The 72,089-nt window shown below is 39.5% G+C and overlaps 2 pseudogenes; one reads left to right on the forward strand and one right to left on the reverse strand.

Moving 5' to 3' along the window:
• Positions 1–46,045: 46,045 nt before the first annotated feature.
• On the reverse strand, positions 46,046–47,696 carry LOC147612677 (uncharacterized; annotated as a pseudogene).
• A 4,580-nt stretch (positions 47,697–52,276) lies between these two features.
• Positions 52,277–59,284, forward strand: LOC147612678 (uncharacterized; annotated as a pseudogene).
• The last annotated feature ends 12,805 nt before the right edge of the window (positions 59,285–72,089 follow it).

A 72,089-nucleotide genomic window follows, 5' to 3' on the forward strand; every position in this document is an offset into this window, starting at 1 on the left:
AGTGTCAAAAAGTTTTTTTACTCAAATCCATACACAACAATTTCTATATTATGCAAATTAAGCATGTTCACACGTCGACAAATTTCACTTTTCTTTTCTTTTTTTCTTTGTTTAAGCATCTCTAGATCATACCTTCCCTTGAGCACGGATAAGTTTTGTACCAATACACATTTCTACACTACGTGTTGTACGTAGCGTGTTATCAACAAACTGATTAGGTGATAAAATTGATGTTACTTTTAGACCCAATATAATTTGATGAAACTCTTACATGGGGTTAGTGCATTGTCTAAGAAAATAATTTTTCTTTGTATACAAAGTTGATCCAATGGTTTAATTTAAGCATATTTTGATATTAAGACATGTAGGTTTATGGAGCCCATAGCCATAAAAGAGGTTTATTGAAAGAAAAGATGTCTTTAGATTTAGATAGAAATCCAACGATCCAAATGATCAAATTTTAGATGGTAGTGAGTACTATAATTTTTCCGTTTACTTTATTTTGATTTAATAGTTCGATTAAGAGTTGTAGTCTTTGTAAAAATAGAGTTTTCAATTTATAACAGTTAGATTTTGAGCCATGAAGATGATAACAGTTGTCGTTTTAAAAAATTGATAGAAATTTGAATTTCACTTTGTTGACAAAATGGATTCTAGAATCCAAATTTTCATAAAGACGTTTGTATCGTGACATCAAAATTTTTGTTTAAAAAATGAAATTTTGGTACATAATTAACGAAAATTGCACTTTTATTAGATGAAAAATTTAGTCTGTAAAAAAATTCCGTCGACGAAAAAAATTTCCGTCAAAAAACTCCATCAATGAAAAAAACTCCCGTCGAAAATTTCTGTCAAAAAATTCTGTCGATGGAAAAATTTTATCGACGAAATTTTTTTTTCCGTCGATGGAAAAATTCCGTCGATCAAATTTTATTTCCATCGACAAAAATTTCAATCTGTCGAGACGAAATCTAGAGTCCAAGTGGTATCTAGTACCCAATTTTTTATCGATGGAATTTTTTTCATCGACGAAATTATTTTGATAGAATTTTTTCCATCGACAAATATTTTTTGGTCAACGGACTAAATTTTTCGTGCAATAAAAGTGAATTTTTTGTTTATTATGGACCAAAATTTCTCTTTTTTTGGATGAAAATTTCACTCTCACAATAGAAATGTCAGTGTGTCCGAAATTTTGGATTCCATTTTGTCAACAAAGTGGATTCTAGAATCCAAATTTTCATCAATTTTTCAAAACGATAGATGTTGTAATTTTCATGCCTCAAAATGTAACTGTTATAAACTAAAAACTATGTTTTTTGAAAGACGATAACTCTAAATCAAAATAAAGTAAATTGATAAATTGTAGCACTCACTACCATCTAAAATTTCACTGTTTGGATCGTTACTTTTCTATCTGAATCTAGATAAATTGTTTCTTTCAATAAGCCTCTTCTATGGCCATGGACTCCATATACCTACTTATCTTAGTAATATCAAATATATGCTCTAATTCAATGATTAGATGAGGTGCAATGATTGGGATGAAGTTAGTTAAATTTTTGGAGAAGAAAAAGTACATTTTTGTAATTCTAAGTAAAGAACATATTATATATTACATAGACATGTGTGAATTATTAGTAGTTTTAAAGAATATTAGATCTTGTATTGACCTTGTTTTTTCCATTTTGTTATTTGACACGAAAAGTGAAAAAAATTTCACCTTTGAATTAGCAATATGTAAATTTTTAAAAAGAAGTTTAAAACTATGCTTATTTTGCAAAATTTATAAAAACATTTCTCTTCAATGTCTGTAAAAGAGTCTAAAATTGATCAATATTTAGGACTAATGAAAATCAAGACAACTTATTGCAAACGACAACTCATAACTTGTTGTCATTTTTCATGACTCACTGTTGAAAGAGAAGAATACCAAAGTCATTGTTTTATACAAAACTAAGCTCAACTTTTAAGGTCTAATTGCAAATAACTTATACAACTCTTGATCATGAGCCTAGATATTATGATAGACAACAAGGTTGGAAATTTATTTTTCCAACATGTTAAGTGACATCTTAATTTTAAATGTTATTGGTGTTAATGCTCACACCAAGGCAGTATTTTTTTTCCTCATAAAGAGCAAGAATGAGTTGCAACAAGTTCTCCTTGATTCAACTTTTAACAAGAATGGACTACCAAAGAAACCAATATAAGTAATGTGTCTCATATGAAACATGATATATCTTGAACCCTCAAAAGTGCGTATTCATCAAGTTGTCTCTACAAGAAAGCTTGTTCTATATGTATTATAAGAAGTATTAATGTTTTTATAAGTCTACGAATGCATCATACAAAGTAGCTTCAATTTATTAAGGATTGTAATAGATCACATTTCTCAAAAAGTTTAGGATTTGTGTGTGCGTGTGTACGTGTGTGCATGTCTATGCACGTGCATGCATGTGCGCACACATGTAAGCATGTGCACATAGTGTGTGCTTTTGTGCACAATATGTAAGCATGTGTGCACATGTAAGTGTGTACACATAGTGTGTGCTTGCGCACATGCAAGATGCACACACATGGTCACATGCACATGCACATAGGTGCACTTATGTCCACATAGGTGTTTATATGTTGTATATTACACAACCACATGTATGTGCACCAAAGGAAGAGGAAAGCCTTAACAAAGAAATGGAAATGATAGCTTATCTTCCCTTCTTTAAAAAAAAACCTACTTAAATTGAGAGAGAGAGAGAGAGAGAGAGAGAGAGAGAGAGAGAGAGAGAGAGAGAGAAGCACCGCAAGTACGAGTCCACTTACATGTGTGCCCGCCCAAGATTAATACTCACAAATATGTGCAAGAGAATCATGTCCAAGCCATTACAAACATGCACATCGGATCAGCACACGAGCATGTAAAAACAAGGGAAAGTTAAGGGATTCTCCAGCTAACCATAGGCTACAAACTACACACACATTATTGTAAACGAGCTAGAGGTTGAAGAAACCCTGGCAAGCCTACACCCACAAGGCATATGTGTCCCATATCATGTATGTCTAACCAATAAGCACACACAGAGTGGGTTTCTTGGGAGGCACCTCCAATGGTAAAGTTACTCAATGAACTCTCTCAAATATGAGCCAAAATCCCAACTATATAGCCCAATGACCAATTCACATTGTAATATTAAATGTGGGGATGGTCACCGAGGGAGCTTGATGGAGGGATATTTTTTTACCTGTCCTCTCTCTTTACTTGAACAATCTCTCTCTAACTATTGCCACCAGCATCTCCGCCCACCAACCTTGCTCCTTCCTTTCTGTCCCTATCTATTACCACCGTCCCTCTCCCTCCCTCCCTTTCACTCTCCCTCCCTCTCTCTCTCTCTCTCCTTCTCCCACCCTCTTCCCTCCCCCTCTCTCACTGTTCTTCATCTACCTCTCCCACCCTCTATTCTTTTAATAGAGCCACTTGATACACAGTACCCGACGACAATAATATAGCATTCGGCCTACGCTATAATGGTTGCCACTTGATACACAATACCGAATGACAATAATAGAGCCATTGTCATCTAAGATGGTCTCACAAATCTAAAGCAATATAGGCTCCTCTCCATCTCCATGGCATCAAAATGACATACATAAAAAATCTAAGCATGATATACACGCAACATATACACAACAACACATAAGGTCTTAATGAAGGGAAAATCATCTCATCACTCACATGTGCAGAGATTCCATGGTGGGACAATGCCATCAGGGTAGCCATAAATAGAACCTCATGTGGGAAACCTCACAACAATACAATCACATGCCTTGCTTGTATTAACACCTTTAACAGTAAAGGTACTGTCTCCCTCTTTGACCTTTTGCAACATATCAAAGACATGTACTAGCTCCTATGAACACTCCCGGTTCAGAAGTGCACGGCCTATCTTCAAAGGATCCCCAACAAATGCTCTCATCTTTGTAGAATGATGTCTTGCCACACCATATTGAGTAGAGCTACACATCAATTGTCATTACAGGATATAAAAGTCACACCTTTACAATCCTTTCACATGTGGTCACAATTTATTATTACACATGTTAATGCCGAGGTTTCTATACCGGTAGAGGAACTAGCACTTTGATGTTCGCTCAAAATGTTGAGGACTACTGTCGTGGTATGACGAGACACCTACAAAGCGTACATTTTGTAAGTGCATGCACCACACATATGCATTACATTATCATCACCAATGAGTAAAATCATTCCTAACAAATTCATCTGGATTGGGGTCAAGTCACCCAGGCTAGGTGGATTAATATGTCACAATGGTGCATTTGGCACTTCACCTCTTGCCAAGCTTATCTGGATCCATAACTTAATCTATGTTAGTATCCAAACAATGCAACAATAATACCAATGATCCACAAGTAAAAAAGTGCTCTGCTTGTGTTGTTGCGTGACCCACTTCTTTAACTTTTGGGGTTCCCTCGATCTTGCAAGTGCTAGACCATCATAATTGCTTTCTTCATATTCTGATGGAGAGGTATCAGAGTCGTCCTCTTCCTGTAGTGCCTTTCCTTTTATCTTTCCCTTCATGGAACTTTTTCCCCTTTATCATCATCATCCCCTTCATCTTTCATAAGACCTTTGCCCTTGCCTTGAACATGTGATTTGTCATGTAGACTTCTAGGCTTCATAATAGAATTCATGATTCGAAAAGATATTAGAAACAACATTTAAAATAAAGTGAAATATCTAATTGTATAGTTCATACCATGCTTGATTGCTTTGCTTTACAAGCCCGAGTATACATCTCCTTCTCGCTCTTGGGAAATTTGCCACTTAGAAAGTCTAGGAACAATGGGCATCTCTTATATATCCCTGCATCCCAAAGCTCTCGAAGTTGCTGCTGTTGTGTGTATACATAGTGCTCTCATGTTTTGGATTATGCCAATCTTTTAAGATTGTAGGCACATCTGCGCATGGCACTTACAAATCCATCTACACATTATTATTTCCATTCAGTTTACAAATATAGGAGTACAACTAAGTAGTAAGTAATCTTTGTAGAATGTTATGCACCTGAACACAGCACACTTGGTAGCCTTGAGACAGAAGGGTTTGAAGTGCAACAAATTTCTAATGCTAATTCTCAAGCCTCCTCTTACAACGTTCTATCAATTTCTTGAGGAATCCTTGAGAGCTTAGGTAACTTGAGATTTGTCCTAGGAGTTTCCCAAATTTTTTGCTTTTTTTTTCCTAATTTATGAAAAAAAAATCCCTTCTTACACATAAAGAAACCCTAGAAATATAAGCTCTAATGTGTAGATATTTTCACATATAATAGCTAGGGCATTTGAGTCAAACATGCTTAAGATCAAGACTCAAATTCCCTAGATATTATATGTGAAATGATCTACCCATTAGATCGACTCAAATTCCCTAGATATTATATGTGAAATGATCTACCCATTAGAGCTTGGATTAAATGTGTATGATTTGCATGAGTTCATGCAAATCATGAAAGGGACTCTTACCCTATCCCATGTAATTGATCATATTGTAATTTCATCAAGAAATTAGAATCTAATATGGGAGGAGGTTACCCTTGGCATTTAGTGTGGAGAGGCCAAGGGAGAGTGTGTCATGGACATTCCATGTCGTGATTGCCAAAAACGGAAAGGGATAGGTATACCTGGAGGGGAAGAAAGGGCCTCAACCTTTGCCTTTCCTTGGATTGAAACTTGGTAAAGGGCTGGGAGATTGGCAGCACAAAGCTCATCATCAAAACAACCTCCTACATCGACAAACTTTTGGTATTGGAAATTGCAAGGGCTACATGTATTGATACATGCAATGACATGAAGATGCATGACACTAGGATGCCTATGCATAATATGTTTTGAGGCCAAATGATTGGGAAAACACTTGGCTATTAGCATTGGATTGTTGTAAATAGATAAGGCACTCTTTGGTATTGCAAATACAAAGGAGATGCTGCCAAAATCATCCAAAAGGCCATACGTAGTTGGGCATAGAAACCTTGATTCAGGCATAAATCCTAATTTCCTCATTCAAAGTAATTACACCCTTGCAATGAGCTGACAACCATGTCAATCGGGTTGGTGAAAGGTAGCCTGAGAGTTGACTTTTCTACATAGTCACCTATGGTCAAATAACGGTTGACTATTTCAAATATAGAATTGAAGATCCTTAACTAAGTTTCTCCCAGACCTATGTGTCAATGTAAAGAACACCCCGATCGGAGTCCGTTTGAGCGGTGTGTACTAGAAAGTGAACGTGTGACATAAATCCCAAAACAGAGAGGTATAGCATATGTAGAAAGTGTGATCTAAGGTGGAATATAAGGTTCTTCCTCATCCCTAAAAGATGTATAAGCTCTCCTCTCAATCCCGTATAATCATCTCCTATTTCAGAATGCAAGAAAACATTGTTTTCCCTTGTTTTTGGCCTCGAGAGAGAAAATGTTATAGAGAGAGGTAATTCAATTTTGAGATATTTTTGGATATAAAGTTATCCCTTTTATTTAAGATGAATTCCCCTAAAGCACAAGTTCAAAAAGAGTTTTCTAATATGCACTAGAAATCAATTGAATATCTGTATTAGACACCTTAGCCTAAGGGTCCACATTTTCAGAAATTTTTGATTAAGGTCCAAAGAGTGTTCTAAAAGGCCAATAGGATTTATCCAAGTGTTGGAATAACAAAAATGCAAAGAATAAAGGAAAATCTCCCAAAAATGAGTAAATTCTCACATAAGATGAAGAGTTGACTAAGTACTGGGTTTATTAGTTTAAAAATGAGGTCTATTAGTTAAAAAATGAATTTTTGACACCTCAGTAAGGAGGCAGGGGGCTCATGAAGGAGGCATCTAATTCACATCATTACTTCACATTTTTAATTCAAAAAAATGAGATATTTTCATCTCTCCTCTTGCAAACTGGATCAAAAAGTGAACTAAACTGGTCTAAAACTTATCCAAAATGGATCAAACTGAAGCTGGAAGCCTCTAGATCCCAGTTGGACTTGGTTGGTGGCCTCCCTCACCTATAAATAGACCCTCATTCCTTTGTATTTTTACCTTTGTGTATTTACATGCCAGTATAATCTTCAAATTAGTGTAATTTTATTATCCCTCTATTTTGCCTCTTCTTGGGAAGCTTTAGAGCTTCACTAATCTTCATCCTCTCTTGGAGATTACCCTCTTCCTCTTGGTGGCCAAGCTTTCTCTTGTGGGCTTCACTTCTCTCTAAAGAATCAAGCCAAAAACTAAGGGTAAGCCTAAATCAATGGTGTTTTTCTATCTTTTTCAATGGTAATCTTCTTCCCAACCTCTCTAATGCTTGGGAAGCATTTTGATCATGGTTTTTTTCTTAAAACCAAGCTTTTAGTGGTTCATATTGTTTAAATGGATTAATGCTAATCTTTTATGCTTAAATATAATGCTTTTGATTAGTAAATCTCTCTTTTTGAAAGATTACACATCTTTATGGTTGAATCCTTCTTGGAAGGAAAAATCTTAGCATTAATCTCATTTTCTTAACCAAAACTCTAGGCTTAACAAGCTAGATATAGAGATTAAGTATTTTTATGATTTTTATTCTAATTAAAATTAGGATTAATTCATTCAAGCTTGTTTTATGATTAGAAAATTCATAATTATTCATTTTAAGTTGAAAGAGAGTTTATGCTAACATTTTTGTAATTATTTTCATATGGGAATGATAATGGGATATTTTTAAAAATAAACAAAGATGGGACAATCATGAAATCACAAACTGGTATCAATTGCACTGCCTCAAGCCCTTCCTGCAAACCTAAGGCAGCCGCCCCGCTGGCCTTGCCAGCACACCTGCGCTTCATAACGTACCTCAACCAGGCCAAGAAGTGGCCCAAAGAGGAATTCATAGGGTACCTAAAATGTCCTTACCACTCCCAATACTTCCACCTCAACCCCCATTGCCCCACGAGTCACACCTATTTGTCAGCTAACCCTGACAAAAAATTTTGAAGAAGAAGGGGATGAGGGGGAATTTTTTGAAGGTTCCACCTACGAGCCTCTAGTGCCAAACAGTCCACCCTCCCAAATTCTAAGCCACTACATGATGGAGGGCGACCAAATGTTCCCAGTATACTTAGCCATCCCAATTCCATGGGGTCGAGACATGAATACAATGGCGAAATGACCACCCATGCAATGCTACCATTGCGCAGGACCTCGCCGAGTGGCTGAGTGTCCAATCAAGAAAGGGATGGCAAGTACCTTTGTAGGCGCTTTTGCATTAACCCCTTTATGCATTGGGTGCGGGATATACCACATGTATAATGATTGTCCGTTGAGACTAGGGACAATAGGAAAATCTCATGAAACTAATCCTAGCACTAGCATTAACCTACTAAGTGTAAGAAACAGCTTCATCCATACGGTCCCTTTCAGAGCATGACCATATTACAGAACAGATAGAGGGCCACAGCTGTAGTAGAGGCATCAACCTCACAAGACTAGGGACATGCAAAGGTCTTATCTTCAAAGAATGTCCCTAAACAAGCATGAGCAACTAGACGCTCGAGAAAGAAAACCATGAAAATTTGCAATGGGGATAGTCGAGTAGTTATTAAGAGTGGTTTAGAAGATGGCATGACCACACATGCATCAACCTCTTCATCAAAAGAGGAACACCTGCTACCTTCAACCACTTCCATGTGCGTAGGTTGATCTTAACTGTTTGATCTTTCCTCCGAATGTAGAGATGGTCGGTATCCCACTCGTGGATCATCTTAGTTTCCCTCATGAAGGGTCGCCCAAGGATGCAATCATATGAAATTGGACAGTCAAAGTTCATCATCACCACAAAGGTGTGCTGGAAGGTGGTTCCCAGGACCTTTATTTTTAAATCCTTTAATGGACCAATGGGTCTAGCAGGTGGCTCCGTCAATGAGTTTTACCAGTAATGTTGTGTTATCCATGGCAAGTGCTCCCCATTTTTCCCAACATTGTTTGGTAACAATGCTCACTCCTATTCCCCCCCATCCAGGATTGATGTGACCTGGAGGCCATCAAAGGTTATTAGCAATACAACATTGAGTTCATTGCCTTCAAAATATTGTCTAAGTTTATTGACTAAAACAGTGGGGGTGCCAGTGATATCATGTTCAATGATTTTGTCTTCCTCTGTCTCATTAGAGCTGTCTAGCTCCATGGATTCTTGCATGCCTGCCCCAAGGCGTCCCTCCATCTAATCCTTCAGATCCTTCCATAAGCTTGGGCTACCTTCTTGAAGCGAGGTGCCAATGGGGATCTAGATCTAAGAAGAGAGGAAAAAAGAGAGACGTGAAATGTCTCTAGGAGCAGAGGTTGTTCCTTGAGGAAGGTCACCTTGGCTTGTTCTCAAGCTCTTATTTATATAAGGTGTTTGGATGGAGACCTCTGTGTCTATTCTTTTAAGATGGTCATCCCCCATGTTTTTGATATATTCAGCTACCCGGTTACCTTGGTGGGGGGTAGCTCGCAGTGGGTGTTGCTACTTGTGTTGGCCTATGCGAGGGTGACTTGTCTGGGAGCTCTCTATTGTATACCTGATCCTCTTTATGTTAGAGACTGAAGGGCATGGCTCTAGGTAAGAAGTTGGAGGCTCATCTTCTATCTGAGCTTAGTAGTCCCTAACCAATTCTTGGCATGCCAAAAGCCTTTCCTTTTCCTCGATGGGATTAGGGTATTCGGCAAGCTTTTTAGGGATCTAGTTATTGTCAATCATTTCCCTAGCTCAGGAGGTACACCCCATGAGCAGTAGACCCTTTGTAGAGAACTCAGTAACAACTTCTAAATCCACTATAGTCCACCTCTGTCGAATGTGCCATAAAATAATAGATGATGAAAAGGATAGAGGAATGTGCACCTCTTCCACGCAGCCAGAAGACTCTGAGAATTGGATGCATATCCTTGCTACCTTGGACATACTTCCAAGATGCATATAGGAACCAGGTTTGCGCAGCTCATGAGTAGGAGGTCACATCTCTCTACATGCTTAGCACTGCATACCTGCCTAACCTCACTACTTATGAGCCTGAACAGGCCAATAAAGAGGAACCATCACAGGGAACATGCTCACACAAGACTCACAAACCTTATGGATTCCCTGGGCAAGAATGCTACATTTTTCCTACTGATTGAGATACTCATCATTGGCTAAAACAAGTAGGGGAAGTTGAAGCACATGAACACTTTAACCAAATATGGTAGAAGGAGTTCACAAATAACTCCCTCCCAGTCCACACGACCACCTCCAAGCCAATAGAACCCCCATTGACCCCAAACCCAAACCCCAAAAAAAGCATTGTCGTTATGAGTGCAAAACACATAATAAGACGTTAGCGCTCACAGAAAAAGAAGTCGAAAAACTAATAGAAGAAGAAAGCACTAAAGAAAAAGAGACCAAACAAGTACCCAAACACTTCAAAACCTTCTAGATGGCTTACAAATTTGTGCAATATGACTCGAGCCAAAGATCCCACAACGGAAAGCCAAGAATGTCATATGATGGTCCAGCCAAGGTGAAGGAAATTAACCTGGTAGGCCCAGGAAAAGACCTGAGGCCAATATACATTGTGTATGCTCTCTCTACCGAGGAAGAGTGAACTCATTGCTCTACTCACACAAAATTCTAAGATTGCTTTGCATGAAAGTACATATGGATATGAAGGGTGTACCTCTCGAAGTAGTCAAACATACCATTCCAATGGTCGATGGAGCGAGACCAGTCAAGCAAAGGGCTTACCGTATGAATCCAATGTATTCTAAGATGGTCTGAGAAGTAATCGATAGACTCATAGATGCCGAATTCATCTACAAAATAGAGCACACAGAGTGGGTATCACCCATAGTGATAGAGCCCAAAAGTAAAGGGAAGGTAAGAGTGTGCGTGGACCTCAAGAAAGTCAATGTGCCGCCACTATATGGGATCACTATCCCTTACCCTTCATAGAGCACGTTCTCGAACAAGTCGCACAGGAAAAGAAGCCTATAGCTTCCTTGATGGATTCTCTAGCTACAATCAGGTGTTGATTGACCCCAAGGATCAACACAAAATGGTCTTTGCTACAGAATGGGCTTTTAGGCTGACCAATGCCCTCGGCACCTTCCAACGACTAATGTGCATGGCCTACAAGAAGGAATATCTTTGGAAATTCCTTAAGGTCTGTTGGCCATTATCAGCGTTTCATTTTCATGTATGCCAATATAGCTTGACCCCTTTACAAACTCTTGATCCTCTTTGAGTGGACGGAGGAATGCCAACAACCTTATATCACGGCAAAAAAGCCTTGGGGCAAGTGCTCTTATTCTCAGGTCCCCCAACTAGGACATTATCTTTCATGTCCACATCGACGCCTCTGCCTTTGCTATTGGATGTGTACTGGCCCAACTTGGTGGAACACAAGATGCCATCAACTTTGCCAGCACCACAACTGAGAGGGAAGGGTTGGCCATGGTTTACACCATTAAGAAGTTTCACCATTATCTTTTGGTGACCAAATTTATCTTCTTTGTCGGCCATCAAGATCTTCTATATCTAGTAAACAAGCCTTGTACAATAGGAAGAATCACCAGATGGTTGCTAATATTGCTTGAGTTTGACTTCACTATCATAGTGTGAAAGGGCTCACAACATGTCTTGGCAGACCATATGTCAAGAATCCCCAATGCGAGCCACCGGTGGGACTTGATGATGATTTACCAGATACTTATTGTTCCAATTATGTTTAATTCTTGAATGGGGTGAGGAGGTAGCACACTTTCTACCTCAACAAGAACCATGCATGACACCTCATTAAACATGCGGGCCCCTACCAACTAATTGCAAGCCAACTCTATAGGCAAAGGAAAGACAAGATTATCAGACGCTGTGTCCATGAAGACAAATATGTCTTCCTTCTAGAACAAGCTCACTCTACCTGTGCTGGGGGGCACTTTGCGGGTAGATATCACTGACGCAAAGTCCTCAAAGCTGGGTTATGGTGGCCCACCTTAATGGTTGATACAACAGAATACGTCAAGCAATGTGATGAATTCTAATGAGCGGCAATCCCACGCTTTAAGGATAGCATGCCCGTGAACCTTGTTGTGTCCTTGCAACCATTCAAAAAGTGGGGCATGGATTTCATTGGACCCATTAGTCCTGCAACTAGATACACTCAAGCCTGATATATTATCACTGCCATGGACTATTGCACAAAATGGATCAAAGCTTGCACTACCCATAAAGCTAATGCATGCTCTACCCTAAAATTCATGTATGAGTTAGTAATCACACACTTCGGATGCCCCTTTGAGATTGTGAGTGACAATGGAACACACTTTATTAATAATGAGGTAATCCAATTCCTCTTACAAGAATTCCTTATCACTCATAGGAAATCTTTCCCATATTACCCCCAAGCTAATGGCCAAGCAAAAAGTACCAACAATAAGGTTCTATGTGCCATTCTCACCAAAACTATTGAGGCCAGCCGCAACGTTGGGAACAAAAGTTATCGCGGCGGTAGCACTCTGGGCCTATCAAACTTCCTACAAGGCTGCTATACCAATGCGACACCCTCCTTCAGTTTAACTTGTGGTACTGAAGTGGTTATGCTAATGGAGTTCTCGGTCCCAAGTTTAGGAATTGCTGTACAAGAAAAACTCATGGGGAATTTCCTAGGCTGTCACCTATTGAGCTTGAAAATCTTAACAAACATGCCTCCTAGCTGTATATAGCATGGTTGTAGAAAAGCTGCAGCGTAAACAATAGTTCAATCACCAGTTCAAGGACAAGCAAATGAACGAGAGAAACATGGTCCTCCTCTTCAATACAAAAACACATAAAAAGAAACTCAAGCTCAGAGGCTTAGGACCTTTCCTAGTCTCACTAAGATAACCCCGTAAGGCGCTATATACATAGAGATACTCGACGGTGTCGAAATGGCAAGATATTTCAATGGTAGCAAATTAAAATGCTATATGGCCCACTTAGTAAATGAAACCACCCTCAAGGCCATTCATTTTAAAAAAAAATGACCACAAAGAAATGAAACAAGTAGCCCAACAAGAGGCTAAAGCAAGGCAAGCCAAACTTCGGTAGAAAAATATTGTGGTCAACATGGCCCAAGTTGTAGACCTCGAAGAAGAAGATTTGGAGATGGAGTCTGCTCGGTTATGGTTAAGAATGACCACCCTTACGAGATTCATCCAAAAATTAGCTTTTGTATATATAAGGGCTAATTGAAACTTAATGTCTTATGAGATATGGCTTTCCCTCGGGCAACCATTAAAATAGACTCTTGCCCACGATCACAACAGTGTGGCATCTTAGGAAGTTCATTGTATAGGCACAATCACACTTTTGTTCCACATTGAAAATAATCCCTTGGAAGGGAAGTTTTATGTTATGCATGTAGGAACCATGCGTGAAGAAATTCTTCTTGGAAGGGATTCGATTGGACACAACCGGTGCAACATAGATTGGGATGCAAGGATGGCTACCCTACATCTAGCCTTAGGCTAAGTTACAGTCGTCATGACAGATGAAGAACCCGTACCCACTGCTCCCTCATGCTAAGAATCTACTCATCCACTCACCATCGTCGTCCATCCACCATCCAATCCACACAGATCCATACCGCTCAAAAAGAGGCCGCTCCCCACTCTGGAGATAGCACTTCCTCTCATATCCTCTCAACTACACCACTTGGCAGCAGCCCAATCTAAACTCTCAAAAGCCACCACCACTTCTGCCACCCAACTAACCACACTAACCCTCCTAACAACACTAACAAATGCTCCTAGGGGCAAGCACTCTCGATAGTGGGTACCTAAAAGGCTTCTCACAGCACAAGGGTATTATGAAGGTACTTCCACTCTATGGATTCCCTGATGATCCACCATATACAAGAAACCCATGCTCCTCATCCCTCTCACAGGAAACTAATTCGACAACCCCAAGCCCAGATGTTACAGGACAAACGCAAGCCCAAATTCTCCCCAAGGCCAAACTATCCTCACACACCCTAAGCATTGCCCAACAACAACAACTTCCCAGTGGATCCCAAAACCTCTACTTTAGGCACAACATTACTACGAGGACAATCGCTGAATTTGGGTTCCAAAATCACCCAGAAACAAACTCCCTGATCTTATCACTCTGCATTTACAAACCCTTCAATGGAAGCCCAAAGTGACCTCTGCTTCCAAGAATATTGCCCAAGAGAAAGGGAAGGAAAAACTTCACAATGACCCCTTGCCCCCCAGTAGAAGCCCACGGTCCATACTAATGATATACCGTCGACGTCAGCTACTCCACCACCCGTCATTACCAGGATACCTTGGAGTACTTCCAAATCTCCCTTAACCTCTCCATTCTCATCCACTCTCTCGTTACTAGCCTCTGAACTCCCTAAGGAAATCCTAATCTCGCCATCACCTAATTGGAACCATCTCCTCCATTTGGCAAATTAGGCACAAAGTCAGTACAAAACCCCCATGGGGTGCTAGCAACATAGCCCACAGGTACAAAACCTGTTTGCAAGGTGCCCCCCAAAAACAAATCTATTTGCCATGGCCATACCAACTTTGCCATGACCATACCATTCTCCTCCAACTTTGCCATGGCCATACCATTCTCCTCTAGCCTTGCCATGACCATACCATTCAAAACCTCGCTGTTGCCATGGCCATACCAGCTTTTCCATAACCATACCATTCTCCTCTGCAAGGTGCCCCCCAAAAACAAATCTATTTGCCATGGCCATACCAACTTTGCCATGACTATACCATTCTCCTCCAACTTTGCCACCATGACCATACCATTCTCCTCCAACTTTGCCACCATGACCATACCATTCTCCTCCAACTTTGCCATGGCCATACCATTCTCCTCTAGCTTTGCCATGACCATACCATTCAAAACCTCGCTCTTGCCATGGCCGTACCAACTTTTCCATAACCATACCATTCTCCTCTAGCTTTGCCATGGCATACCATTCAAAACCTCACCGTTGCTGCAATCGTACCAGCCTCCACTCAAAATGCCACAACTGTACCATTCTCATTCAGCATTGCCATGGCCATTCTAGACATTCCAACCTCAACCTCAACTGCCACGGTCATTCCAAACCTCAAACAGAAGACATTCCTGTACCAAAGCAAGCCACTCTCGTTCCAACCTCTACCACAAATGGCATGCCTGTACCATTTAACTCCTACACTCGTACCATTCAGAAGCATATGCCCGTTTTCTCGAAATGCCATGCCCATACCATATGCTTGCCATGGCCGTGTCCTTCGAAAAACTATAAATATGGGCCCACCCCTCTCATTTCCTCACTTTCTTCTTTCAGCCTACCCAAACTTTTGCAAAAAGTTTCTTGAGCTTTACATTTCTATCCATCATCCCTCACCCCATGGCCGAAACTTTCGACTCCTCCCTATAGGTTCACAAGCACCCCACCCTCAAGAAGAAGCACCCAATGGGGGGGCGCTTCGAGGAGTATGGCCGCCACTTTTGACCCAGTTGTCACATCTTGGGGAGCAACTTATATGAAGTAGGTCAGTAGTCACACAGTCCACTCTCTTATGAAGAATAATCATAAGGTCAAGCATAAGCTTTTGTACTACACCGGACCCTGCTACTACTGGCCCATTGCTATTGATCCAGCCATCATAGCCCACCTAGAGCAGCTTGGCAGCCGGCTGCCAACTATGGAACCTTGGGGCGCCAACTTGTACAAATGCTTGTACTTTTACATAGACATATGATTCCAACCAGGACACAAGTCAAGTGCTGGATATTGACAAACACATACACACAATCCATCTCAATGTCGACTTGGTCCACGAAGCCCTCCACCTCCCTAGAATGGAACAGCCTTGTGTGTAGCTCACCAATGCCCCACGATTAACTCGCGGCATCTTCAGGGGCAGCACCACCAAGGATGGAGTGGAGTGGGGAAATATTACACACAAGAGGAGCTCATGATGCCGGCCAAGGCACTCTCATTTTTAGACACAACACAATGGACCCATTGCTTTAGTAGGTGCACTCTCTCAACACTAGCTAGAGTCTGCCAAGGAATGCCCATCGACTGGGCTGAATACTTACATAAGGAGCTACACAGGAGCTCATGATGCCGGCCAGGGCACTCTCATTTTTAGACACAACACAATGGACCCATCGCTTTAGTAGGTGCACTCTCTCAACACTAGCCAGAGTCTGCCAAGGAATGCCCATCAACTGGGCCGAATACTTACATAAGGAGCTACACACATTATGTGCTAACCCCAAGGAAAGCTCGCAGAGCAGCCACCCTCCTCATAAAAGTACTCACACTAGATGGGAGGAGCTCTCGAGGGCAGTGCAGCTAATAGGGCTAGATGCAGTACCTGTATCTCTACCTCCCCCCCAATCTTCTCCCACCTCTCCATCGCCAAAGGGCCATCACCTGAAACCCAAGCAGAAGGAGCACCTTCCACCCCAATCCACCAACCATGGAAGAGCTGGAAGCTACATAAGCCCAATGCAAGGCCGCGGAGGAGGAGACTCACGACAGACATTTTTAACCTCTTTGAAACCCCACCACCCGTGGGATCTTCTCCATACCCTCCTCATTACTCCAAAGTTGGCCCCTCATCACTGGGCATGCACTGGTAGCTTCAAATCCCATGAAGCATATGCAGAGAGCAACCCTCCCGATGGGCATGTATTGGCAGCTTCAAATCACATGGGGAAGTTCCCGACTTCACCTAAGGCTTCTCATACATGGCTTGAGAACTCATCACGCAGATGACGGACTGCATCTATTGGGCAGCAGTAGAAGATTGCTACACTGGCGCAGCAATAAATGTTGCTTGCAAAAGCACAAGAGAGGTAGAATGCAGAGGACCTTTATACAACCACACTCAACAACATTTGTCTCCAGTAGACCCTCGATGAAAAGGAGCAGCTATTGGGTGGCCAATACCCTCTCCTCCATTTCTAAGCTCCAAGATCTCCAAGCCACACAACGAGCCACCATGAACTCTCTCTTGCCCAGGCCGCAGCACAGGAATTCTAGCAAAGAGCCACAACCGCGAAAGAGACCCTCAACACAACCACCCTCGACTTCCAGCGCTACCACAAAATTGCAGAGGAGACACTCCACCACAAAGAAGTGCAGCTAGAATCCGCGGAAGCAAGAGCCACACAACCACCACCCACAACATCTGGCCTTGCCTCCAACATGATCAAGAAGAAGGTCGATGCCCAAATGGACATCACAACATAGCTCCCTCTCCTCGCCATACCTTCCTAGAGCCCCTACCAACCCCTCGATCTCCATTACAGAATCGCCCGCCTTAATCTACTCCAACACGATATATTCCTCAACAAACACCTCTCCCGCACCACCTCCTCCTATATCCTCACCAAGCTACCCCTTCATAGCATCACCCTCCTAGCTCCCGTCTTCTTCTAGGGCCAGATTTCCTTCACCCATGCCCACATATTCTTCGACTTCCCTACCCATCCCCTCCAAGCTAACCTTATTAGTTGGTCCCATCATCAACAACTCAAAATCAACCCTGAATATCTGTCAATCCATCGTAGATGGGCATGGAATCTTTTCCATAAGGAAAAGGCCAAGAACCCAAAACTTATCTTCAATTTCCCATGGTTCGCTCCTCCAACACCCCAGAATCTGTGCACCAAAGCCAGCATGCTAAAGCTCCTCCATGAGTTCATTGGCAGATATGATCAAGTGCCAGATTTTGTGGTGGTGGCCACCATCAGATTCTTCAGTCTTATCATCACACTGCTAGAGACTTTCCCAGATTGGATCCATTACCATGCGAGATAAGCCAAAATTGCATAAAGTAGTTGCATAAAATTGCATACAAGCTCTACAAGCTATACTCGATGAGACCAAAATTTCATAAAGTAGTTGCATACAATCTATACAAGCTCAAACAAAGATGTGAGCTGACCAAAATATGTATGTACAAGAGGAAAGACATGGGCAAGGCCACTCTATGCGGAGCCCTCACTCAAGGGGTCAGGCATTGGTCCCTGCAAAAACCATACAAGATGCTTTTTTTGGTATACAAAACAACGATCTAACATGACATAGCAAAGCAAGTATACAAATCATAAGGTTAAGGCTTACCGCACTTACCATATCTGCGATGCGCCCCCAATTGAGGTTGGCACCTTCTCGCTCAAGCTTCTCCAAAAGAAAGTAGTGAGCAATGTCCTCCTCTTCTCCTGTTGCCAGCCGACCAACCACTTGATTCTAAAAGTACCAAAACAACAAGATAAGCGTTGATACTTACAAAGTAGACATAACATTAAATGAAACATACAAGATAAGCGTTGATACTTACAAAGTAGACATGGAATGCATCCCAACCACCGCTTCCAAGGTGAGAGCTTCCTACACTCTCCATTCGGGTTTTGGCCGCATCCTCTTGTTGCTTGTAGCATTGGGGATGTCTTGCATGCTTTTGCTTCTCCTCATTCCAATCCTCGGTGCTCATGTACCAAGGCTTCTCACCCCCTACCTTCACACTCCTAGTCACATCTCCCCGCCGCCGCCAATGTTTCATGACGTCCACCATGTGGTCCTTTATCCACCTTATAGGGACGACATCACTACTACCGAGACGACCGGCTTGTACTCATCCTTGATTTGATTTATGACTCTATATTTCTTATCTTTATCCAACTCTGGCCATAAAGTCATAAAGTCATTTATAAAGACAATGTGGCAAAGCTCGCGGATGCGGCTCTTCATCTCTTGCCCGACATTATCCAAAACCACATTGCCATTGACAATTGTGTAATATTTTTCCCCATATCGGTCGGTATGGGCTGTGTGTCGAAACATCGCAGTGATCGGCATGGAGTGTTTCTGGTGCTAGATGGGGAAGGATGCTCACATGAGGGCATAGACCCATCCGTGCCCCCACTTGGGCAACAACCGCCTCCACCTCCACTACTCGAGCATTGTCCTCTGCGAGTGGACGAGCGACTTGAGGGAGGGGCTTTGGCGGCTCTTTGTGGGGTTTCTACAGGTGAACTAGGATTAGTGATGGTGGTGCTCATGGTACGGCCGAAGTGCCCGCCCCTCTCCCAAAATATTGTTGTGCCATCGCTCTTTGCTCGGGCGTGGCTTATGCTAAAAAACCCATAAACTAGTCAGGCGACATGGCATATGGAGAGAAGGATGGAGAGTAAGCCGATGTCTCATCTGGAGTGCGAGACATGTTTCTACACACACATAACAAAGCCCACATGGACACTTTAATACACACACATAACAAAGCCCACATGTTTCTACACACACATAACAAAGCCTACATGGACACTTTAATAAGAGCATACACATGAATTATCCCTCAACATTCATTCATTTATGCATAAAGCCTATGCATAAATCCTAAAAGTGTGAATAGATTATGCATAAAGCCTATGAATAAAGATTATGCATAAATCTTATGCGCAAACCTACAAAGCTATGCATGAGGCCTTATGCATAAAGCACTTTGCTAAGGCCTTAAGCATGAGGTCTTAAGCATAAAACTATGAATGAGGCCTTATGCATAAAGCATGCATGAGGCCTTATGCATAAAGCCTATACATAAAGCTATGCATGAGACCTTATGCATAAAGAATTGTGCATAAAGAATGAATGAGCATTATGCATAAAGCTTATGCGCAAACCTACAAAACAAATCCCTAGCACCCAAGGGTGCAATAATAATAGAGGAGAGGAAAGATAGAAAAGCACTTACCTCTTTTTTCGTGATGTTGAAAGAGAGGATTAGAGGACCTACAAAACCAACAAAAGGGTGAGGAAAGGATTAGTAATGCATACATACAAAAGCTTATGCAAGCTATGCTAAAGCTTATGCAAGCCTTATGCAAACTATGCCACTGTGCAGCCTTAATGCAAGCTATGCTAAAGCTTATGCATAAAGCATGCATGAGGCCTTATGCATAAAGCATTATGCATAAGGCTTATGCTACATAAAGCATGCATGAGGCCTTATGCGCATAAAGCTATGCATGAGGCCTTATGCATAAGGCGGCTTATGCATAAAGCACTATGCAAGCCACGCTATCCTAAACTAAACCGTACCCCGGCTTATGCATAAAGCACTATGCAAGCCACGCTATCCTAAACTAAACTGTACCTCGGCACTATGCATTAAGCATGCATGCATAGAGCTTAACGCATGCATAGATTAATCTCTATGCATGCATTTCTCTATGTATAGAGCTTAATGCATGCATAGAGCTTAATCTATGTATATATCTCTATGCATTATGAATTCATGCATAGAGCTTAATCATGCATTAAGCTCTACGAATAGAGCTTAATGCATAGATTAAGCTCTATGATTAGAGCTCTATTCATAGATTAAGCTCTATGCATAGAGGACCTACAAAACAAAACCCATCTTTTGGTAGATAAAAATAGACTCGAAAAGAGAGGATAAAAAGAGAGGAAATATAGGAAAGCACTTACCTCTTTTTGGTGATGTTGAAAGAGAAGATTAGAAGACCTACAAAACCAACAAAAGAGTGAAGAAAAGATTAGTAATGCATATATGCAAAATCCCTAAGAACCTAATGCATACCAACAAAAGAGTGAAGAAAGGATTAGTAATGCATATATGCAAAATCCCTAAGAACCTAATGCATACATACAAAATCGAAAAGAGAGGAAAGAGAGAAAAGAATTTACCTCTTTTTGGTGAAGTTGAAAGAGAGGATTAGAAGACCTACAAAACAAAACAAAAAGTTGAGAAAAGAATTAGTAATACAAAACTCTAAAAGTGTGAATAGCATGGATATACAAGGAGGTTTATCCTTCAGCACACACACACCAATTTAACAACCAAGAGGAGAGGAGAGAAGAGGGGAGGGGAGGGGAGGGGAGGGGAGGGCAAAGAAGGAGGTGGAGAAGAGCTTGGGAGAGAGAAAGAACCTGCAAAACAAATGAGAAAGTAAAAAAATAAGAAAATTATCCCTAATTACACACACAAATATTTTACAACACATGTACATGTAACCAAGAGGAGATGGGACTGAGGGCAAAGGAGGCATACCTGGGTGAGGAAGCAAAACACACACGCATGAAAAAAAACGTAGAAAAAAGAGAGGTTCTGTTTTACTATAAAAACATGCACCGTCGATATATGAGTCGAAATCAAGGTGGAAAAAAGCGTTGAAAAGTCAGTGGAAAATAGCGTGGAAATAAGCGTCAAAAAAATAAATTTCCCACGCTCTTTTCGACGGATATTTCAACATCCTTTTGACGACCTTTTCGACACTTATTTTGACGATCGCTACTTTTCATTCAAACTCAAAATCTTTCCAGATCTTGCGTGCCCCCAACATTTCAAATTACCTATCATCGACTACCACCCTCCTCCACAAATACTTAAGGGAGGATTCCCCTCCAAAAATAAGCACTCATTCCCATTGCAAATCAATATGGAAACCATGGACGACACCACACCCTCAAATTTTTGTGGATTTAAAAGGAGAAGACACTTTGCCCATGTACTCGCCTGCTCTGCAAATACCAAGTGGCTTGACGTTAAACAAATTTGCAACAATGATCATACAAAAAAATGGGAAATATTTCTGGTGGAGCGATTGAACATCTAATTAATGGCAATGCGCACTTCAACAATGACGAACCATTGAATATCTAGCCTGAATGATGGAGACCAACAAGAGTAGCCACAAATGAGGTGATCCAACAACCCGAGGAACTTGAGGCAGATTCAGAGCAAATACTAGAACATGACATGGATGACATGATAAATGCCCTACACGATGGAACAGAAGATCGAGGTTTGGAACATGAAGGGGTAGAAGAAAACACACGACATGTGGAATACGCTTCCCAAGAAGAGAAACAGCTACGCAGACTTGCTCATCTTCCACTATATCATGGAGCGCATGTGTCTGTTTTACGCGCTTGCCTATCCATATTGAACTTGCAATCGATTTTTGGGATGGTTTGATATGAGCGTATCAAAACTTTTTGCGTAAGTGATGATAGCATATGCAATTAGTGAGTTATGTACCTTTATATGCATTTTCTTAGCTTGACTATTTTGTGTAACAGCTTATTGAAACATCAAATATTGCTAGAAGATAATGAGATTCCAATGGACCGTAGTTGAGCAAAAGCAAAGTTGCCACTCGATTGGCATGGACTACAACACACACCATGCTTGTTCAAATGATTGTATTCTTTATCGACAAGAATATAACAACGCAGTACAATGTCCACATTGTGGTACATCGAGATATAGACAAGATGTGCAAGGAGAAAGGGTACCAGCAAAAGTTTTACGACACTTTCCCATCATCCCTCGGATTAAAACAATGTTCAAGTGCAAATCCATTATAGAATTGATGACTTGGCACCATAACACTAGGTCCACGGATGGTGTTATGCGTGTGCCCGCAGATTCCCCCTGCATGGAAGCACATTGAAGAGAAGTGGGTAGCCTTTCAGGAGGAGGCTCGCCATATTCGACTCGGACTAGCGATGGATGGAGTGAATCCATTTGGTCTACGAAGTTCATCATGGAGTACTGTTTGTCTCATTAACTATAATCTTCCACCATGGCTAGCAATAAAAAAAGGGCATCTTTTATTATCTTTGATAGTTCTTGGAAAGTACAAGGTGAAGAACATGGATGTGTATTTAGCCCCTTTAGTTGAGGAGCTTCGTGTTCTATGGGAGGGCATTGAAGTCCATGATATTTCCAAGAGGTTTGGACAATGTGCACTAGCATTGAGAGGAATACTTATGTGGACTATGCTGCATGATTGGCCTGGCTATGGAGAGTGCTCAGGTAATACTGTAGCTTGTTAACATATTATGTTAAGTCATGATTGTCATCCAAACTTACCTGTTACAATCTTTTTTGATGTTCTACAGGGCTTTCAATGTCAGAGTATAATGGATGTCCATTATGTGGGCCATAACTTGAGGCTTGATACTCAAAGTCTATGAAGAAGATAGTATACGAGGGCCACAAGAAGTATCTCCCAGTGGACCATCCTTTGCGTGAGGGATTTCTAGGGAGGTCTCCTCGCATATAGAAGAGCAGTGATTGGAGGACCTTATGGGAGCTGGATCCAACCTGTACACCTCTAGGAATGAAGTGTCTATCCATTTTCCATCAACTTCCATACTGGAATGACCTTTTAGTGAACCATCTTCTTGACCCAATGCACATTTTAGCCAAGGTGCTTTGGAAAACCATCATAGGAGCAAAGGAGAGCAAGGCACAACGAGATGATTCACAAGAGGTTCAACACATGCACCACTTATGGGCCCAAAATAGAGCAGATGGAAAGGCGAAGCTACCAAAAGCACCTTGGGTCATGAACAAAGGATGAGAAACGACGTTTAAAGAAGTGCATTAGTGAGTTTCGTATCCCTACAGGATGCATGCATTGCTTGAAGGGAGCATTTACAAAGGACGATGAGCTTAGTGGCTTGAAGAGTCATGATTGGCACAAATTCTTGCATTTGTGCTTCCTATAGCCATCAAGGATTGCCTCAACGATGACATTAGAGCAACAATTTACAAAATTGGTACAGTGGTATGTTGGATATCAAGGAAAGAGATTTGGATATCAAGGAAAGAGATTAGTAGAGACACATTGGAAGCATCACGGTTAAACTCCATCGAGGCTATTTACAATGGCTGAGAAATACTTTCCAACAAGTATTTTAACCATTCAATTGCACTTGCTAGTTCATGTGGTTGATGAAGTTGCTATGGGGGCTAGGGTTATCCATAGCCGATGGATGTTTTTCTTGGAGAGATTTATGAAGACACTTAAAGAATTTGTTCGTCAAATAGCTCGTCCTGAAGGTAGTATGGTAGCGGGATGGCTTGTTCAAGAATCACTTGTATATATAACTGAATTTCTCAGTACGTTTGATCCCAATAGGCCAAGATTATGGACACAAGAAGAAGATGATCAACTAGTTGGGGAGGAAGAGCCACAAGGGAAAGGCCTTGTGAGAACAATGGATGTAGCATTGCGTGAGAAGATCAATAAATTTTGCATCTTAAACTCACATGCTATGGAGAAATGGATCGAGAGATATAACTTGGTGAAGGCTGAAAGGGACCAAGCTCGTTTGAGTTTTAGAAGGAGTCGAACAACCCGCACACTACCATACCCAACAGAACTTGCACTTCTTCCAGACTTTCCTTCTAATAAATGGCTCGAGCAAACTATACTACAAGCTAAACGCAATGGTGAACCAATAAGTGATGAGGAGGAGGAGCTTGCATATGGTTGTGATTTTCATGTATGTGAGTTAGAGATATCTACGCATTGTCTTTTATGTTGTGCTTTCGTGAATTTATACAATAAAAGTACTTATTTATTGTGCTTGTAGTATCGTAAGTTTGGGGCAATTTGGTCACACGAACGTCACTTTTGAGTAGAAGGAATAGATAAAAAGAGAACAACATTTGATTTCATGCAAGAATGTCGTTCAAGTGCAAGTGATGGCAATACTAAAGTAGGCATGCTAGATTATTGTGGGACAATCCAAGATATTATCAAGGTTGGATTCAGAAAGTTTGATATGCTCATTTTTTATATGAAATGATTCAAGTTGGTAACTCAAGGGGTGCAAGTAACTATATGCAAAGACAAGTATGGATTTCTTCAAGTAGATCGCACAAAGATATGGACTGACCAAAGGGACACATTTGTGCTGCCAACAACCAGAACACTATGAGCAAGTCATCTTTGTGGAAGTCCCGACAGATCATAAATGGTTGTTTGTGATCCAAATAAATCTACGTGGAAAACAAATATTTGAAGAGGTAAAAATAGCAGTTGACTGTTTGCCAGATGCTGAGGAAATCCCCCCAGATCATGTGATGGTTGAACATACACCACTGGCACCTATTGAACAACAAGAAGAACAAGAAGAAGACATACTAGTTGAGGAAGTAGGTGAGGCTCACACGGGATTAGGATCGGATGAAGGTGTACTCATTGAGCAAATACATCTTGAACGAGAAACAAACACTAGAGATAATCCAGTAGAAGAAGAGATTCAAGCTAAGTATGATCATGATGCATCGACAGCTCTCATGCTAGAGCTAGAAGAGGATGACGACATGGATGAATTACCTTCTACTACTACAAGACAACCGGTTCCACCAATTGACAACAATGATGGAGTATTTCTAGAAATAGATTTATTTGGAGCCATGGATCTCGCTGGAGGACGAGCAAGTTGATGATGAACTTTAATTTCATTGTAAAATAGAGAACTTTCTTAATTGCACCTTAGTGATGATGAGGAGGAGCTAGCATTTTTTCTCCTTCAAAGAGCGTGATGGAAGTTATATCCTCCTCTCTCCCTCGACTCCCCCCTCTCTCCCTCGACTCCCCCCCCCTCTCTCTCTCTCTCTCTCTCTTTATCTCTCTTTCTCTCTAATCATCTCTCTCTATCTAGCTCTCTCTCTCTCTCTCTCTCTCTCTCTCTCTCTCTCTCTCTCTCTCTCTCTCTCTCTCATAGACACAAATGCTTGCAAAGAGGTAGAAAGAAAAGGCTAAAACACACCCCAGGATGGGAACTAGCAAATATTATATATAAATTCATTTTTTTAAACAATTCGACTCTTATTTCGATGCATATTTCAACGACATTTTCCATGCGTGTTTCGATGCATATTTCGATGTCTTTTTCCACACATATTTCGACGCACATATCGACGATGTGACTAGGCGTGGAAACTAAGCGTCAAAAAACAATGATTCTCTTGTAGTAGTGATGAAGGCACTCAAGGCTTAGCTTTCAATGTCAACAAAGGGCCAACACTGTGAAGCAGGTATTTGGCTACTATGAGTGCATCTAGTGGATGCCTTCCTACTGGTGCCTCTAAACATTCAAAGATATGACAATAGAGATAACATTCTAGATGAGCTACCGCGTCTTCCATTGAGCCCCCTCATCCTACCTTGCAACACGATTTTGTTCAGAGATTTTGTTTAGACCTACTCGATCTACTACCATTAGATCCATTGCCAGCTCCAAGAGGACGGACCTGAACTTAGAGGGGGGTATGTTAAACCACTTCAATTAACATCATTTTTCAAGCGTGGTCATGCTTCTTGTAATTTATTCCTTTGTAACCGTGCAAAGCACTTATTGATAAAACAGATACAGGATGACCGAGCTTACGGCTTGTGTAATGCTAGTCATGGGAATGAGATGTACATAGAGCTAGAAAGCTAGTTTTGGGACCCCAATTTGGAAATGGGCGGCCGGCCATTGTGGTTGTTTGTTTGTGTTGTATATGCTTTCTTGCTTGATTGTTGTGTATGCATGTTAGGGATGGTGTTAATCTAGCTACTCTTCTTCTCTCCCTTCTCTTATCTCTATACCAAGATCCCTCTTGCATGCATGTTGGCATTGAGTGAAGGTAGAGCTTTCCATCGCTCCCTCCTTCTTTGCTCTTCACCTAGCTTGTGAATCTCCACTTGGGTGGTGGAGTGATACCCTAGCGGCCTCACATAGGGTATGTTAACCTTTATTAGGGTTGGCTAAGTGCTATTATCCGAATCAACCCTTACATGGTTTGTTTCTCTTCTTCTCTCCCTCTCTTGTGTGTAAGGTAGCATGTTTAGGTTAACATAGAACTTGAATAACAATCATATTGCAAAAATCTATAAATGAATCTAGAACCTCAAGGTGCACATAATGACAAAATAGAGCCGTTAGTGCCCATTACGCAAGAAATTCTAATACAAGTAGCCTTAGAGGCGGCTCTAAAGAACTCAAAAAATGTTGCTCGATCTTTAGAGGATATCTAAGAATATGGACGAATGGGGTATTCAAAGTGTAGATTGGGAATACAACATTGAGACCCAACTACTCAAGGACTTGTCCACACACCAAATCTATGAAGTCCTTTGGCAAGAAATCATGCAAGCTATATCTGGTACCATGAAACGAGATGAGCATCTTCAAGAGGTTACCAATTGCATTGCTAAGGTATTTCAAAATGAACGACACTTTCTTGGAACCGCCCTACTTATTACAAATGTGCCCAGGTCACAAGATCAAGAAAATAAGGTAGAAACTAGGGTGTTGGAATTGATGGGAACATCACCTCAAAGCCCATTATGTGCTACTTCTATCATGCCACCACCAGGTTTTCCAAAAAAAACTAGCTCTAAATATGCCTCCACATGAGGGGGATGGCAACAAGATGCTCACCACACCAATGTGGCTATGGCAGCCAAGGAGAGTGAGTTTCCTAGCTCAAGCTCACAAGCTATGGAAATGAATAGTATGCCTAGCTCAACTCAGAACTCCACCATGGACCCACAAGGAGGACCGATTGCTAGTGCTATGTGCTCAAAGTCTAGTAAGTTCAATTGGCTCTTTGGACTCTTTAGTGAACATAACAAAAACTTTCCCTAAAGATAGCCCAAAATCTCCTCAATCACCTACTTGGATCTTGCCACCGATAAATTCTATCCTTTGGTTTGGCAAGGACCTATGCAAGTAGCCATAGAGGACCTTGGAATTGAACTGAGTCTTCATTTGATGATGATGGGACTGGACACTCCGTGGAAGAAATGAGGAAGGGGCAAAACATTGTTACTCATGCCAAGAAATCTCAAGATCTCTCAAAGATAGATGCACCTATAGTTGCTCAAGCCTCTAAGCAAGAGGACAAGCCATTAGTAGCCAACTCACAATTTCATCTAGCCTAACATCCCTTGGATTTTTGACAAATCCATCAACTTCTCCACAAAAGCAAGAAAAGGTCCAAGAACCATCTAACACAAGCATGAGTAGAGATCTAGATGAAATCCTAGCTAGTGACCCATATATTCCTCTAGCTAGTGACCCATATATTCCTCTAGCTAGTGACCCATATATTCCTCTAGCTAGTGGAACCATCTAACACAAGCATGAGTAGAGATCCAGATGAAATCCTAGCTAGTGACCCATATATTCCTCTAGCTAGTGGAACCATGGACATGGCCACATCATTGGGAAACTACTGCAATGTTTCCACATCTTGGCACTCTAATCACACAGGTGATATTATTCCAAAAGCTACTACATGTGTTGAAGCACTTGTGGTTTCAGGTACAGCATCTCTAGAACCAAAAAGAAAATGCATTGAACTAGCTAGTCCCTATGGGAAAGTGCTATTTAGTGCTTTTATTGATGGGGAAGCCATGCACAACTTGATCTCTTTTGCTACTTGGTGCCAACTAGGAAAACCTGAGCTTGAACCAAGTAAAGCTAGAGTGAGGGGTAGCAAGAAGAAAAATACAAAAGCTCTTGGTTTGTTAAAACTTGACACCTATTGTGATAATGAGCACCTTGTTGGTGACTTCCTAGTCTTACCTAAAGGTAACTTCAAAGGGCCACAATCACCCTTGGTTACAATTGGTTGACAAGTTCAAAAGGTAGAAGTGACTCTACAAAAGAGATTGAACATATAGTAGAACATCGTAACTGCAAAACTTTGGTCTTTATGCAACCTTCAGTGAAGTTGCTAGCTCTCAAGGATGATCACAAACAAGGAGGAATATTTGCCATCAAATGGATTTGAAGCTAGTTTCTAAAACCCCTCTACACCATTGCCAATGGAAGATTCTTCAACCTCAACTTATCCATTGACTACTCTAAAAAAGAATAATCAAAGAGCTCATAAATGAAAACCAAAACATTGACTCCTTTCCACCAAAACCAAAGCTTACAAGAAGTAGGAGAAACAACAACAGCAAATGGAGGAGGTCAAAGATACAAACTACTCCTTAGTGGATCCAAAAGGAGATTTTACAAGAACAAGTATTTAATAAAGGAAATTCTTGGATTTAGGTCCCTAAGCAAAAACAAACTACCATCTTACCCTAGCCCAAGTACATCAAGGTTTCTTCATTAATGACCATGACCAATGTGCCCCAATGTCTAAATCACACTTGGAAGAGAAAACATATCCAAATAGAGACTATGACAACTCCACCACCAGTGTAGCAATTTCTTCACTAAGAGTAGACAAGAGCAAGGCACTTATGGATGTGTCTATACGACATCCCCACCTCTCCAAACTTGGCTATATAAAAATATTTTGAGGGTACAACATAGCTCAAGAAGGGAGGAGTCAAACCATGCTTCAACATCAAAAATCCATAGACCTCCTTTCCAAGATGCTTCTTCACCCATCAAAGCATTAACTCATGCTACTCAACTCCAACTCTTCAGTGCAACACCCCCTGAAGAGGAAATAGAAATGCCAATACATCATGAAAAGTACATAAGCCAAATTAACTCTTATGAAAGCACATTGACACCACCTCTTTAATTCGATGTAAGCACTTCTCAACAAGGACCCACATGTGTACCATCACCTAGGCCTTCTCAACATAGCATTTGGAAAGGATGGTTTCATCAAGCTTACACCAAAGTGAGTAAAGGAAAAATTTGAGGTGGTGAACCAAGGAGATAGTCTCATCTTTTGTACATATCTTAAACATTATTTATTTCTTTCATATTCACAAATATATAAAAAAATAAAAAAAATAAAAAAATAAAAAAAAGTAAGAGAAGAGAGCACTAATAAAATGACAAGCAAGCACATACTTCTTAGTCTTGGTGGCTAATCAACATGTGCAACATTTTTCTTAAGGAATTTTATAGGTTTATCATGATGCAATAACAAAGTCTTCTACAACAGTAGAAACCTACACAAAAATCTTCATTCTCGACAAGTAGCTACACATTCTTTCACCAAGATCAAGAGAAAAAGGATACGCAATGACTTCATGAGCTTAAAATTAAATAGGTGTATTCAAATTAAACAGTTGTATTCAAAATTGGCTCTTCATACGTCTCTCTTTTACAATTCTATACTTCAATTGTTCCCTTGAAGAGCATAATTGCATTGCACTTGACTAGTTTGACTTTCTCTTAGTAGCTTCCAAGATGAATATTAATCCTAGCATCTTTTCTTTTACATCATCCTAGTCTTACAATTTTGTATCTAAAGATAAAGTATGCCAAGTACTCCATTTTACATTTAATAAACCATCTTTAGCTATATTCTAGCTCCCGAGGAAATTTGTAAGTGAAAAGAATGGTTGTTACATTATAAAAAAAAGCACAAAAATTACCCAAAAAAAACGTGACTAAGAAGATAGCCATCATAATGAAGAATTGTGGTATGTCTTTGTTTTGGAAAACTAGCAATGGTACCATAAGACTGATGCCTTGATTTCGCATAGGGTGGAACCTTGTGTCTTTGCTTCACTATAAACCATCGTCATCGGAGGCTCTTCACAGTTCTTGATATCCTTGGTGGGAGTCACTGGGCCATTGCTTTGGTCTCCATGGGGTGGTAGCTTATCACTCTTCATTTCACAAAAGAAGCAAAAACAAAAACATGCTTTTTTTATGTAAGTAATTGTCTAATCACATGCAATTTTACTTCCACAGCTAACGTAAAGCTTTAGATGGTTTGCATGCGTCATTGTGTTTAGGACTGTGGTCATAACCATAGGCATATTTTTTGGACTAAGTTTGTAAATCGTAGACTTGTACCTATTTCTAAGTTAGACCTGTATTAATATTCATCTTTGTAGCATCTTTGGGAAGCTTAACCAATCTTATCCCTGATTTCATAACTGCTTGTTCAGCTATTTCCTTGTCAACTTCTACTTGTTTCTCTAAGAACATATTACTTATTATTATTGCCATGCAGATCATCCCAAGCCTTACATTGCTTTCAACCTGTGATGTCAAATCTTCTTCAATGACATCTTCCAAGGAAGAATATGCATCAGGAAGGGGGGGCATGTTAAGTGATGTTGAAGACTTCTATGATAACGTGGTTGGCCACCACATATTTTTGATATTCATTGGCCTAGGAACTAGAGAATTCATATTTCTCTCGTAATGGATTATTTTACATGTGCAATCGCTACTTGTATATGAAAAGCATGCCATGGGATAATAAGGTTAGAGTTACTAGCTAGGACAAGGTGTTTGCAGTAGTGTAGGCAGTCTTGGATGCACTAGGATCTCATTTCAAACATTTGTCGGCCAAGTGTGAACACTATGAGCCAAGTATAAAGGTAAAATTTTAACTCTAAATCCTCATTCTTATATGCACTGCACTCTTGTATGTGAATATATTTCTCTATTCTTCTCTTAAGCCTTGCCTATCTCTTGCCGTCAATGCTTGTGTGAGTGTATGTGTGTGTGTGACGGAGGGAGTGAGAGAGAGAAATGGCTACACTTAAGGCATGGTGGTGGTGGCATTGTTGAGCTACTTTAGCGTGCTTCCATCGACGTAGCTACCATGTGGAGTCCCTGATTCAAGCAAACAAGGTAGAGGTAAGCAAGAGTTGCCTCACTAATACATTTCATGTTTCCCAAGGCATATTGGGCTTGGATTGGAGTTTAGGCTCTCCAAGGCATGAGAGAAGAGTCCCATTGAGTGGCCAAAACTCTCGACATAAATTGCTATCGAAGACTTCTATGACACTGTGGTCGGCCACCACATATTTTGACATTGATTGGCCTAGGCACTAGAGAATTAATATTTCTTTTGTAATGGATTATTTTACATGTGTGATTGCTACTTGTATATTAAAAGCATGCCATGAGACAATAAGGTTAGAGTTACTAGCTAGGACAAGGTGTTTGCACTAGTGCAGGCAGTCTTGGATGCAATAGGACCTCATTGTTGTTGTTGTTAACATTGGCCAGCCAAGTGTGAACACTATGAGCCAAGTATAAAGGTCAAATTGTAACTCTAAATCCTCATTCTTAAATGCACTCTTGTATGCTCTCAAGTGAAGATAGTGATGTATTCTTCTCTCAAACCTTGTCTATCTCTTACCTTTATTAATGCTTGTGTGAGTGTGTGTGTGTGTGAGGGAGGGAGTGAGAGAGAGTTGTGGCTACACTTGGCATGGTGATGGCATCTTTGTTGAGCTACTTCGGTGTGCTTCCATTGACATGGCTACCACAAGGAGTCCCGGATTCAAGAAAACGAGGTAGAGGTAAGTGAGAGTTGCCTCACTAATGCATTGCATGTTTCCCATGAAATATTGGATTAGGGTTCATTAGGGGAAATTTGGGCTCACTTTTGGGCCCTCTAAGGAATGCCACATCATAAAAAATGGGGCCATGGTAAATTTTTTGTAAATCAACTCCAATTTTTTTGGAGGTTGCATATATAGAATCTACTCTATATATATATAACATGATGGCGTTTTGGACATGACCCATGGAAGATGTACAAAATGTAGGTTAAAAAGTGATGATGTGGACCGTTACGGTAGCCTTTAAACTTGATTTTGAGGAAAATGGTATATCTTGAGTTTAGCAACTCCAAATGTTTTGGAGTGTGAAATTATAAGATCTACTTTTCATGATCTTTCTAATGATATGTCATATGATGGGGTTTTAACATAAGGTAAGAAATATTCACCGCGGCCCCCATTTTCAAGGCAAAGATGGCAAAAAATCCCTTAGAGGGCCCAAAAATGAGCTCGAATTTCCCCTAATGGGAGTTTAGGCTCTCTAAGGCATGAGAGAAGAGTCCCATTGAGTGGCTGAAAGGCCCGACATATATGATTCTTTTTCTCATTAGTGAAACCCACTTTAAACAAGCAAGTTATGCAAGATGCTTGACACGAGATTGGTGTCCCGGGGCAAACTCCAATGGGACTCTTCTCTCATGCCTCGGCAAGCCTAAACTCCAACCCAAACCCAATATGCCATAGGAAACATGCAATGCATTAGTCGGGCCTTTTGGCTACTCAGTGGGACTCTTCTCTCATGCCTCAGGGAGCCTAAACTCCAACCTGAACCCAATATGAATGTGAGGTAACTCTCACTTACCTGTATCTTGTTTTCTTGCATCTAGGACTCCTTGTGGTAGCTACATCAATGGAAGAAGGCCAAAGTATCTTAGTAAGGCTATCACCATCATGCCTCAAGTGTAGCCACTGCTCTCTTTCACTCCCTCCCTCACACAGACACACACAAGCATTGAAGGTAAGAGATAGGCAAGGTTTGAGAGAAGAATAAAGCATTATCTTCACTTGAGAGCATACAAGAATGAGGATTTAGAGTTACAATTTGACCTTTATACTTGGCTCATGGTGTTCACACTTGGCCGACCAATGTTAAAAATGAGGTCATGGTGTATCTAAGACTACCTACACTAGTGCAAACACCTTGTCCTAAGCTAGTAACTCTAACCTTATTATCCCATGGCATGCCTTTCATATACAAGCAATGATCGCACATGTAAAATAATCCATTACAAGAGAAATATGAATTCTCTAGTGCCTAGGCCAATGAATGTCAAAACATGTGGTGGCTGACCACGGTGTCATAGAAGTTTGCAGTCACGTAACAGCACATGGGTGGGTGGGTGGATGCCACCAGTTTGTAATCTAAGTTTATAAGTAGTAATATTGTTTACTCTTCACTTCTTTCTACAATGCAGTGCTTTGTATTGTGTAAATCCTGCTTTCACTATTGTGTATCTTACATGAATAGTACCACCTATGTCTTTTCCTAAGGCAGTGAGTATGTGACCAATTTGGTCCCCAAATGTAGCTTCCATTTTTGTTTATTAAAATTGATAAAGTTTATTATTGGTTTATGTGAAAACTAACTTATTAAACCCAAGGTTTTAAGCTTTAATCCTTATTTTAATTTTCCAAAATTAAGCATAGATTTTTGGAAAATTTTTGCAAAAGAACCTCCTCACTCCACCATGCTCAAAAATTTTGCAAGAATCTCCTCACTCTACCATGCCTCAAAAAAACTCAAACTTTCATTAAATTCCATGTCCCAAATTTATGGCACAAAACCATATAATTTCCATGCACATTTACTATATATTTGTGCACGCCCAAAAGCATCTCACAAAATCTAAAAATTTTAAATTTATGTTTGTAAAAATATGCCGGTGTTGATTTACTCAACTCCTTAAAATTCATTAATTAAGGTTCCCAATTATGTAGAAAGAATACATACTTTTACCCCCAAGAGCAAATTATGTATTAATGGATCCAATTCATGTGCAAAAATTAATTAGTTTAAAAACATCAAATATTTAAGATTTAAATTTAAAAATTTCAAAGAAGAAATTTTAATCAATTAAAAAAACATTTTTAAACAATTCTACTAAGAAATTTTAAATAATTTAAAGATGAAATTTTAAACAATTCAAAGAAGAAAAATCACAAACATAAACACACTTTCAAGATTTATTGAAGTTTTGTTTTGGAATTCTATAATGACATGTTTGTAAAGAGAACTCAAGCACTTGTTTTTTATCAACTCTAGTGTTTTTGTTTTGAAAATGGATAAAATTGACCAGCTATAAATTATAGAATTTGATTTTATTGGTTCATATGGTTTCTCTCGATGTGGTTGCCCTTGATTTTTGTAAACCTTGGTGTTTTAGTTTTTACAATGGATAAAAATGCAGTAGCTTTAGATCATATAATTTAAATTTTATTGGTTCGTATGGATAAAATTCAGTAGATTTAGATTTGATTTTTGTTTGGTCCATATGGTTGCTCTATATGTGGATATGCAAAGGTGTAAGCCTTTGTGAATGAAAGTGAATATTGGTTTGTTGATTTTTAAAGAAATGAGAGTATGGGTAAGGAGAGAAGGAAATGATTTTTTTTACTATTTCCTTGTAGGTTAAATTTTTAAAAAAAATATCAAATCAAATAAATAAACCTTGCAAAGGATTAATTATTCATCCTTTATCTCTACACATTAGGAGATTCAAGCATGAAAAACTTCTGTTAAATAAAGAGGGAATGGGCAAGTACAATTGGCAAAATCATGGCAAAAGGTGAGTACATGTGTCATGCACACATGTGGGTAGCCCATGGTGACATATGGAAATCCTTTATTCCTCTCCCCCTTCTTCACAAAAACTTCAAGACAAAGCTCTACCTATGTAGAAGAGTATAACTCTCAAAATTTCCAGCATTTCCAAGCATGTTTTGAGCCATGGGACAATTGCAAGAAGAAGCTACATACATAGTACCCAATGGGGACAATACCCAAAGGTAAAATGCATACCAAATGGCATTTTAATGATTATACTTGCTCCATTATTTTGATTTGTGAGGGAGTCATGTTTTTCTTCAATGCCTACCATTCCTTCAAATTTCCAAGTGAGGGATTCATGTTTTTCTTCAACGCCTACCATTCCTTAAAATTTGAAAAGCTAAAGTAGCCCAATTTCCACTTGCAACATGCCCACATATACATTTTCCTCATGGTTTTCAAACCCAAAAACCATATAAGTTTACAAGCCATAACATTTCAACCAAAACAACATAGTTTCACTTCTAATTTCTCCAACCAAAAAATTTTGTAAATTTATGGGTACTTTGGCTTTTTGTACCAAAAACAAATTTACCCACATTTAACCTCATTCAACACTAAGGTTTGCACCCATTATAAACCAATTCGCAAAATCTATTCCCCCATCATTCAAATTTATAATTAAATGGCTATTGGAATGGCTTTCCAAAGCTCATTATTCATTGTTTATTTACAAATAAACCATACATAAAAGTACTCTCTATTTCTCGTTTGATTAAACGAACACTTGGACATAATTCAAATAATTAATCTAAAGTAATTAACAATCTGATACCAAATGAAGCACCATAATGCACATTTGATCAACACACAAACACATGCCCAATGGTATGGCTAACCAATTGGATAACACAAAATGAATTCCTTGGGATGCCTTTCTCCCAAGGTAGAGTTTCACACCTGAACTCTCACACAAATGAACCACAATCCCAACTATATAGCGCCTAATAACTATATAGCGCCTAATAACTAGTTCACACTATAATATAAAAAATGTTTCCAATTGGTCATTAGCCTCGTTATGTCCAAGCATAGGACATAACTGAAGAGAGAGAGAGAGAGAGAGAGAGAGAGAGAGAGAGAGAGAGAGAGAGAGAGAGAGAGAGAGAGAGATTGTGTTGGAAAATAATAATGAAGATTCTTATTATTCTAAATAAAAAACTTGATGTGTTCTTTCCTAGCAATAGTTGTAAAACTTTTAAGATGAATTTTGTTCCCAGCATGTAATGAGATAAGGATTTGGAACAAGGATGACTCACTTCACATTATAAACTACAAATAACTTTCCAATGCCTCATGTCTTCATAAAGTAAGCTCTCTAAGCATGGACATAGTGTGCTAATAAATAGAACATTATTTCCTCTACCATCACTTGTTTTCATTCTTTAAAATATTGTGCCATGATAAGAAAATTCTTAAATGTTCATATTATGATAAACCTAACCCTAGAAGCTTAGATAGCTCTACACTCTATTACATAAACAAAAAACACACAAATATAAGATTGTAAGCATCGCATAAATATTAAAATATACACTATTAGTATGTGTATTCTTTGATATATATGTACTCTCATAGTATTAATTTAGTTTTTTCCAATGTCCTCTTATAACAGTACATAGAAAAACAAACAAGATTCTACAAGTAAGTATTTTTGGAGATGCTAGTGGTTTTAATCTTTCTGTGCTTATAGATTTCGTCATATCCAATGACTTACTTGCAATTATGTAGCCACCACAATAATGATCAACGCCTTTATAATACTAATTTAAGGTGACATTTGAGTAAAATCTATAAACTTATTCTACGTACTACGATACCTTTTATGAATTATATACATAGAACCTTGAAAACAGACATATATTTAAGTCATTTTCATCCCCACCGAAAATTTGTAAAAAGACACTACCTTTTACTATATAAAATAGAACCTTTATAAAAAGGCGTATATTTAGGTACTTTCCCCACACAACTTAAAATTATATTTTATCCCTATTCTAGGCACTACACTCCCTGCTATTTTATACACATAAAAAACCATACATTTAAGTCCTATTCTATGTACTACACTACCTTTTTATTGTATACATATAACCTTTGTGAAAAGAGATATATTGAGGTCCTATTCTAGGTATAACACTACCTCATCCCTGCGATTCCTCAAGGCTATCAACTCAACCCTTCTTCTTAAGAATAGAGAGACATCTTCATCTATCTCACCTCTGAAGACATCATATGTAGAATTAGTCATTTGTCTTGAGTTGATCTACAAGTGATCTCCAACCTGAAAATCAAAGCTTTAAACAAGAGCTTTCTACTCCTCAAATGGGGGCACCAAATCACGTGGTGGCTGGATGATGGCCTCTATAACACCACTAGCAGACACACAAGAGGAAAATGTGTAAGGATCAGAACTTGGGGACTCTAGGATCCCAGCTCAAATGAAAGCAATCAGCTCAGACTCTAACCCTTGACCTCTGGTTGACACAAATGGGCACCTCTACACCTTTTTATCCGACCTGACGACCACTACCTCCAACTGTCCTCCACTGCGGACCTAACCTCCAACACTTCAGACCTTTTACCCAAAAGCCTCAGCCAACCACAACTGACACGCGAGTAGCTAACCTAAATCTTTCTCTGCTGCCCTAGAAAGCTTTGATATCAATTATTACCTGAAACAGACACTAGTTGATGACCCCTAGACCAAAACTTGTCTGACCAACATCATAACACCTCAAAGACGCTTCAGAACTCCATAGCACACATTAGTATCCATCACTGACCATAATTTACTTCAACTGATGTAGAAATGATAGAAAACCACCTCCAAAATCTTCCTTTATGTTTTGAGTCCAAAATGAGTCTTTTTGGATCCTCTGCGATTCTCCCGCTTTAGCAAATCTTGCAGTCACTATCCCAGGACCTTACCCAACTCTTGGCTGACCCCCTTGTGCTCCTCTTTTGAGACAAAAAAACTAGAAAAACTCTCTAATGATTGTCACAAAAAAGAACAAATTTTGACAGAAGTTTAGAACAAGAGTTGGCAGACAGAATCACGTCTACTTATCCTCTCGAGTATCCTCTAATGGTAGCTGACTACAAGCACTTGATCCTAGTCTTCTTAAAACCTGTTTGCTCCCTTTTGCTAATGCCCTATTGATTGTGCTTATTGCTGAAGGCTAACTCAACTGGATTAGACTCTCTCAGCTCTAAGTCCTCTAAGACCTCTAAATGCTCTAAACACTCAAGCCAAACCAAAATATGACCCTCTAGACATCCAGCTGATCACTATCAACTGCTCTAGAATGACCAGTTTGCCCACAAACCAAACTGACTTTTTTTCAACTTCAATCTGTCAGACTTGACTCAGAATACCTTCCCTTGTATCCAAATTGATCAGAACTAACTTTTTACTTCATCGGCTAACTCCCTAGACACATAGCTTCCTTTGATGACATCCTTTTGACCCTTTTTGACAGCATTCGCTATAGAAGATAACTTTTTCTATTAAAAGGGCATCTCAGACCCCCTAGATTGTCTTAGACACATCTTCACAGGTGCTCAACATCAACTAAAACAAACAAAACAACTCAAACTAGCTCCAAAACACAAACGCTCATCACAGACTATGTCACATGTATAAGATTCAAACTCACTGTTTTGTTCACAAAACAAAGAAAGATTGTCTCAACACCCCTAAGACAATGGGTTCAAACTTGTCAAACAAACACATGAAAAACTTGTAGTTTCTCCACTTATAGATTTTAAACTATTCAAACTATAGCAAATTCACTATCATAGACTACAGATCTTCCCTTAGATAGACTCTATTCGACACTTGGCTTACCTACAACAGCAACAATTGAGCATAAATTTGGCTAAACCATGTATCTAACAAAGTCGCCTTTCAGAGATAACCAAGGACACATCTCCTACTTGATTCTTTGGTTTAAGATAGCTCCTCTGCTATGATTTGTTGAAATCCACCTCAATTGGATTGCACTTCAAACTCTGTGACCTTTAAGAACTGGAAGCCCTCCTATCTACATAGTTTCCTTCGCTATAGATCCTTCTCCCTCTTTAAGAACTGGAAGCCCTCCTATCTACATAGTTTCCTTCGCTATAGATCCTTCTCCCTCTTTACTCTCACTTTCTTCTCTCTTGTTTCTTGATTCTCTCCCTCGTCTACCTGTCCCTTCTGTAAATTATCTTGATTCTCCCTTTTTGCCCAACATCGCCTTGCTCCCTTTTTGGAACAAACATGATAGCTCCCTCTATCCTCCATACTGTTACTATTTTGGTTTTTCAACACCTGCTCTTTTCCTCCCTGTTGTCACGCTATCCTTGCCACCTTAGAACCTTTACATATCATCATATATTTATTATATTTATTGGCACCCTCCATATTTATTTTGAGCCTTGGGCACCTTTTACAATGTGATGAGGAGATAGTCCATTCAAGCCATAGATGGAGGATGGAGTTGCAAAGTTTATTGTCTATACATGTTCGTCATGTATGGGATGAGAGAGATTGGCACATTCAGCGATCCTTTGACTGTTGGTCATCGAGATATTTCTTGGAGGCAGATGGATTAGTTTTTCTCAGTTGGGATGAATCTTATGGTCACTTATTCGAGTGTCCTACATTCTTGAGTAGTCATGATTATGTTACTAAGGATGTATACTACATCGACATCGGCATAGATGATGATGATGATGACGTATCACACCCACATAACTATGATGATGACGTATCACACCCACATAACTATGATGATGTATCATACACATGTACACATGATGATATTGATCTATTGCACACACATACACATGATGATAGTGATGTATCGCACACACATACACATGATGATAGTGATGTATCGCACACACATACACATGATAGTGATACGTGTGCACATGATGCCACTAACACATATGCACATGATGATGATGATGTATGTAATAGTGATAGAGAGAGTGATGTGTGTGAGTTAGATCATGTGGGCATGATCTTGATGGGAGGGATAGCAATGAGCATTATGAGAATTATGATTGATGATACGCCTATGTCTACTTACCTTCTAATGGATCATAGTGGTGCATTAGGAGATAGTGATGCATTAGACTATCATGGGGATCATCCCTTGATTATTAGTGATGCATCCATTGGTGTGTTTGAGATTTGAGATGATGATAATTCACATGTTGATGAGCATACAATAGTGCATGAGGACCATAGACCTGAGTTTCTAGTGCTAGACGATACTTCACATGTTGATGAGCATACCATAGTGAATGAGGAGCATAGACCTGAGTTTCTAGTTCTAGATGAGTCAGGATACTCTTTTAGATCTTATATTTAGGGTGATATCTATGATTATATCCCTACTCCTAGTTCTCATAGCTCTCATAGCATACCTTGTAGCATTCACTTGGGTAGTTAGGCATTGCACATGAGCATAGCGATGATTTTGTTGAGGTGAGACCTCGAAGGAGACATATGATTATGCATATGGATCCAGAGATATTTTCATTTGATCTAGATATCTACTTAGATCCATTGTTATTGAAGATAGATCTATCTCGGGATCTAGATCATATAGGGGCATCATGGATTGGTATAGATCATTCCTATAAGGGGACCTTAGTGATCTTGGAGATTTCAAGGATTGTGATTCTACTTACCTCTCATGTGTGGACACTCTATCCATCTTCAATTGACGAGATGAGGTCTACAGTGATCCTACTGATCATGTTTCTATCTTGATGGATCATGCACACATAGAGAATCTTGCACTTGAGCATGCAGTGCATGGTTTGATCATGCTGCTACTCACATCGAGATAGTCGATCGTGCCTTCAATTGTTTGAGTGATGCTTTAGTGGATGAAAGCATTGGTTCACACTTGTTCCTACATGAGGCTGACTTTGAGCTGTGTTCTTTTGGCTCTTATGGGTGTCGACACACGAGCCTATGTTCTTTGGGGCCGGGACATTTTCCTATGGGTGCATTCTATGCCACTTTGGGCACATGGTTACCGACTATGTGGCACATCATTTTGATGCACCTATAGCACATCTCAGTCGTGGCATACACGATGGTTCTTCTGTGCTATGACCATTCCACATTGTTGCTCTACGAGTGTTGATTCCACTTGGTGGATACCTTGGGTTTCAAATTCACACCGTGGTCGTGTGGACGGGCTTACGAGTTTTCCCTTCGACCCTGGTGCTACCATGACATTGATATTTAGGATCCCTGATGGGTACCTTACTTATTCATTTGATCTCGGAGGGTACACAATTAGCTTTCCTTAGCCTCTCCATTTACACCAAATCATCACAGGACCACTGTCTCTCTTTTAGAGTGCCTTGCATTTCCTTTTGATCCAAGTGGGAGCCTCATCATCGACAGGAGTCCAATGACCTTTCCATCCAATCCAATCATCGTCAAAGATCACTTATTGATGATGGGGTGGCATTACTTCACGTTTGACTCAAGTGGCCGCACACTTGTGGTGAGTGGAGATAAGACCTACCCTTTTGATCCAGGTGGCATGAGATCTATGTACTTGATCGTGCAATTTTTTTGGATTTTGTATATAGCCACTTGTATATGTATTTTCATGCATTGCCACCCTTAGATTTCAAGGATGAAATCGTGTTAGTCTCTCCAAACCCCTCTCCAAGCCTTTTGAGAGAAAAATCCCCTTGTCTCCCCAAGTTTAGTTTATTTGAGGGTTCTCTTAATCCTCAACTTTTTCCCCTTGTCTCCCCAAGTCCACTTTGAGGGTCTCTTAAGAATAAACTTTTTTTTCCTTCTCTCCAAGTCCAAACTTTTGGGGGGGGGGGGGGGGGGGCTCTTTCTTTTATGCCTCAATATTGTTTCCTCCCTTTGCCTTCTAAGTGAATGGAGATGTCTCCCCACTTTTCCAACCATTTTTCCCACTCTTCTAGTCTCCCATTATTGCCTTAAGTTTTTTCCATGCATGAGATTCAATTTTTTCATAGAGGAGATCCTCACATGCATGGGAATGTAGGTGGGTTTCATGTGCATGAGAATTTATTTTCACTGGGGAGATTCTCACATGCATGAGAATTGATGTTCTTCACAATCAATGTCTCACATACATGAGAATTTATGGTCTTCAAATTCAATGAGATTTTCATGTGCATGACAATGGATTTTTGTAGAGGGATTTTCATGTGCATGAAAATAATGGTCACTATCAAATATATTTTCATGATCAATGGAATTTTCACTTTCCCAAGAATGGATTTTTACATACGTAAGAATGCAAGTAGATTTTCATGGGGTAAATGGAATTCATAGATCAAGAATTCTCATAACATGAAAATCTCACGAACGTAAAAATGTAGGCAACCCAAAAATTGGATTTTACAATCATTTTGCTTATTTTTGTTTGTTCTATGCATCCAAATTGTGCATATAAATTTGGTCTCCTAAACATGAGGATTGTAAATTTTTGCTCAATGGAACTAGTTTACAAGATTTTATGTTTTTCTAAAAAAACTTCTCTTGACTCTTTAGGCAAAAAAACTAGTAGATTAGAAAAAAAATAGTGAAAAATCAAGAGTGTGTTTTTTTTGGGAGCTTTTAATTTAGAGCTTTTTTCAAGAAATTTAAAGCTTTTGTAGTTCGGAGCTCTTAGATCGATTTCTTCTAGAGAGTATGTATGTCTCTACATATATACATAAACAAATATATAGACACATACATACACACATACATACATAAATCTACCTACATATACATACATATATAATACGCGAGCGCTCAAGTCTCTCTCTCTCTATCTCTATCTCTATCTCATACAAAAATCTTATAAAAATTTAACCAATTCTTCATGAGTTAATTCTTAACTTGACAGTATATATATACTGCACAGAAAAATAAATGCATGTATCAAGAATTTTACCGAATCACAAATGAAGATGCACTTAAGTGTTGTCATCGTCATACACATATCACATAAATGTTTCTACATCACTTAAAGTAGCCAAAATTGTCCAACCTTTTATATCACCTAATTGCTTAAAGGACTCATCCGACGGGCTTGACTCAAAATAAAAGAGATATCCCTCTCACTTAGAGTAGGTTGATGTATAATTATGTGTTGGTTGCGGCGATGAAGAGCAAGCACACGTGTGTAAACAAAATACATGTGCTTACACGGTAAGTAAGGCTTTTTCTCTTTCTCACGCCACTGGAAATCTGTTTCTGTGGATGATGGTGATAAGGTGGAAGTGTGTCTACGTGGTCTCGGGCCACAATACAAGGCATTCAAGACGTCTAATCAAAATTATGGTCAGCAGCAGCAACATTCCCAGGATTCAACGAGGTTGTGGTAATTGGCAAAGGTAGTATAATGATACACGAGACTATTTTTACTATGGTAAGCCTAGGCATGTGTAGGCAGATTGCTATGAAAAGCAAAGTGACATGCAAAATAAAAAAGTGCAGCGAAACAACTATGCATCCTCTAGCAGAAATAATGAGGATAATGAGAGATTGTTTGTTATGCAACATGTGGTTAATGCTATGTCTGGAAATGATGTAGCAGCATGTAAGGATGATGTATGGTATATTGATTCAGGTACTTCAAACCACATGACAAGTCATGGTGAGTGGTTCAAGGAAATGAAGAGTCTTGAAAGACCAGGTTTTGTTGAAACAGGGGATGACACTGCTCATCGGATTGCCCATGTTGGAGAGGTGACATTGTCTATACATGATGGTAAAGTGAAGTACCTTGCACATGTATTTCATGTTCCAAACATTACAAAGAATCTAGTTTCTGTTGGCCAAATGATTGAGCAGGGGTTGCAGGTTCAGTTTAACCCTGATGATGGCTGTTATGTAGAAGACTTCAAAGATAAGTGTAAATTGGTTTCTGTTGGCCAAATGATTGAGCAGGGGTTGCAGGTTCACTTTAACCCTGATAAGACAATATTAGATAATTTGGGAAAAATCTCATTCTTTGGGAATTAGCTTTTCAACATCATTTTGGCCATATCTTGAGCATATTAACTCCAAATTTGTCGGACATTATAGATTTAGATCCTACTCTTCAAGATCTTTCCAATGATATGTCACATGATGGGGTTTGACAAAAGCTTGGATAGGTTCACCATGATCCCATTTTTCAAATGGGAATGGGATTTTTCCCAAATTATCTAATATGGTGTTTGATGATGGCTGTTATGTAGAAGACTTCAAAGATAAGTGTAAATTGGTTGCAAAAGGCAACAGAGTGGACAGAGAATGTCTACATTGAATGCGAATATGCCTGAAGAAGTGAGTGCTGCAATGTTTGCAAATGGTTTAAAATTGTTGCAAATACATACATTTGGCATAAGAGAATTGGGCATGTCAATGTGCAAAGAATGAAGTCTATGCAGTTTAAAGAAATTGTGACAGGGATGCCTAAGTTTAAAGTTGAAGGTATGCAAAAAGTTTGTGAAGCGTGTCAATTTGGAAAGCAAAAAAAACATGTATCTCCACATGAGAAAAATGTGAGTAGGAATGTGCTAGATGTTGTGCATTCAGATGTATGGGGTCCTGCAACGACTATGTCTCTTGATGACCACACAAAGAAAGTGTCGGTGTGCTTCATGAAGGAGAAGAGTGAAGTGTTCACTCATTTTCAGAATTTCAAAGTTATGGCTGAAAAGCAGACAAGAAAGTATGTGAAGTGCCTAAGGTCAGACGGAGGGGGAGTTCTCCAATGAGTTCTCTGAATTCTTGCAAAAGAATGGCATTCAGAGACAATTTACATGTAGATACACTCCGTAGCAAAATGGAGTTGCTGAGTGAAAAATAGGCATATTGCAGAGATAGCACGAGCATTGATGGCTGAGAAGAATATGCCACATAGCTATTGGGTTGAGGCTGTGTCTACAGCAGTTATATCATGAACAGGACTCCTACTACAGCCATACATGATGTAGCGCCAGAGAGGAGAAGTTTACTGGGCAAGAAACCTAATTTGTCTCACTTGAAAGTTTTTGGATATATTGCATATGTGCATGTGCTAGATGAGTTACGTACCAAGCTGGATCCAAAAGCAGAAAAATGTGTGTTTATTGGGTATTTCCTTGAGCAAAAGGGATATAGATGTTATAATCCTGTTACACGTGAATTGAGGGTAAGCAGGGATGTTGTATTTAATGAGATGAGTAGCTAGTATGTTGCTGGAAAAGGATGATGTTGGGGCTAATGTAAGTGGAAATGTGGTTGCACAGAATGCAGGTCAGCAATCACGGTCATTGAGTGGACCAGGAGAGTCCTCATCCAGTGAGTCTGTTGATAGACCATGGAGTGGCAGGCTACGTCATAATTCCAGTCCTAAAAATGTAGTTGGTACATCACATAAAGGCAAAGAGAAAGTGGTTGAGCCCCTTGGTATGCCTGACATTTCTCTTGGGATTCCAGGAATGAGGACACCTGGTGTGAAGAAGGCTATGGAAGCCATGAATGCAAAGTTATGAAGATCTGGAAGAGTCAAAAATCCTATGCAAAGGTTGACTTATGATGGTTATGTGGCACATCACTATGCATATATGGCAAAAGTTGGCGGGTTTGGTAGCTGGCACTGACATATCTTCACCAGAGATTCTACAACTGGACTACACTGACTAGTCCACATCTACCCACTCCTCTTAGCATGTTCACATTATGGACCGCTTGTCTATACTCTATTATGTGTGTTAGTCACTTTATCTTCTTTGTGTAGACCTCTTTTGTTGTGTGAAGAAGAAGAAGAATTTTTAGCCTCTCACCTTGTGTGTCTCTTCTAGGGTTTGTGTGAGTGTGTATGTGCTTACAAGAGCTCAAGCTCTCTTCTCCCTTGCATCTTTTTCAACCGAAGCATTTCCAAACACAATGAGTTGGCATTCTTCTAATCACCCAACTACCCTTGGTTACATCCACCTCATGGCCTGTGACCACAAAGTCATTATTTGATGTTGTTTTGTAGGCTGCATCATTTATGATGCCTTCACCAATTTCATCATTTGTAGTTTATGCATTTACATCAAAAATTTGTTCACTCAAATGTGTGTGTTCTCTTTCTTGACGTTTAAATGTTCTTTTCCGAGGACAACCATGTTCTTTATGTTGCCTAGATTCCATCATAAAGCCAGGTCTATGGGAGCTGTTCTCTAAAGTGCCCCTTGCTCTTTTCCTTTGCATGGCCTCCTTATCCCCATGGAGTACTCGCTCTTCATATAGGGGTGTACCAGCTAACACTACGACTTGGACCACACGTGCCACCATAGAAGGACTTGAGCTCTTTTTAGAGGACACTCTCTCAAGAAATGTTTGCATGTTAGGACCTATTCCTATATATCGGCCAGTTAAATAACCATGTTGTTTTGTGCATTGTATGTCAGCATTGATCACATATGTAACACATGCATCATACAACAAAATCTTTTTGCTACCTCCTTCTCTAGCTAGCCAGCTTGCATGAACACTCTCTGACAAGTTTGTGTTAGGTATTTGAGCCCTCTCCCATGGACTTAATTCTTTTTGTATAACAAAATTTTTGTTAATAAAAAAATATTTTCACAAATTTATTAAGCTGATGTAAATACCTTAGTGAGAGCATGTCCTCAAACTTACATTAGTATTTAGATTCCCCCAATGTGTTATTCTATGTTCCCACCATCAAAACCATCTCTCCAAAGGTTTAATATTCTCCTTTACAACATTTCCATCCCTCCACCATCTCCTAATTCTTTTTGCTTGTGCTGTGATGCCATATCAATAGGTCATTTTTGCCACAACTCACACATATCAAGATGCAATTGCAATACTTCCTTTATAACAAGTCTCTTAGTGTGTTTTTGCAAACTTTTCTCCCAGTGGAAAAGACAAGATCTTTCTCTTCCAACCAATACATTATCAAGTCCTCCATTAAACACCGTTCTTATTGCTATCCAATTTGAACCTGCCTCATCTGCCATAAAGCCTACAAAGTTTGTTGGTGGATAACCCTGTTGTATCATCACCTTGTTTAGACTATTCTAAAATAGGATTTGACTATCAGCATCTTCCTCTTTTGTCTCACAAATAGCATGACCACATCAATCCTTTCAAACTGAAATAACAATGATACTTACACATATTACGAATTGAAAAAAGAGCATACTTATTGATATGCATTGCATAGAAGAAGATTCTACCTAGGATCATATACTGAACAGGACATTGTTGCCCATCCACAAATTCTATGAGTGTGGTCCAAATTAACCCATGCTGCACATAAATCTCCTTGTTTTGGTCGGTGCATGCGATTAACCAAGTCAACACCTACTCCAGGGCCCTTAGTGAACATTTTAAAAAGAAGATATTTATCATCCGGTCCTCCCTGACCAAGGAAGCGGCTACGTGGAAGAAAGGAAGCGGCTACGTGGAAGAAAGGAAACATGCACTTCTTTTTCAATTGCAATATATTATCATATCCATCTCCTTTCATTGTGGCCTGCAACCTCTTCTCACATGCTACAATTGTTTTAAACCTGCAAATAAAGAAGTCACTTTAATTAGGTAAAAGTACACCATACATGGATTACAATGCTAGTACCATATTAACACTAGTAGCACACCTTTGATTTTGCACAAGAGGAATCATTTCTTCTAAGATGTTACTCAATTTTGTCTCCCCCATTTCACCATTTTATTTGCCTACTACAGCATCAACAAGCAACTATCTAGCAACAATCATTTGTACCCTTCTTGGACCATTGTTCCTATCCTCGCAACACTAATGAAACTAATTTTCTTATTCTCTCAGCCCTGGAGGTTCCAAGCTGTACCTCATGTGAATGCTTACCAATGTGCACCATCAATCTTGTCATTCCCGAGGCCATTGGAAAAATGTAAAAATACACCATTCAGCTCTACAAGGCTCTTTACAAAAGATAATTTTTTTACAATAATGACATGTAATGCTATTCCTCTCATCCTCATATAGTAGGCCTTTGCTAACTTATTTATCCAAATATCCATGGAAGTAAGAATCATTAAACTTTTTATTGTTAATGAAATAAGGACATGTGATCCTATGGTTCTCCAGTAGTGAACCCAAGCAATACCTTAGACATATAGTACAATCTACTGACATGTTAGTTCTATGTGGTCTTGTCCACAAATGACCGTCAATTTTTTCCTCCATTCCTTCCATTATTTTGAACTCATTATAGGTTGGAGGAAATTCAAATGTTATATTTCCATTGTAAGAATGTGGAATATCTTTCACTTACTTAATATTTTCAAAATTCGGTATCATACTCTTTAAGCGAGCACCTCTTGGATTCTCCAAAATCCATGATAGAACTAACTTAGGTAACTTTTTTGGCTTCTCCTCTTCACTAGACTCAAGATTCACAAAAGCATGTTTGGTAGTTTCTGTTTTTGGAGGTCCTTCAAGATCAACGACATCATTGAATAGTCCTCCTTTCTGAGTGACCCGGCAAATACTCATTGATGGCTTCATGATTCTTGTTAAAACCATCATTTTTATCACTATCTGAAATGTACAAAGAAGTTGTGCAATGCTCCATAACATACTTAGTTGACAATGAGGAGTCCAACACAAAGTGCTCATGCCCCTCAACATCCCGCTGAGAAGGGGTTTCCACATCCATACACTCTTGACCAACTTGAATAACTGCCTTCAGAAGAGAAACAAACTTGTGAGATGGAGGCAGAAGGCTCTACAAGAAAAAATGGCTAAGAAGAAATTTGTTGTCCCGCAAATGAACCTAACCAAACTTTCTTTTCCTATCTTCCATGTTATTGAAGCTTCAGTGAGCCCCATAGAACTCCCGCAGAGATACACACCTCAATTAACAGAGCTCCACTCAAAGAACCAAGAAGAGGGGGTGGGGGTGCGAGTGGGTTGACAATCCTCCACCTTCAATAAACCTACAATAGTAGTTTAAGGACCCCCCACATTCTCAAAAGTAGAGGGCTATGAGGGCGGCCTCTAAGAGATGTCATTTTGCTTCTTACTATGCATAGAGAATGTCAGTCTCAAAATTATCCCCAAGATCTGGCAGATCTAAGATATATTCTTGACATAACTGCAATAAATGCTTTCATTTATTCTCCACATATGCTAATTTATACCTCTTGTGAGAGTAGAGAGAGATAATCACATGACATCCTTCTTTAAAAGTTAGAGTAATATACACGATTTAAATATCATAAATATGTATGTACGTATATAATATACTATAAATACATATATTATATATCTAATTTTACGTGTGTGTGTACATATAGTAAGGTGAATATATAACTATATACTATATAAGTGTATGTGTATACTATTTATATATCTAAGTGTTATATATATATATATATATATATATATATATATATCTAATATACTATATACTATATACTATATATAAGTGTGTGTGTGTATAAATAAAGTATTTACATAAGTGTATACATACGTATACTATATATATAAGTGTTATATAAAATACTATATCCTATATATATTTATATCTGATAAATATAAATAGTATATACTATAAATATTATATCTAAAATACTATATACTACATATAAGTGTGTGTATATTTAAGTATCTATATAAGTATTATATATATAAATACTATACATTATAAATAATATGTCTAATGTACTATATATATGAATATACTATAAATAAAATTTATTATATATAAATACTAAATACTATACATCTAATGAATATAAATACTATATCTAATATACTAAATACAAAATACTAAATATATAATAAATATAAATACTATTTACTATAAATTCTCTATCTAATGTACTATATCCTATATATAGAATACTATATCCCATATATATATGTATTTATACCTAATAAATATAAAAACTATATACTATAAATACATCACATTTGCAGAATAGCTCTTTAGGATTACACTTTTTCTAGATAGCACTTCACATGCCCTTCTACACCATGTTCTAACAAATCTCCTATGGTATAGTTAAAAAATTTGTTCGTGTTATAAGGGTGGTACTAGCATGTAGGAATGATACTATAGAAACTTGTTCATGGAGTGATAATACCATATGTAGGGATATTACTGAACGATGCTCTCAATTAATTGTAGCCTTATGGAATCAAATTAAATTATATAAAGGAGTGGGATTGTTAGCCTAATGGAATCAATATAAGGAACTTTTTTACATTTCTGGGTATCGAACATGTGCTATCATCTTGATGGCAGGATGCAAGAGAGGGTACTCAATTCATGGGTAGATTCAAACCTTTTATCATCCTTATTTGGGCCATTGTTCTCTATGACCACAATGGCCATGGCTAGAGCACACAGGCCATCCACGTGCCATTGTGGCCATAGAGAATGGCCAATGGCCTACATGTTTTTTTACCTTTTTGGGAAATTTTTTGGGTTTTTTTAATGTTTTTTATTTTTATTTTTTTTGGAAGATATATGGATAAAAAGATAAAGATAAAAGCATAAACAAAAAAAAACTATATGGAGAAAAACATAGGTTTTTTCAATGAATGTTTTTTTTGTGGTTTTTAATTGATTTATTCCTCTCACACACACACACACACACATATAAGCATACTTACATAAACAAATAAAGCATACTTATATACAAATAAATTTATATACTTACATAGTTACATACTTAAATAATTATATATTTATATCTATCTACATATACTTTTATATACATATACCTACATATATCTACATATACTTACATACTTATATATAAGCTTACACACTTACACACATACAAATATGAATGTACTTATCTCTCACACACACCCCCAATTCATAGCATTGCAATCTTGTGGTTACTATGTATATATACACATACACCCATGCATACAAAAACACACATGTTTATTGTAAATCTTGACCAAATTTAAGTAGAATCAATTCTCTCAATAGAGTCCTATTTCAGTTTAAGTATTGTTGTTGTCTTTACCAATGTGGAGCCTAGAGCTAGTTAAAGTATATGCAATTAGATGTTCTTTTTCTTCATAAAATGAGGAGATGTCTTTGCTAGTAATGTTTTAATGTAATCTGAAATGTTTTAAAAAAGATTTTTATGGCCACATGCTTTTGACAGTTTTCACATGGCTCCAAAGCGCTCTATGTGTAGGGGTAGGGTGAAAGTGTCCCAACATGGTCCAGAAGTCAGGAATTTGCTGGTTAGGGCCTCCAACAAAAAGGCTCACATTTGAGGTGTCGCTTGGTTGCTCTATAGATGTAGTTAGAGTGGCAGTTAGTGATGCTTCATGGCTTGTTCCCTTGCTTGATAGGGCTTTGTACATGCAGACCATGGGCTCTTTTGTTGTGTCTCTCAAGGGTCGGCATGGCAAGACAAAATCGGTCACTCGAGAGATGATTGATGGCTGGGATCCTATTTGGCAAGGCTCAATGAAGTGTTTGAGAGTCAACTCAGAGAAGAGTGGGCAGATTTGCAACGCAAGACCTTCTTTGTTTGGGATGGCAATCACCGATTGAAGACATGGACAAAAAGGATAGAAGAAGGTAATTATTTTGGCATACATTTTCATAATTTATGTTTCTTTGTTTTTAACTTATATTTCATGCCTGACTGTTTCTTAATTCTATGTTTTTATCTTTTTTCATGAATTTCTTTTGGTTTTTTTTAAGTATACTCTGAACATGAAGAGTATCACATGAGAGTGTGATGCCAATTTATTAAGGTTGAGAAGAAAAAGGAGGGCAAGCTTATAGTTGTCCTCGACGCAACTAATGCGTAAGTTTGTATTTGGTATAATTGTTTGTGAGAAGTTTAATTTTCTTACACATGCATACATTGTAAATGCTTATAATATCAAGAACAATAGCTGCACCAAACTTGGGACAAGAGATATTTATGTTCCAAAAGTTTGGAATGGCTAACAAGGCAAGCATAGTGGAGAGGTTGACCATAGAGCCACGCTCATGGATGGAGACTAAAATAAAGTTTGAGGCTCGTTAAGCCCAAAACATTGTGCCGTGGTATTCCATTCCTTGCGTATTAATATCGCAGCTTGTTTTTAGAAGGTACTCGATCTTTGATGTGATTTGTGCTTATGCTTAGTTGCTTCTCTCATCAAATCTCATTTGGCATTTGTGTAGATGGGTTTGATTTTCATTTAGGGTAAATGGGAACAATTCCTTAAGGGGATGAGGAGAGTAAGGTTGTTGGTCTCGTGGATTTGAGGGTGAGGAGTTAAAGAGGAAGATGGATGATTCCATAAAACACAAGGAGGAGAAATTTCGAGATAGCAGTTATAAATACCTATGCATTACAAACCCTGCAAATGGGGGGGAGTTGTTTGCTATGCTCTTAACAGAGATTGGAGTGACAAAACCATGGTTGGCATAACAAGAGACAAGTTGTATAACTTGTGCTCCACCAAGATAACTACTACAGAGAGGTACGTGGTGTCCTTAAAAATTTCATGTTCATAGCTTTAATTTGTTCATGGTTCTCTCTTGATATTGAATCTAAAACTTTATGTCAATATTGAAAGTATGACATCTATTTTTTTGAATCTTGATTTTTTTTTGGAGCGTAAAGAAATATTCCATGACTTTGACAAAGGTCAAAGATCCAAAAGGGGCACACTTTGGGGATTATAAGAAATTAAGATCTTACATGAGGCAAGAAGCATATTGGCTACATATGTTTAACGAGGCATGCATTGAAATTTCCAAGTTTGAGGTGGAAGGGCCTCAAATGCCTAAGATTTTTTAGGGATATTTTAAAGCCCAATGCAAAATTCATGTGATAAATGTATACTCCCACATGTTAGGCAACATGAAGAGTGCTTCTAACAAGGTTAATATGTCTGAGTTGCCATTCTTAAAGCAAGCGGCTTGTATACAAGTAGTGTTACATTTAATTCTCTACCATTTAATTATATGTTAGTTTGCTTCTTCTATCATCTAAAATCTATGGTTTGAAAAGCATGACAAGCCCTTTTTTATAGATGGCTCTTGGATTGCATTGAGAACAAATCCATTTTAGATATGCCCTCATCAGAGATTGCAGAGTGGCTAGATCCACATGATTGAGAACACTATGTTCTCAACTACCTTGGTGGATAGGGGTATTACTGCATGGGAGTGCACCCATTGTCCTTGGTGTAATGAGTACCCCATTGGAGTTATCCCTAATCAAGAGCAGCAGTAGTTGCATGCCCGTAAGTAAACTTAAACCTACTTGGCACTCTTAAAATTAAGATAGTTGGCAAGTGTTAAGGGTTTTGGTCATTGATTTGTCTTATTTGTCTACATGAAGGATTTTGTCAAGAAAATCCCAAAGTGATTTTGAATATGAGTATCATATCTCCACCCATAGAGGAGGTGACACAAGTAGTTTGGGAAAAATACTTCAAAGGATACCAACAAAGGGAAGAGAAGATCCATGGAGGAGCCATCTAACCAAATAAATAGGGTGGTTATAGAGGATGAGGATGGGGATGAGAGCGAGACATCCCTTTTCATTTGCAAAAGGGGGAAAGAAATTGTACCTATAACACTACGAGCAAGTCTACGGTCCCTGAGTCCATCACGTATCATCCGGCTTCAAAGAGACGCCCAAGTACAAGACTTTAATGATGTGCTAATTCATGAATTTGAAATAAACATGTTACTTTAAAAGACTTCTATTTGTGTTTTGAGTAACTCTATGTAAATGAGTATGGCAATGGAAAGGGGACCAATATGCAAATTTTGTGGATGCCCTTTTGGTGGATGTGGCAGCCATTGATGACTTTGCATAGGATAGGTAGAGTAATTGCATTAAATATTATTACATAGTGGATTTGAAGCCAAGCTTGCTTCTAAAGTTAGCTTAGCTAATATGTCTTTACATTCATGTAGTATTAAGGAGTGGTTTCAAACCTCACACTCTACCTTGTATCGTCACGCATTCCACCACCATATGGAGTATCCTCTAATATAGTGGCTCGACTTGTATTTGTCGATTGGATGACCAGCACTCGGACTATCATGGCATTCATATAAAATTTGGCACCTAATGTTTGAGTCCAAAGGTATACATACTCTACCTTTGTAAAGTAGGTAACCATTATCGATAGAAAATTTCTTCCAATGATTTCTTTTATCACTTGTAAGTGACATCTCCTTGTTGAGACATCTCTCGAGACTTATCGCTAGTGGAAGTGTCTCTCGTTAATGGGGCTTTCTTTATTTATAGTCAAGGGATCCCTCTTCTCTATAACACTCCACACATGGGCATAATGCAGATCATCAATGCACTTTCCCTTAAGTGATTCCAGAAAATCACTCTTAATTTGAGTAAAATTCAACTCGTTAACCATGGGCATGCGACTTAATGAGTCGACTACCACATTGTAACGTCATTTTCTATATCTCAGTTGAAAGTCAAACTCTTGGAGCAACTTTTTCCATCGAGCTTTGCATCCTTTCAACTCTTTTTGACTAGATAGCCATTTGATACTCTCATGATCATAGACTATCTCAAATCTAGCACCATATAAATAATGCCTCCACTTCTTTAAGGCATGAATTATAGCATATAACTCCCTTTCATAAGCTAAATAATTTTTTTGAGCTCTATCCAACTTTTTACTTTCAAATGCAATAGGTTTCTCCCCTTGTAAAAGGTATGTGCCTACTGTATCATTACCAGCATCCGTCTCTACCACAAAGGGTTGATTCGGATCGACAACTTTGGAGAATGGGATCTGTAGCTATAGCTACCTTAAGTTTTTCAAAACTTCTTTGCTGGGAATCCCCACCACAAATGAATGTCTTTCCCTTTCCTTTAAGCTGATCCATCATCAGAACGGCTATCTTAGCATAATCTCAAACATGCTTTCTATAGAATCCAGACAAACCAAAAAAAATTTGTAATTCTTCTAAGTTTGTGGGATGTAGCCATTTCAATATGGCTTCAGCTTTCCTTGGATCCATATGAATGCCATCTTCTAAGATTATGTGGCCTAAGTATTGGATTTCTTTTATGAAGAATTCACCAATAGAATTGGTGAAGGCCAAGGTGAAGTGCTTGGTTGAATGAGTCCACTTTTAAGGTAGTCCTTTAACTGTCATTCGACTTCTTGTGCTTCCTTAAAAAACTAAGTCGATAAGGACGATTACTTACTGGCTTTGATCCAGGTATTACTTAAAAAGATGCAAAGAGAGCTTGAGCTCTTGCATAGCACACACACACACTCACACAAACCCTAGAAGAAAACACACAAGGTGAGAGGTTGAAAATTCTTCTTCTTCTTCACACAACAAAAGAGGTCTACAAGGAAGATCAAGTGAATAACACACATAATATAGTATATACAAGCGGTCCATAATGTGAACACGCTAAGTGGAGTGGGTAGATGTGGACTAGTCATTGTAGTCCAGCTATAGAATCTTTGGTAACAAAGATATGTCGGTGCCAACTACCAAACCCGCCAGTGATGTAAATGTCGAATGATCATGCAAGTGTCTCGTGAGTGTCAGCTCATGTTGAGCTTGACATCTCAACACTCCCCCTCAAGACTCTAGCTCATGAACTCCAAGTATATCTCGAAATCTGCAGAGCTTCTCAACTCCCAAGGCCTTCGTAAAGATGTCAGCGACCTGATCCTGTGTAACGTAGGTCAAGTCGATGTCGCCTACTGCTGCCAAGACTCTCTCCCTGATAAAGTGGTAATATACCTCAATGTGTTTGGTCCACGCATGAAAAATTGGGTTCTTGTGGCCAACTGTATACTGCTAAGATTGTCACAATATATGACAAACCTTTCTCTCCACATGTAATCCCAAATTAGCAAAGTAGCTTGCGTAACCACCAAGCTACCTCACACACTGCCACCGCAGCTCCTTTATACTCTTCCTCTATACTCGACAAGGAAACTGTGGGCTGCTTCTTACTGTTGCATGTCATGGCAGCACTCCCCAATGAAAACATAAATCCACTGGTAGATCTCCTATATCATAGATGCTACCTTCCTAATCTGCATCTGTGTACCCATATAGCTCCAATGGTACACCTGCTACATAAAACAATGCATAATCAACACTAGCCCTCAAATACCGAAGTGTGCATCGCACATTGTCAAGATGTGGTTTGCACGAAATCTGCATGAACTGGCTCTCTAAGCCAACATTGTAACTCAAATCTGACCTACTGATCGTGACATAGATCAAACTCCCCACAATCTTCATGTACATAGTAGGATCCTCTAACACATAATCTACATCCACTAAGCTTGCCATTTTGATCTAATGGCACAAGATTGACTCTTACAATCAGTCATCCCATACTTGGCCAACATGTCCAATACATATTGTCTCTGTGTGACAGCCAAATACCATTAGGTGTGTGAATGACCTCAATTCCCAAAAAGTAGTGTAGATCTTCCGAATCCTTTTCACATGCTCAATCTCATCCAAGTTGTCACCCCTAACAATAAGATCATCTACATAGATGGTGATGATCACAATATCCTTATCACTCTTGCGCACATACAAAGAGTGGTCTGCATCTGCCATATGAAAACCAATAGTGACAAGATACTCAGCAATCTTGTTATGCCATGTGCTCATGGAACTTGCTTCAGTCCATACAAAGCCTTACGAAGCTTACATACATACTTCATGTGACCCGTATCCTCAAAACTAGGTGGCTAATCCATATACACTTCTTCTTGCAAGTCACCATGCAAGAATGCATTTTTTACATCCATCTGATGTAAAAACCAACCTTTAGCTGCAACCACTGCAATCACAACTCTCACAATTTTCATCTTTGCAAAACTGAGGTAAATGTCTCCTCATAATTAATCCCATGTGTCTGTGCATATTCTTTGGCTACCAATCTAACCTTGTACCTACTTATGCTACCATCATTGTTATGTTTCACCTTATACACCCAATTACAACCAATAGCTTTCTTGCCTTCAGGCAATGGCACCAAATCCCAAGTCGCATTTCCATACAATGCATCCATCTTCTGATGTGCCACATAAGCATCATAAGTCAACCTCACAGGGTTTTGGACTCTTCCAGATCTTCGTAACTTTACATTCATAACTTTCATAGCCTTCTTCACACCAGGTGTCCTCATTGCTAGAATCCCAAGCTCCTCAAGGCTCATCTCCAAGCCACTAGACTCTCCATCCACAAGAGAATGCCTTGTAAAAATATCAGGCATATGAAGGGACTCAACCACTTTCTCTTTGCCTTCATGTGATGTCCTAACTACATTTCTGTCAAAATAATGGGGAGTATGCACAACGGAAGCAATAGTTGATGGCAAGATAGAGCAACATATATGAGAGAGAGCAAGAACACAAGATGTATAGAAAGCTTCTATATTACCTTCTATTTCAGCCACTCCAAAGTTGGCTTAACCTTCACCCTCAAGTGTTGTGTTACTTGTGTTACAAAAAGTGAAGCCTCATGCCCTTTATATAGGGTTCATCAAGGGCTAGGGTTGGGCCAACCCTAAATCCATTTTCCACCCACATGCCCACTTTATTTGGGGTGTTTCACACCTCCATGACCTCTTTCTCTCACCCTTTATCACTTGTACATCATATATTTCAACACCCCCTCTCAATGCCGCCATGGGACAATGCCAAACATGGAACAAGGTGAGCATTAGACATACAAGAACAAAATGACCCCCTCTCAACCATAGGATAGATGACAAGGTAGGTAGCCTCCTTTATAGATTAGGATTTTACAAAAGTGATGAGTTATAGAGAAATGTGGTTCACTCCCAATTCTAGTAAACATGCTTCACTCTTCAACTAGAAGAGTTGCTTATCATGTGAGGAACTTCCAAAATTCCCCTCAACCTTAGTAACATCTTTGGTACCATCTCTTCCATAGTGGTTTCATGCACCACCCTTGTTGCTCCTTCACTTTGATGAAACCATCTTCTTGCAAAAGACAATCTTCAAGTTGGATTTGGATGTACCATTCTTCATTACATTGACTTCATTGGTTGCATCTTTGTGCTTCTCCAATCCTTTCTTGTCATGTGCACAGTGTGTATCTACCGTGTGCTACATGCACACAAGACTAGCTTCGAGATTGGGGAAGCTTCAGGCTGATTGGTGAGCTGAGTTAGGGATAGACTAATGGGTAGGCACCCAAGTATGGACGGGCGGGCACCCAAGTGTGGATGCCCGATGACCGGCCAAGAGCTTATAAAAGGGTGGCCAAGGTTAGTCATTTAGTGATATAGAGTCTCGTGTGTCTTTGTGAGAGCTCTATGGTTAGGAGCTTGGCTCTAGTGCAGATGTGCACCTACTTTATGCAGCCGAAGCCGACAGCAGTCTCAAGGTCCACAAGGGTAGCTTCATGGCGATATGGGACGTCATGAAGTAGAGATTGGTCGGTATGTTCATCTAGTTAGCTCAGCTGATGGCTCGGTGGGGACACACGGCTGCCAAGGTTGGGAGGTGAGTCAGGCCTGCACCCCCATCGTGTTTGTTTAGTTTGTTTGCAGATTTCGAGTCTTATACCACGAGCGTTCTACAAGGAGATCCTATGGGGATTTGATAGTGGTATCCGAGCAAGCCTCATGGAACGAGCAAGTCAGTAGGTAGAGAAGATGAGGTCAAAGAAAAGGTATGAGTTCGAGAAGCTATTTTTCTGTTTATACTGCTGTTTTTTCAATTTCAACATGTTGCTTTTGCATCGTGGGAACCCGTGATGAAGGTGTGGTCTTGTATGGGTTGTTTACTTTGCAAAAGAAGAAGGCTAGATGCTTTCAACTGTGTAAATAGTTTGAGGAGAGAGGAAAAAGGAAAAGCCAGTCGGCTGTGTGTAAAAGAGAGAGAGAGAGAGAGAGGAAAAGCCAGTCGGCTGTGTGTAAATAGTTTAAGGAGAGAGGAAAAAGGAAAAGCCAGTCGGCTGTGTGTAAAAGAGAGAGAGAGAGAGAGAGAGAGAGAGAGAGAGAGAGAAGTAGCACAGCCTTATGTGCGAAGAAAAAAATACACAAATCTGTAGCAGTCGTAGCCTTTATGGCTGTATGTGCAGGCATGTGATTGATCTTGTGTAGTCGGGTGGACTAGCGCATAGGTAGGCCAGCACCTGAGAGCATAGTCGGTCGACTGTATGCGCAGAAAGTGCAGGTGCACAGGTTTGTGCGCTGGCGATAACCGTATATGCAGGCGGTCAGTTTCGTGCACAAGCGTCAGCACTGGCACAAGAGGGCGTACAGGTGGTAGGCGATGGAAACTGAGGCGCAGCAAAAAAAGCGAAAGCATACGCGTGTAGGTTTTTTTTTAGCTTTTGTTTTTTTTAATTTAAAAAAACCCACGCCTTGTTTATTTTGCTTTCGTTTTTTGCTGAACCTTAGTTAAAGGGTTTAAAAACCCAAAGTATTGCTTTATAAGTGTTTTTTTTAGAAAATAATATATATATATATATATATATATGTATGTATATATTACAAAAAAACACAAAAGCAAAAGCTAAGTAAGCTTTTAGGGAAGCCTCTTGCCACACATCTCTCAAGCTCTCAAGCTCTTTAGCACTCTCCTTGTGCAATCTCCTTGTGCAAGATAAATATTTTTTCTCTCACCTTGCCCTCTTCAAGATGTCGACCCAAGAATCCGAGTTGGAGCCCATTCTCGCGACGAATGTGAAGACTTGCCAGCTACTACTACGGAAGCCACCAATGGCGATCTTCTCGACGATTTTGTTTCAAAATCGAATTTCCAAGAGTTTAAAGTCGCTCTCGAAGCTTCTTCCTCGGAACGTCAAGCACAAATCGCCACGCACATGCAGGCTTTACAGAACTCCATCTCTTTGTTGACCACTACCCTATCTACTCTTTCGGGTATGGATACCTTGGCATCTGCTTTAGGCCCCAATATTACTCCGAAACAGTTTGGGGGCGAGCAAAAGCAGTGTACCAAGGAGATAGTGGACACTTGGCTACATAAGTGGCAAGTCCATTTTCAGTTTCATCCATATGACGATGGAAAAAAGATCCAATTAGTAGCAGGTTTCCTCCCAGGCAAAGCTTTGCTTTGGTGGAAGGAACTCAACCCTAAACCAACGACTTGGGCATAGTTTGACGTAAGAAAGAATTCCTCAAGAAAGAGGATGACTATGATGTTATTGCCCAGTTTACTACTTTGACCATGACCTCGCAGAACCTCACTTATGAGGTCTATCTCCAGAAATTTAGGGACTTGCAGATGAAAGCTACGAAGTTGGATTCCACAACTCTTTTCGTTTCTTCGTGCCGGTTTACCTGACTCATACCGTTTACAGGTTAAAAAACAACAAATGCAAAACTTTGGACGAGGCCATTCTTCCGCTCGTATCTATGATGATACAATGGTCTCTTCCAAGTCTAAACCCATTACCGAGCAAGGGAACAAGCACAAAAGGAAGTTCTCCACACCGATGACTAGCACGACAGAGGCAAAGTCTTCGGACCAACTTTTGAAGAATTCAACTTTGACTCCAGCGAAGAAGAAACGTCTCCTCAAGGCTTTGAAGCTCAAGAAGGAGGGACGTTGCTTCATCTGCGGCGAAGAAAAAGGACATATGCGTAACGAGTGCCCGAAGCAAAAGGATGCAGTGACCAACGCAGGACCCAAGCCAAAGGCAGCTAACTAGTTGTCTTTGACAGGTACGTCAGTTATTTACTATACTTTCTTGCCCTAGTACATGTTCTGATTGTCTGTTCAACTCCAAAGTTTTTGGCTTGCATGATCTTCTCCGAGTTTATGGAGAAGTGAATGGCCATAGAATCCACATTCTTCTAGACCTTGGCAGCTCACACAATTTTGTTAATTACAAACTTGTGCAGAAATTGGGTCTTGACACAACACCCAACGATCATACCTATGAGGTACGCCTACCTACTACGGGTTGGCAAGTATGGGATCAAAAGGTGGAGACGCTACCAATCCAGATTCAGGACTACAAAGATACTCTGGAATGCTATATTATGCACCTAGAACATGTAGACTTGTTATTAGGGATTGAGTGGTTTAAGACTCTTCAAGTCCAAATAGATTGGTCTAGTCATATTTTTTCTTTTGAACATAGGAACACCCAATATAGTATTTTAGGTGATTGTATACATCCCTCTCAGGGACCTCTTGTAAATATAGTTGATTTTTGTAATATAATGGATTCTTCTTTGTATAGTGCATTCCATTGTGTATTGATTCCACTTTCTTCATTTCTCATACCTTCTATGGATGTCAATGAATTAAGTGTATTTAAAAGCAAAGAATTACAGAAGATACTTGATTCGTTTCAAGATGTATTTCCTAAGGAACTGCCATCAGGCTTACCACATGAAAGGGCAGTAGATCATTGTATTGACCTGATCCCTGGTGCTCACCTTGTTAGTATTCCACCTTACAGGATAAGCCAAGCTGAGGAAGATGAGTTAGCCAAACAACTCAAAGATTATTTAAGGATCACTGGATCCATCCAAGTAAATCACCTTGGGGTGCACCTCTGTTGCTTAGGAGAAAGAAGGACAACACCTGGAGAATGTGCAAAGATTACAAGAGATTGAACAAGATGACAATTAAGAACCGTTATCCTCTCCCTAGATCAGATGACCTGATTGACCAGTTAGCCAGAGTGAAATATTTCACGAAGATAGATTTACATACTAGTATTGACTGATCATCAATCAAATTATCAAGTATGTGTGTTAATGCAGATGATTTGAGAGGCATGAAAGCTTCATGGGTTGAATTAATGCAAGATTTTGATTTTGAGATTCGTTATAGAAAAGGGTCCATGAATAGTGTCGCAGATGTGCTTAGTCGAATTAGAGAGGTGAATACTTTGTCGTTCACCAAGATTTCTACTGATTTATTTCAATCATTGAGAGGGCTTTGCAGGATTGATAGTTATTTTGGTCCATTTTGACAGAAGATCCAGGACGGGAGCTCATTTATTGACCAAGACTCAATGACTGAGCAGCCTACCATTCAGGCTGTAGGAGGTCAGTGGATGATTCGGAATGGTTTACTATTCTGTAATGACAAAATTTGTGTACCATAGATCCTGGACATTAGGTCCAAGGTTCTTAAGGAGTGTCACGACACCCCTTCTGCTGGACACCCTGGGGTACACAGACATTATCGTTAGTGAAACACACTTTTTATTGGCCAAAGATGAAAGGGTATATAGAAGATTATGTTCTCAAGTGTCAAGTTTGTCAAGCAAATAAAGTTGAACACTTTAGACAACAGGCTGGGTTGTTGCATCCTTTGCAAATCCCAAGTAATAAATGGGAAAGTATTTCCATGGATTTTATTACCGGATTGCCAAGAACACATCAAGGCCACGATTCTATTTGGGTTGTGGTAGATCGCTTGACAAAAATGGCTAGATTTTTATCGACCCAGAAGACCATATTACAGCTACGCAATTAGCAAGGCAGTTTATCGAGCAATGTGGTTACCGCAAGACATAGTCAGTGATAGGGACTCTAAGTTTCGAGTGATGTTTGGAAACTTGTTTTTGAGAAGTTGGAAACAACTTTGAATTTGAGTTCCTCATATCATCCTCAATCTGATGGTGGCCAGACTAAAAGAGTTAATCAGATTTTGGAGGCTATGCTTCGAGCATATGTATCCAAAAGGCAGAGTTCATGGGAGGATTATCTTCCTATGTTAGAATTTACATATAACAGTACTAAGCATACGAGTACAGGTTTTACTCCTTTCATGCTTATGTATGGTTTTCAATCTAGATCACCTGTTACAGTGGGATTCTCAGGACTTCAGCATGATGTAACACGTAATGTTTTGCAAGATATGCAAGAAATGTTACAAGTTGCGAAGGAATCTATTAGAAGTGCTCAAGACCGAGACAGATTTTATTCTAATAGATATCGTTCACCTAGAGAGTTCTCTGAAGGAACAATGGTGTATTTGCGAGTTCCGAAAGATTCCGAGACTTTACGGACAAGTCGATCTCTGAAATTATCCCCTAGATATTGTGGACCATTTCGTATTACACGACGGATTGGTTCAATCGCATATGAATTGGATTTGCCTTCTCATGTGAAAGTTCATCCCGTATTTCATGTCAGTAGACTTAAGGAAGTACTGGGTGGAACATACCAGTTAGTTACTCCTCATTAAATCATAGATGTCGAGGACATGACATTTGTTCCACACGAACCTGAAAAGATTCTTGGATTTCGTGAAAGAAGATTGCGTAATACGCTTATCAGGTAATACAAGATCAAGTGGAAGGATCGTGTTGAGGAGGACGCTACATGGGAGAAATTGACTATTCTTCAGAGAGATTACCCTGGCTTTTTAGTGAGCTCGGGAGTGAGCTCGGGAGTGAGCCCTTAGAGGAAGGGGATCAGTCCCGTCTCACCGTCGACGCCCGCGCGATAGACGGCGGTTGCCGTTGTGACGGACGTCGATGCTAAAATAGTGACGAACGGACAGAAGACGGCTTTCAGCAGCGTTTTGATTCTGCGTTGATGCGCATGTTTCTTCTTGTGCTGTTGTCGACCATGAAGGGTTGCCACACGTGCTTCTGTGTTGTAGTGACGAACGGACAGAAGACGGCTTTCAGCAGCGTTTTGATTCTGCGTTGATGCGCATGTTTCTTCTTGTGCTGTTGTCGACGATGAAGGGTTGCCACACGTGCTTCTGTGTTGTAGCCAGCAAGGCTTCGAAACGCCACCATATAAAGGCTTTCAAACGCCACCATATAAGGCGGCATCCATACTCGACGATGGAAATGGCAGTACGGCGCATTGACAGAAAAAAACGAAGTTGCATTTTTTTTCTTTATACGTCGATGATAAGGTTGAAAGATGAAGTTCCTTGAGAATACCCAGCAATCCTCAACCAAACACAAAGAAGCTCCCATGCAGCCTCGACATTGACGGAAAAAATCGACGAAACTTCTAGACGGAAAAAACTAGAGATTTACCAATTTGCTTGCGTTTTCTTCTCCTTTTTTCTCTTCTTCTTCTTGTCGATGATGAGGATCTTCTTCTTCCAAGCTTCAAGAACTTGATGAAGATCTTGAATTTGATGATGGAATCTCCGCTTTGATGAAGCTCTTTTGTTGCCTTCCTTCTTGATGCCATTTTGCTTCTCACCTTCTTCTACTACCATTCTTCTTGATGAGGATGTGAATGGCTTATGATAATGAAAGACAAAGAAAGATGGCAAGATAGAGCAACATATATGAGAGAGAGCAAGAACACAAGATGTATAGAAAGCTTCTATATTACTTTCTATTTCAGCCACTTGGCTTAACCTTCACCCTCAAGTGTTGTGTTATTTGTGTTACAAAAAGTGAAACCTCCTGCCCTTTATATAGGGTTCACCAAGGGCTAGGGTTGGGCCAACCCTAAATCCATTTTCCACCCACATGCCCACTTTATTTGGGGTGTGTTCACACCTCCATGACCTCTTTCTCTCACCCTTTATCACTTGTGCATCATATATTTCAACAATTTCTAAGATTGGTATTATGACACAACTTGCCACTCCATGGTCTATCAACAGAACCACTGAATGAGGACTCTCCTGGTCCACTCAATGATTGTGATTGCTGACTTGCATTCTATGCAACCACCTTTCCACTTACATCAGTCCTAACAAGTTAACAACAACACCATACCAGCTACTCATCTCATCAAATACAACATCCATGCTTACCCTCAATTCACATGTAGCAAGATTATAGCATCTATATCTCTTTTGCTCAAGGGAATACCCAATAAACACACATTTTTCTACCTTTGGATCCAACTTAGTACATAACTCATCTGGCACATGCACATATACAATACATCCAAAAACTTTCAAGTGACACAAATCAAGTTTCTTGCCAATAAACTTCTCCTCTGACGTTACATCATGTATGGCTGCAGTAAGAGTCATGTTCATGATATAAACTGTTGTAGACATGGCCTCAGCCCAATAGTTATGCAGCATATTCTTCTCTGCCAAATCAATGCTCGTGCTATCTCTACAATGTGCCTATTTTTTTCTGAGTAACTCCATTTTGCTACGGAGTGTATCTACATGTAAATTATCTCTGAATGCCATTATTTTACAAGAATTCAGAGAACTCATTGGAGAAGTATTCTCCCCCTCCATCTGACCTTAGGCACTTCACATGCTTTCCTGTCTGTTTTTCAGCCATCACTCTGATATTTTGAAAATGAGTGAACACTTCACTCTTCTCCTTCATGAAATACACCCACACTTTTCTCATGTGGTCATCAATGAATGTTACATAGTACCTGCAACACCACCCATAGACATAGTCTTCGTAGGACCCCATACATCTGAATGCACAACATCTAGTACATTCCTACTCACATTTCTATCATGTGGAAATACATGCTTTGTTTGCTTTTGAAATTAACAATGCTTCACATACTTTCTGTATACCTTCAACCATAAACTTAGGCAGGCCTGTCACAATTTCTTTAGTCTACATAGACTTCATTCTTTGCACATTTACATGCCCAATCCTCTTATGCCAAATATCTATATTTGCAACAACAACTCCTGAACCATTTGCAAACATTCTGTCCACTATGTTGCCTTTTGCAACCAACCTTAAAGTCTTCTACATAACAGCCATCAGGGTTAAACCGGACCTGCAAACCCTTCTCAATCATCTGGCCAACTGAAACCAAATCCTTTGTAATGTTCGAAACATGAAATACATATGCAAGGTACTTCACCTTACCATCCTTCCATAAACAATGGCACATCTCCAACATGGACAATCGAATAAGTAGTGTCATTCCATGTTTTGACAAAATCTGGCCTTTCAAGACTCTTCATTTCCTTGAACCACTCACCATGACATGTCATGTGGTTCGAAGCACCTGAATCAACATACCATACATCATCCTTACATGCTGCTACATCATTTCTAGACACAGCATTAACTACATGTTGCATAACAAAGAACCTCTCATTATCCTCATTATTTCTGTTAGAGGACGCATAGTTATTTTATTACACTTTTCTATTTCTCATGTCACTCTATTTCTTATAGCAATCTGCATGCACATGTCCAGGCTTACCACAGTAAAAATAGCCTTGTGTATCATTATGTTGCGTTTGCCAAATTACTACGATCTCATTGAATCCCCTATCTCTAAACTGGCCTCTTTCACCTGTGTGTTGCTGCGAATCCTGGGATTGTTGCTTCTTGCTTGCTGCTGATCATAATTCTGATTACCTGTTCAGCCACCACCTTGGCCATGTCCACGACCTTTACCTCATCCTCTCTCTGCACTTGTGTCGAAGGCCTGCTGCTCTAAACTATTTTTGTTTTGTGAAAATTGTTGATCTTCAACCAAATTCATCTCGTCAATGATGAGCATTGACATCAAATCTGTGAAGTTAAGAATGTTCTCCCGAGTTTGAATAGACGTCTTGAACGCCTTGTGTTATGGCCCGAGACCACGTAGACACACTTCCATCTTATCATCATCAACAACAAAAACACTAATTAATGCAAGGGATTCCACAATGCCCTTGATCTTCAAAGCATAATCATTCACAGACATATTTTACTTCTCCACAGTATGAAGCTCATTCTTTGACTGAATCTTGCGCGTGCCTTAGTGTTAGTTTTATACAGCTTCACCAAGGTGTCCCATGCCTCCTTAAGTGACTAGGCATCCTATATATGCCCAATCATAGTGTCATGTATGCTAATAGAAAGTTAATACATGACTTTCCTTGCTCCTTGATTCCAATCCTTGAATTCTTTTGCATCTGCAACAATTGGATTAATCTCTAGTATCTCTGATGCCTCCTCATGTTCACCTTCAATGTAGTCCCAGTAACCTTTTCCCATCAGGAAATTTGTCAATCTAAACCTCCAAACATAGAAGTTGTTCTTATCAAGCTTCTCTGCAAAAATCTGGTTTATTCCATTATTTAACATCTTGTCTGCACAACACAAATTTACTAAAAAGAGCACTCTTGTTTGACCTGCACAAATTGTTGTATTCTCTGGTGCACCCAAACTGTCACAACCAATGACCTCAATTTGCATACATACACCTAATGGCAACTTTAAGACCTCTTTGCAGTACACATAGTGTCTGCACACCCAATCGGCCTTCCTGTAGTTCCAAAAACAAAGTTCTCCAAAGAATCAAAACTTACCCGCAATGCCCATGAACGCCTGCTCTGTGAACTAAAAAATGGAGGTCCAAACACACCCGAAACGCATTTTCGACCCAAAAATTGAAGTCCAACAGGTAAAATAGTAGCTCCACTCCCGCGAAAAAATCTCCTCAATCGGAGTTTGTTTGGCAATGCCTCCTGAAGAGCTCCCGACAAGGGTGTAGTAGCCAACACAAAGGGGAAAGATTAGATCAAGCTCTTACCCTCGTACCGCTTCCTATACTTCTCTTGCTTGTCGCTCAGCCCTTAGCATGAACCAGGCTCTAATACCATGAAAAGATGCAGGGGAGAAGAGAACTTGAGCTCTTGCAAGCACTTACACACTCACACAAACCCTAAAAGAGAACACACAAGGTGAGAGGTTGAAAATTCTTCTTATTCTTCACACAACAAAAGAGGTCTACAAAGGAAGATCAAGTGACTAACACACATAATAGACTATATACAAGAGGTCCATAATGTGAACACGCTAAGTGGAATGGGTAGGTGTGGACTAGTAGTAGATGTAGTCCAGCTGTAGAATCTTTGGGGCGAAGATATGTCGGTGCTAGCCACCAAACTCGCCAGTGATGTAAATGTCGAATGGTCATGCAGGTGCCTCGTGAGTGCCAGCTCATGTTGAGCTTGACATCTCAACATTACTTTAATTGGATGCTCAACATCGCAAACAAGAGATAATCCTTCCAGTAATTCATTTAGAAACACATCTTTAAATTGCTGTAATAATTGCTTTAAGGATTAATTAACTTTTTTATTGTTAACATGCTTTGATTGAAAAGAAATCATGTAAACATTGTGCTTACTCAAACTGCTTATGTTTTTACATGCGAAAAAGGAAATGACATCACCAGAATCATGTAGCACAAAAAGATGTTTTTTACTTCATTAGCTCTTGTACAAGGCGATTAAGTTTCATAGAGCATATAAAAGGTGAGGAGGGTATATCATGTTCACCTTGCAAACGCACTTTCTTACCATCTACTTCAAACTCAAAAGAATTATGCAAATAACTTCTAGAAAAAGATGGACCAATATTATATAACCACTCATAACCTAGAATAACATCCAATCGAGTGATATGCATAACTTGAAAATCCAAATGCATCTCATGACCTTGAACGACTAATGGAACATAACGAACTATTGTATCCCACACATCTTTATCATAGCCGTTAATCAAAGAAATCACATACTTATGTTCACTTCGGCTTTTCGATAACGTTAATTTCCTGAGGACTAAAGTATAGTTCAAGAAATTGTGTGTGGTACTATCATCAATCATAACTCGTACCTTGTGACCTTTAACGTGACCATACATTCAAACCAGCTCATGTGGTCCAAATGCTGGCACCTACATCGATGATGTGACACAACACGCATGACTAGAATCAGCATGATAAACTTAAACCTCTTTAAACTTATGAAAGGAAGCACTTGAATAGTGTGCACTTGCTTTTCTTTACTTTGATCACGTTGATTCTTCTCATTTTCTTTTAGCTTAGGACACAGTAGTTTACTATGACCCTTTTCCATGCAATGAAAATATAAATTTTCTTTTTTAGCTCTTTCAAAATCTTCTTGCTTCGGCCTTTATACACTTCTTACATTGGTCATTCTTTTAGTTAGATCCATTTCTTTTATTTTGACCTTGATGCTTGGAACCCTCAGATACACTAGTTGTCTATTGTGCATTATTCTGCGCATACTTTTTCTTTCCGACAGTGTCGTCAAAAATCTGAGCAAACTTAACTGCTACTTCTAAAGTTTTCGACTCATTTTGCTTAACTTGATTCTTATAGTCCAAGTCTAATCCACGAATTTTCTGGAAGTCGTCGATTCCTTTCAACTTGAGAATGATTTCTCGATAATTGAAGATATACTGAGTCAATGTGAGATTTCTCATCTCATAATTGTTCCACGCTTCCCAATTACGATCCATCTCATTCTCAGAAAGAAATTATTTCATGAATGCACTTTCAAATTCAGCCCATGTAGTAGACCGATTTCCAGACTCCAAGCTCATCCACCACTTGTATGCTTTACCTCCTAGAGTTAAGCTCACTTCAAGTGCACATATCTCCTCTGGAATTTGACGCAATCGATGCAAATTATGTCACTTTTGTAAAAAAGTATTGACTGTATCCTTATTGCATTCCTTCTCCTCCTCATTAAACATCGAAGGTTTCAGATCTTTTAAAATAGACGTAGCATCTCTAGAGTGAGATGTACCGACATTCATGTTGCCCCCTTAGGTGGGAGCCACTAGCATCCCTCCCACTAAAGCACTTATAGTGTTAGAAGCTTGCATATTATCCTTTAACTCTTGAAGAAAGAGGAGTATCTTATCGTACTTGGCCTCAATGTCCAAAGTACGGGACTTCAGTGCCTTAAACTGTTTAGTGCTAACCAAATTATCATCAACCCAAGAAGATCATCGTCGGTCATCGTGACATCAGGATCGGCCACTGCCTTTTTCGTGTCCAACAAATGACTATGATCTCCACTTTACGGACTCATTAGGGTTATTAGACTCCATATGGACCCTCTAAATGCGATGCAAGAGAATAAACACAAGCACCAGCCTAAAGTCCAAGCTTTTGGAAATCAATTGAATTGTTAGCTCAAAGTGAAATTCTGAGAGTTGTCGTGTTGAATCACCTCTTGATCTTCATAAAAAGGCTCGTAATTCTACTTGAGTAATTCCTCAGCCGAAAAAACCGCTATGGTTCAAAGGTTTAAAAACCTTTGATTGTAAATTTTTTTTTAATTGGAGATCTCTGAATTTTTCGTTGAAGCTACCATAACGCCGTTGAGGAGCATGGCATGGAACACAAGGAACCTTGTTGCCAGTAGTATTTGACTTGCCGACACGCAGCCCCCTTATTTGGTGAGCAGCTGGCTGGCGGCTCTCAGGCGACGCAATTCTCCCAAAACTAGCAAGCTAGCGGTTTCGTCCCGATGCGGATGGCCACCCTGGCTGTTGTGCCCGCCTATCTTCTATGGTGCCATAGGCTGGCTACCTTGCCTGCCCACGAACAGTGGGAGTCGGCCTTCTTGCCGGTGCTTCTTATTTATGCGCAGATAGGTTGGCGGACTCCTCAACAATTTACAGCGTTCAGCGTTTGAGGATGTAACACTCTGATATCAGGGTAAAGGCAACCATGGCTCCACGACTTCTTCACCAAGACAAGGGTGCTGACAGCCCCTCAATCACCTCCCAACCATACCCAAAAACACACGACCCTCTAAGATTGGACCCAACTCTTTCATTACCTAGTTGCTCTTCACATCTGCCGTGCCACTCTTACTAATGTTCGGCCACTCTTGAGTCCGTACCCGGTCATTTTGGCTCCCCTAAACTCCGTCCATGCCTTGCCCGGATGGTCGAGCTCTCTAGGCTCCCAATAATTATGTTGTCATGATACAATTAAGCCTCAAAAATCAAAATACCACATCACCAATCACAATGCCACATCACCAACCACGCCTCAAAAATCACGGTGCCATGTCACCAATCACGCATCAAAAATTATGGTGCCACATCACCAATCACACCTCAAAAATCACGATGGCATGTCACCAAGTGCGCCACCCAATCACGGCATGATTTCCATGTCATCTCTACATGATCACATCATCACCATACCTGCAAAATCACAAAATTTAATTCTTCATGCCATTAGGGAAAGGTCTATAGGGGCCCTTTAAGATGCCATGTGATTAAAAGGTTATTAAAGAAAAGGGCCAATCATGTGATGCCATGTATACAAAAATGTTGGGTGATTAAAGGTGGTCAAAAGATTCTCTAGAAGATGCCTTTTTGTATTTTTCATTCCCAAAAAGTGGAGGGGAAAGTTTTTGAAATTTCGGACATCCATAACTTCTACATATAGGCTCAAAATTTGTCGGAGATCAGAGATCCAGAATCTACTCGCTGAGCTCTTTCCATAGATATGTCACATGATATAGTTTTGCCCACTCAATTTTAAATTCAATTTTGGCGAGAAACTTTGAAATTCAATTTTGGCGAGAAACTTTGAAATTCAAACTTCTAGCCATTTGAAGAATAAGAAGGTATCTAAAGTCAAAGAAACTTAACATTTTAACAAAAAGTCATTAAAATCATAATATGGCAGCTTAAAGGGCCCCTATAGACCTCAACCTTCCCCTAATGCACACACCCCAACCTTCACCATCAAGCCTTCTCCCATATGTTGCTACTATAAATAAGTAAAATCATAAAAGTTATCACGTCGTGATTTCTCAGTTTGCTAAATCATGGCCCTGACTAGGAAAACAGAGAGCTGTATTTCATTCCTCACCCCTCACACAGTTCGCTGAAAACACATGATTCTAACATCTAACCTCTAACAAGGGACAATGATGCTCCTACCAGTCATTAGACTAATAATTATTCTCTATTTCAGCATCATGGCAAGTATGGGAGACTAACCTGGATCCACTGTATGAGAAACCAAGATCATCCACTGTACGAGAAACCAAGATCATCCACTTCCTTGGGAAATGATGACAGGACTCCTAAAAAGCGGTCCAAGGAAAAGGTCAAGCAGGTACATCAAAAAAACAGCTATCTATTGCCCCCTCAGCGCCAAGACATTATCCTCAACCACAAAAGGATAGTCGACAACAAAAAAGTGTACTTCTAGTATCATTCACCTAGCTGCATGCAATTGGTAAACAATACCAAAATTAGGCAAAGCTAGAGTAGATAGGGCTTGGGAACCTAGCCACCCCAAGGCCTACTCCCTTTTTCAAAAAGCTAGATTTCTCGAACATCTGCCCACCAACAAAGGTCAACAACAATGTAGTGGAGTTTATTGCCCTAAAGGATTCCAAGCT

This window comes from Cibotium barometz, chromosome 45, assembly GCF_041138505.1.
Source record: "Cibotium barometz isolate CiBa-2024 chromosome 45, ASM4113850v1, whole genome shotgun sequence".
NCBI lineage: Eukaryota > Viridiplantae > Streptophyta > Polypodiopsida > Cyatheales > Cibotiaceae > Cibotium > Cibotium barometz.